The sequence below is a fragment of the Leptinotarsa decemlineata genome, unplaced genomic scaffold, assembly GCF_025532065.1.
Source record: "Leptinotarsa decemlineata unplaced genomic scaffold, Ldec_3_MD MMD2_P_RNA_scaffold_8, whole genome shotgun sequence".
Classification (NCBI taxonomy): Eukaryota; Metazoa; Arthropoda; class Insecta; order Coleoptera; family Chrysomelidae; genus Leptinotarsa; species Leptinotarsa decemlineata.
Genome location: NW_027412535.1, coordinates 96,446 through 168,534, shown reverse-complemented (window position 1 = coordinate 168,534; position 72,089 = coordinate 96,446). Strand labels below are relative to the sequence as shown.

General features: G+C 34.4%; 2 protein-coding genes across 3 annotated transcripts in view; one reads left to right on the top strand and one right to left on the bottom strand.

Annotated features, from left to right (window-relative positions):
- The window catches only part of LOC111509665 (uncharacterized), a 193,236-nt gene extending 189,365 nt beyond the window's left edge, over positions 1-3,871 (top strand). For both annotated transcript variants that reach the window (XM_074170308.1, XM_074170309.1), the window contains exon 11: positions 3,477-3,871. The gene's annotated coding sequence lies outside the window, so the exon portion shown is untranslated. The remainder of the gene's footprint in view (positions 1-3,476) is intronic.
- Positions 3,872-27,951: 24,080 nt separating this feature from the next.
- Positions 27,952-64,321, bottom strand: LOC141480378 (uncharacterized). Its single transcript, XM_074170307.1, has 3 exons — positions 64,166-64,321; positions 51,453-51,830; positions 27,952-32,370 (listed from the first exon to the last, which is right to left on the bottom strand). Exons 1-3 carry the CDS (start codon positions 64,220-64,222, stop codon positions 32,080-32,082), a joined length of 726 nt encoding a protein of 241 aa, XP_074026408.1. The 5' UTR covers positions 64,223-64,321; the 3' UTR covers positions 27,952-32,079.
- Between the last annotated feature and the right edge of the window lie 7,768 nt (positions 64,322-72,089).

Below are 72,089 nucleotides of genomic sequence, written 5' to 3'. Positions count from 1 at the left end.
TATCAGATAGAATCAACAACATTAGAAGATTTGAGAGGTCGGTTGATACCATCATCAGTACTGGGCATGGTCTCTTCAGAACGGTTCACATCGTTCTGAAGAGACCATGTCAGTCAGTCAGGGATCTAGTATTACTCCATTATTCAACTTCCCTGACAGTTGTATCTTTTCGCCTCAAAATTATGCCAAGTAATTTTTCCTGGATTCATCTTATTTTGATATTCAGAGTCTGCTGCTCATGCTTCCTCTTAGTATATTATTTCAGTTGCCCTAAATTTTGAAGGTATAGAGTCTGCTGCTCATGCTTCCCCTTAGTATATTATTTCAATTGTTCTGAATTTTGTAGGCTTAGAACAACAGTTTACATATATTATGGTTCAGAAGTTTTCGTAACTCGTCCATAATGATGTTCCATAATAGTATAGAAACAACTACCCCTAGAACAACCCTTGCTACCCGTGCCACGACAGTTTCCTTCATAACGGGATATACCAATTTTCGTTCCGAGCAGTCCATCCATCTGTAGCTGTTATTACTATACGTCTGTTCAACGTTTGGATGACTCGTAAGGACACTCTTAAAATGCACCATCAATATCCAAAAAAAAACAACTTATACTTCTTCCTTGTTCTTGTAAGCATATTCTTCTTTTTCATGACCCGACATAAAGTATTTCTATTGACATACTGACCTGTATGCATATTGGCCACTAATACGTTCTTAATATACTTGTCAAATGGTTTTTTAATGCTTTCAATGCAAAAGCCAAGGTATTCACCGAAGATTGTCGGATTTTCCCAGGTTTCGGAATCTTCTTCAAATATACCACTTTCGTATCAGCCAATTCTCTCTGGACGCCCTTTTTAGAGACCTCCAGTTTTGAATTTATCTAGGACTCCGGTGTTAGTATTGCAATTCCTTACCCAAGAAAGTAAACCGGTAGAACTTTCTTTTAATATGTCCTGTTTTTGTGTACCCTCTGTATTTGTTTTCATTTCATTTATTGAGACCTGTGATACCTTCAAGAGTATCTTATAGAATTCAGTACGTATTTGGATTCTTCACAAGTATCTAATAGAGTCTAGCACATACTCGGGTCTTTTAAAGTTCCTCGCATTGTCTCCTCTATTAGAGTTGTCTTTCAAGAGTTTCATGTACTGGAACAACACCGCGCCTTTGGCACTGATTTAGCTCCCAAATGAAACGCGCTTTGAAGTGAATTTTGATGAGCGCTCGCTTTTAAAGGATGACGGTTATTGCCAACCGGCAACATCAGTAGGCGTTCTTGATTCGCTTTTGGTGTTAGCATTGGCCTGCGTAAAAGTGACAGCAATTTGTAGAGTGTTATGTTTCTGAGTATAGTTACTCTTGGATAACTCGAGTATAATCGTAACAAAAATATGCTTACATGACTACAAAGCACTTGTTGCATTGAGTACGATGTAGGTGCTTGAGAGGGCAGGGGGAGGTCATTTGAAACTTCTTGAAACTATATGATTTCTATAGTCTTGAAGCAGAAAATGATTTTCAGCATTATGATATCAGTTGTAGGTGAGGCACGTTAAAATCGTGGAAAAAAGAAAACAACCCAAGAGGGTTGGGACACTCCAACAAACGCCATACAAAAAATGGGACAGGAAAACATTAATTTTATTTTTAAGGAAAGTAATCTCTATATGCAAAGGTGATAATTTACTAGAGGCTTTTTGTGAAATTGGTTTTTCATATAGTCATTAATTTTGTCATATCGTACCAATTATTTGGCTCAAGGGTTGTAAACGTAAGATTAAACGTACAAAAATAAATGGCTGAATACTACGATTGAAGGATGCTCTCATGCTCCAAATAATTTATATAATATAAATGACCTTTTTTAATCATGAAAATGTTTCAATAAAAATCATACAGAATTTCCCTATCCCATTTTTTTTACGGCGTTTGATTTAAATATTATCTGAATTATTGCAAGATCTATTGGCAAATTACCCTCCACTAGGGTTATAGTTTTCATTTTGGCATGATATTCACTAATAAAGGGATATCCAATGATATCCCTTTATTAGTGAATATCCAATGATCCCCTAAAAATGTATCGTGAGCTTGGAGTCTGAAAGGTGCTGTATTAGGGTTCTAAATATCATTCAAAACAAACAGGTCAATTTCGAAGTAACTAGTCCCAGAGTAGACTGTTGTCACTTATTTGAACAAAAAGAAACTGTTTGAGAGTCTCTTAGATTTCTCCAGCGTTTCATTGAATTTACTTAGGGACGTTTTTTATTGGTTACAATTACCTGATTTCCGTGGAATTTTACAGGTTTTCATAGATTCTTGCTTAATTCGTATCAGATGTTCAATCCACCGAGAAATATTCCTATTTGATCGTTAACTGTACTGTGTATCATTTGGTACTGTGTACCAAATGAAATAAATTCTAATTAAATCACGCAATACAACTGGTTTTTATTTTCAGTTGTACTTATTTTTTTCAACAGACAATAATTGTATACAGAATATGCCATACTGCATCTGAAAACAATTTCAATATTTTCCAAACACTTGTAGATGTGTCAGGGCATTGTACATGAAAAATGTCTTGAAGAATTCACAAATTGAATAATATGCATTGCATTGCATGAATTAAGCATTTCGATGGGATATATTAGGATATATTTGAATTAAGGAAATTGGTACCAACTTCCGATATAATCGAAAGTTTTGGAAAAACACTATTATTTCCATTCGATGAAACATATATTATTTGAAACCAACATGATCTATTGGAGAAATTCAGGAGTTTCAATTTCTCCAATAGATCATGTTGGAGTTGGAGAAATCGAAACTCCTGAATTTCTCCAATAGATCATGTTGCAGTTTTAAGGCACTACCTTAAAATCACTTAAAAAAAGGTTTGGTGATGCAGCCAGGAAACGACTGAGTCGTCTCCTCAAGAATGGGGTACCTTATAAAACCGCCTTGCACCAAATCTTTGAGCGGCATATGCAGAATCTGTCTCAGGTGGGGAAACAAACCCCCCCATGAGCAGGTTAGCAAACGTTTGCGCTCAAGTGATAATTCACCAAAACCAGAGGCGAAAAAGCCCTGCACGGCTGAATCTAAGGCATCGTCAGGTGTAGCTGACGATGCCCCGCTGGAGACCGAATCAGGTGGGCAGAGCCGTACTCTTACCATCTGACCTGAAAGACCACTCATCATACAAACAAATCGGCTTCGTTAAGAAGCTGGGTTTATTTGACCGAGTATGAATAGGTGTGAGCCACAATAAACCCTTTGGACCTAACCTAACCTTGAAATCAAGTGAGGCCATGCTTCTTTGATTTTCACATTAACTGCAAATATAAATTTAATTCGATGGAATTTTGCATATGAATATATTCATTTTATTCCTGATTTGATATGTTATTTATTTTCTTTAGGAGTGATTGCTTTCCATATCTGATTCCTTATTTTATTTTTAGGTGCCAGGGTGTCCCAACTACGAAGGTATTAATTTTTAAGTATTAACTTTACAATTGACCAAAATTTTTTGTTATATTTGTAAACTTTTTTATAAATATCATTTTGTTAGGTATCAGTAACATGTGAGAGAATGTTGTTCATTTCGTAAATAGAAGTTGAGATAGTTTCCTTAGTTGATGATAAATCCGTACATAGGGCGTATAGAGCACTTGTGACACCCTTCGAAAAGGAAGTTAATTTACTCAATTATTAATTATAAACAACCTTTTTACTTTTCTAGAATCTCACAGTATCTTTTACCTCCTAAGAACAGGAATCTGTTTGTATTTTTTCTTTCACTTTTTTTCAGGACACGAGTTTAATAGTGTGATGAATAAATTAAATTGTAACAATATTTCAAGAATATTAATTTATTATTGCTATTACCGTTTGTTCTTCAAATAATAGTGACCGTAATAATAATAAATAGTTTAGTGTTGTTCGACATTCACAACTTTTTCGTCCAGTTGGAACCCGTTTCGCGAAAGGCCCACATAGAAGCCGCAGAGGTCAATTCACTTCTGCAGCAACACAAAGATAAACCAATGCATGGGCCTACTTTAACAACATTGAAGACCTTCGCTTTTTTCAGGTCGAGTGGGGTGAAGTCGTAAACAGGGGTTCATCATGGTCTGCTAAGATGATGTCTTCAACAACTTAGTCAGTCTACCGCAGTCGCGTGATGTGTACAGAGGATCCTGACACAAGATGCAGGGCCTGCCGCTAGGCCTGAGATCCTAATGCACTTGTCAGCATGTTCAGCGTATGTGATCTCAGTCTATATCCATCGACATAACACGGCCCTAAAAGTGCTTTATTACCACGACACTTTTGCGGTATTGACAAGATACCGGTGTAGCTCTACGCTTCAGGGGATATTGAATCCATTATGGAGAATAAGAAGTGCTGACTTTATTGGGACTATTCATTCCTCACAATCAGGCTCATAAGCCTGATGTAGATATTCTTTACAATCAGAGCAAGACGATATTCGTCGTGGAGGTCAGCTCCCGGTGTGACGAATATCGTCCGAAAAGATGAGAAAAAATATATGAAATAACGACATTTCTCCTTCGAACTCTGCCGACTTTATCCAAAACACTCTTGTGTTTTAGGATGAATAGTTGTTTTGATTATTTTATTTTCTTGACTCATTACGTCTACTTAGGAAACACAATTCTTGCACGCAATGATCCCCAACCCCACGGTCACTGGTTGATAATGCTGGCGCGCACTCCCTACTGTGTCGGAGCTTCGGAGACAAGAGTCTGATCAGCTTACTCTTTGGGAATATTTTTGTGAATATTCTATTGTCTGCCATTATATTATAAGGAATATGAAGGGTTCATATTGAAAAAATACAATGATAAACAAAAAGAGACGTTTCACATTTTTAGTGTTTATAAGTGTTTATAAAAAGTTTGCTGGTTCGTTCGCCGGACGCTCCGTCATAAGAAATACTTACTTATCGGAATTCAACCAAACGGGCAGACAAATATATCAGTTCTCGAACCTTGAGATCTTCAGATTGCAAGTTGAGCGAAATAGGTTTTCTGGTGACCTCCGTCGCGCGTGAGCGACAGTTACTAAGAACGGCATGAAAAATTAGCGACCATCTTACTAAGGTGTGTTCGGAGTGATTTTGCCTGAGGCAGTGGTCTCATGGTGTTCGCGAAATCTTTGGGCTGGAAGGGGTTCTTTCGACGGTCGACCAAGAACGGTATTTTCTTTTGGGAAATAGTTTTCCTGTTAATTAAATCTTTGAAGAGTTTAAATATTTGAAAAGAGGCGGTGGGTGCGATTTTAGATAGTCTTTTATTCTGTCGTAAGAATAAAGAAGTGTTTAAAAAGAAATCTGTTTTTTCCGTTAACCAGCTGTCGCACCCCTACGAACGACAACCTTCAGAAGTCGAGTAACGTGTGATTCCTAACACGGGTTACATTAGAGTGGGAATCGGGCAGTGTAGTGCGTATATCAAATAAAATTATAATTCAGCAGGCCGAAAACGTGTATAAACAAGTTATAATTGAAGTGAAGTATTGCTACGATATATTTTTGGGTAACCTACAGGAGAAGCCGGGACGAGATAAAAAAACTGCGGTGAGTTAAATATACATGTAGAATCACCATTTGATGAATTTTTGGGAAGGAGTTAACTATAAAAATCACTTTACAGAGTGCACCTAATAATTGAGTCATAGTTATTTAGCGGTCAGAAATTATCGGTCAAGTTAAAGTATCACAGTCATCGTATATTGTAGTAATTTACGGCGAAGGCACTAAATTTGAGTTTTGTTATCGAGATTTGCTTATTGTTATTTCTTTTTGGGTATTTTCCTTTAACTATTGTGTTGTATCATTTTTCTTTATTATTGAATATAGTAGTTTTGAAGTTTAAAGCCGACTTTTATTTCAAAATCTAATAGAGTAACCTTTTAGAAAGAAGTGACTGTGAATTCTTGAGATCTCAACGGCAATAGTCTAGAATACCCGGAAACATTCTAGAATATTGCAGATCATTGTTGAGCGATCATGGGAGTTAATGGTTTGGTAGCCCTTTAATCCCTCATCGAAGAAAAAAGTTTCCCTTTTTACCCTAAGGGAGTGCTTTTCAAGACATATGGGCTGGAAGTTTCGCGCTCTAGAGGTTTCTAGAACAGTACATAATATTCGAAACTATTAGAGAGCATTCCATTGGTAGCGGGTATATAAAACAAGATGCGTTGACCCCTTATTATTTGTAATTGTTATTTTATTTCAACTACCACACAATGTCATATTATTTTTAGAAGTGAACAAGAGTATGTTCACAACTATCAAACCAGCAAAAAGAAAACAGCACTTCAAAGAAAGAAAAAGTCCAAAAGTAACAGGAATTAGATGTTCTCTGTGAAAGGAAAATTGAAGACACGCCACAAAGTAGCAAAACTATGGGTATGAAGGATGATTTAGATCATGGAAGGGTTAAGTGAGAAGGAACCAATTACTACAAGAGTAGGAAAAAATTGAAGAAGGAAAAAATGGTGGAATCAGAAAAATCAGTAGATGAACTGAGTCAGTTCGAGGACACACCCCACCCAGGAACCTAACGTTAGAAAACAGTACTTCAAAGCCAAAATGGGAGACTGACATCCTGATGGAAGAAAAAGTAGTACCACCAGACCGATTCGAGACCATGGTACCAGCCATTTTTGTGAAAAGAGTGGAAAGTCAGTTAATCGTCAGTGAAGTAGTTGACCTCGGAATAAATGGAGTTCACAGCGCTAATGCAATATTTGGCAACTCGGAGTGATTAATTATGGATCAGAGTGGTCAACACATCCCTGAAAGAAGTCACCCTGAACAAGAAACTGAATATAGTGAGAGCAGTCGCTTGTGAGATGGTACAGGAGAAATACAATGGAGTCAACAATAGGAGGAATGAATTTGGAAGGAAACTATTGGAATGAAAATGGTTTTGAGCTGGAACACCTGGACTCTACAACCAGAAATAATTTACTGGATCTACTGAAGAAATATCAGGACCTTTTCTTGGGAGAAAGTGAAGCACTCACTAGCACTACGAAAGTCGAGCATGGAATAACCCTGGGACCCAACCTATTTGCAAGGCCCCTTACAGAATACCATACCGTCAGTGGGGAGTATTACCAACAGAAAGTGATCGATTGTTGAATGCTGGTGTGATTCGACCCTCCTTTAGCCTATGGTCGCCCCCCAGTAGTCTTGTAGAATTTTTTAGAGTTACTAACATTGATATATCAACAATTTCAATTTTGGCATTAGTAATTTTCTAACAATTTGTTGAATATATCGGAATATCAAGTAGAGTGGAGCGTGTTTCTAATCAGACTGGCTTTATTTATGTAAAAATTTGGCATGTGCTAAATTTTGATATGAATCTAGGAAATATCTCATTGCATTTTTGATATATTTCAATGTTCCACTTCTCTCATCGCTTCTGTATGTTCAGAATTTAGAATTTCTCAATTCTGCATTCTAGTGAGAGAAAAATTTCCTTGGTAATATGATAACCCAAGGCAGCTATGAATTGTTGCATGTCAAATTGAAACGGTACAGTTTCCATGTTGAATACGCGATGTCGATGATAAGCGCGCAACATCACTTAGGCCATGAAAACGTTTGCCGGCGTTTCTATGGCAACCAAGCACTGTACAATGATTTTTATTGCTGTCAGTTTGCCAAATGCGGTTTTAATTCAAACTTAGATGTCATTTTGAAGAAGTTAAAAGATCTTATATAAGTAAAACGTCAATATAATTGATTCAAAAATGGGTGAAAATTCAAGTGATGATGATTTAGAGATGATGTGTACCCCGCCTGAAGTTAGAGTGGTGGCAGCTAGTACAAGTAGTGATTTATTGCCAGAAAAATCAAAGAGACTGTACATGAATGCATATAACCAACTGAAAACATGGTGTGAAGAGAGGAAAGTTGCTAAAATAACAAAATGTTATATTAGCGTATTTCAAAGAGAAATCTGAAGGCAAAAAAGTATCGACATTGTGGGCAAATAATTCCTTGCTACAATCGACACTTACAATAAAAGAAAATATTGACATTTCAGAGTTCTTCAAGCTTGTAGCATTTTTAAAACGAAAAAACAGTAATTATAAACCTAAGAAATCAAAAGTATTTACAAAGGAAGAAATTGACCAATTTATAGTTGAAGCTCCTGATGACGAATATTTATCAAAAAAGGTATACTTTCTCATTATTAGATTGTGTTTAATTTTTTAATGGAATGATATTTAGGCTGTTATGGTAATTGGTGTTGCCTGTGCCTGCAGAACAGATGAAATATGCAATATGCTCCTAGACGATTTAGATGTTTGCGATGATATTATCATGATAAATATTCTTAATTCAAAGAACAGAACATCAAGGAAGTTGTTGTTGTTGAGCTACAATGGGTTAATGTTATTAAAAAATACTTAGCTAATAGGCCAACTGACATTATAAAACTATTTATTTGATACCGTAAAGGTAAACATATTAAACAAAATATTGTGCACAATACTATTAGTAAAGTACCATATGTCGTGGCTAATTATCTCAAATCAGAAAATCCTTAGTGTTATACTGGTCATTCTCTAAGACGTAGCTCGGCAACACTTCTCGCAGAAAACGGAGGAGACTTACTAAGCCTGAAACGGTACGGTGGGTGGAAGTCGGCTGCAGTGGCTGAAGGATGTATTGAGGAATTAATAGCTGATAAGAAGAGAATCGCCGAATTAGTGCAAAAATGTAATTTATCCAATGAAGCTTCAAATATAACTTTTTCTGCAAGTCAAGATGCTGTCTTAGAAAACGTCCATGTTGAAGATAATTTAGTGGAAAAAGATAATGGATGCGTTCAAAATACGAGGATTATTTGTAACTCAGAAGTGAATTTACCTGGTCCAAATGTTAGTTCCATTAATACAGGAAATGCTGGAATACACATGTTTGTCACAATTTTACAATTAATTATAATTTCAAATAATTTTCAAGCGTATTTCCAATTTTCAATTTCCTACTTCTAGTTGATAATTAGGTTAACAAAAGTTTCTGTGAATATCTTTAAAATAATAAAATTGTTCTCATTATTTACCTAGGTGTTTTTTTATTATCATTATTTACCAAGGGTGAGAAATATTAATTCTGTTTAGGGGAATGGAGTAAATAATAGCAATTTCTCAGGTTAGTAGTGAAAAAAATAAGTTTGTTACTAGCACTAGAAGATTGGGCCTTGGCGCACTGCATGTTAAAAACTTTCGCGATAGGGGCTGAAATTGCACGACCTGTCGATATATTGACCCAACAAGGAAAAGAAGTTGAGAAGTAGCAGAACTACGATTCCCCGAGCGAAACTTGTAGTATCTGGTAACCAAACATCATTTCTGGGAGAAACCCTCTTATAGAACCTTGTCAAATGTCTTGCGACGATTGAAAAATTGCTGTGGGAAAAACAATGATGACAGTTCAGTTATGCCAAAAATAGGATGCAGACTAGGCAAATTGATCTGGACCAAGGTTCAAGAAATGATTGAATTCTGGTTCTACAATACCAAGGTCGAAATATGTATATACGAATCAACTGAACAAGTGACGGCCATACGCGTTTTGAAAGATGACGAAAAATAGCTAGAACCGGAATGGGACCGAGGAGCACTGAGGAGAGTCCAAGATAGGACGATTTCTGCAAAGAGATATTTGTGAAACACGTGTTGGAGGGAGAAAATAGCCCGGACTACGTTTTCTCGCATGAGTTAACTTTTTGTATTGAAGGGGATACTACAAGCTAGTCACACCCAGAAAGTTTGTCAAGAAAGTACTTGAAGACTTTCATGATGCGCCAAAAGCCGATCTCCCAGGCCAATAGAAACCCCTACTTAATATTCGAAACAGATTTTATTGGTCAAGAAGGAGGTCTGATGTTTACCGTTACTGCGCCATATGTGACTCGCGCAATAGAAAAAACCCGGTCCCAACCTCTGAACCCTGTACAAAGTACATGTATTTTCTTATGGCGCTTCATTCTGTCGATTTTTGAACCTCAGGCCCAGTTCACACGGAAGGCACATAGGTCAGCGCCTCGTCTCTGCCAAACGTCCATTGTGTGTGAATTGGTCCTTAGACGATCAGAACCCACTCCTCCACTTTTGCCGTCATACAGTCGACCAATCAGAAGCTACCTCGCATACAGCGGGAAATTCAAATCATTAGATGAGCAAACTTGTAGAGAAGGATCGGAGAGATTCAAAGAGCCTAGTCCCCCTTGAGACTCCGCCTCACCCTATGGGTCCTTTTGTCACGTACCATTCACGTGGTTACCGGTAGCTGTGAGAAATTCAATTGAAAAAAGCGATCTCGAACCCAGGTTGTCGGCGTGGTAGACGTTGTCCTTAGCCTTGACACCAACGTGGGATGTAGGAAGTAATTGCAACTGAAATTGACTAATTTTTTTATACTTGACCGCATTTTTTGATTTCACTAGAATTTTAGGGAAATTGTAACCTCATTTTCATTTTGAAGATAGGGAAATATCCTTATGATTGGGAAAGAATTGATGTTTCATAAGAGGTGTGTGTGTGTGTAAGACTGAGAGACATGTGTGACGTAGTCGATGCGGAGAGAGATGCAGATGCTATAGAGGTGATACGTCGCTAACGGAAACATGACAGGTTCGGTGCTCTCGGTTGTAAAATAAATCGTTGTTTATGGGGTGATGCAGTATTTGAAGCGGAATACGACTTGATAAAAAGTGTATGGTAATGAGATGACAACGACTAGGAGGGTCTAACGTTCTAACGTGCGTTCCAACATGTCAGAAGGACACTAAGTCTTATCTTTGTTAACCAAGTTAACATCATCAGGAGAAGTAGGAGATGACACTCTAAGGTGTCGAGGAGTTTTATGTTGTGGAGTTAACATTTGATGGTGGAGGCAATGGGAAAGCGAAGTATTTGAAAAAGACATTTCAAAATACGTTGTTTTTGGTGCGTTTCCATCGTTTTGCGTGCGTTTCGACCATTCTGCGTGCGTTTCGACTATTCTGCGTGAGTTTTTTCGTTTCGTCGTCATTGTCGTTTTTTGTATTTCAATATGACAGTCATCTATCATTTAACGCGTTCCGCCAATCAAATGAGCATCATCAGTAGATGACTTGAGACAGTGCTTTGTCGTATGAAGGTTTATTTTGCGAATTTTTGGATTCCTGAACAGAACCTTGTGGAACACTTAGCCTAACTTATGACACAGAGTGGTGTCGGTCAGTTAATCAGAATGGAGGTAATAAATATCGGTTGGTTGATTGTGATAGATGATATTGAACTCGAAAATAAGGGTCGAATAATAATAATAATAATGATAAAACATTAAAACTTTGAAAGTGACGTTGTCAGCGTCGGAGGTGGTGGCGTGGTAGAAAATGTGTGATTTGTGGAAATGAATGAGTTATTACAAAGAAAAAAAAAATGGCGCAAAATGTCAGAAGGGCACTAGACACATCTTCCTTAATGACAGTTAGATCTTAACGTGCAGCTTATCAAATGAAAAAGAAACTAATGCAGAATGTATCGACAAAAATCAGTTTATCTTTCTCTTGAAGATGATTACTTGGTGATCGAAACACATGTCGAAGTGTTAAAATAACGGTTTGGTGCTGAGAAAAACTCCAGTAACATTCTTTAAAAAAACAAAGACGGCGCAACATATCAGAAGGGCACTAATTTCGTTAATGATAGTTGGATCTCAACGTGCAGCACATCAAAACAAAGAGAAACAAAATTTGATTATCCACCTCCGACATATTTTTACGTATCATGCAACTAATAAACTCATCCGGTAATGAAAATCATCGTATACTAAAACACACGATATATTCAGATTCCTTAAGGTGAGAAAGTTTCGAATCCGCCAAAAACAGGTCACTTCCGTTCGTCTGATTTCAATCATTTTTACACCAAATGATTCGTTTCGATGTCAAGAAATATAAATGATCATTTTCCGAAGTCAAAAGGCCTCATACTTATTTCCGTTATATTAGCTGCAATATGCTGATGTGGGTACTCATCTCAAATGATTTCATTTTTTGATTATGAAAAATATAGTATCGGGCGCCTGATGTGAAATAACATAAAAAGAATTGCAAGTTCATAGAAATACATTGAAGAAACTTGAAATTCGATGTTATTAGGTTATGAATAATTATAATTGAAATTCAATAGCAGTTTGAATCACAATCAAACCAGAAGGAATCTTGAAGTTTTGGAGGTGATATATTTTGAAATTCACAAGACATGTTTTCACTATCACAGTATCCACTAAACTGGCTAAGTTAGCCTGAAGTTGTCTGTAGTTGATGGCCGGGTGAAGACTGAAAGTAAATGATAAAAAACACTTTCGAACTTGAAATAAATGCGCGAAATGTCCACCTTGTGATAAAATACACGACTGCAATCGATTTGTCATTGATTATCGACACGTTCAATAATACCCGGAGTATTCCTTATTATATTACATTTGTCATTTATTCGATTCCTCAAGTCATTCACATCTAGCACATTAGTTTTGAAAACGAGCCTTTAGGTGACCCCATGAATAGAAATCTTGAGGATTCATATCAGGACTGCGAGCTGGCCAATTTTGAGGTTCTACACGTCCATTCCAGCGATTAAGGTTGGTGATGTCATGATAATAAAAAGAAAGGTGGCGTATTATACACTGAAGCGGTTTGTTTGAAGGTGATTAACAATGTTTCATGATGAATTTCACTAGTTCGGACTTCCATTGTCTACTATATAAAATGATTTGAAATCCCTGAAACGACTAAAAAAGAAGAATTGAAAATGAATAGCTGAAAATAACAATTATATTAACCAAAATAAACCTGAAATAAAATAACAGTGAAATAAAATACAAGTAAAAATAGAACAATTGAATAAATAAAAATAAAGAAATAAAAAAAGAAAATAAAAATAAAAAGTGGAGAGATTCCAAGTCACGTTAGTTCACGACGTTTCGATTGTTAGTATCTACAAACGTTTTGGTGAAGAGGACCGACACTAAGTGGGAAACATCTGTATACCGAAAACCCACTCATACAGGACAGTATCTGAACCACGAATCCAACCACCATCAATCGACTAAAAGAGGAATCATCAAGACTCTATTAGACCGTGCTTTTGGGCTCTGTAATACGAAGGAAGGTCTCGAGAAGGAACTAGACATTATCAAAAATGATCTTCAACGGAATGGCTACTCCAAAGCGATGGTAGAAAAGACTTTGGCTAGAAGACAGCAGGAGCCTCGCAAGGAAGAGAAGCCGTCACAACCAGTGCTTGCACTTCCCTATATCAGAGGATTATCGGAGAGGATAAGAAGAATTGGTTCCAAGTACAACATCAGAACCTGCTTCATATCCGGTAACACTATCCGTAGCAGCCTCACGAAAACCAGGCCACCAAACGCGGACTGCGATTCCAAGAATTGCATTTACCGGATACTCTGTAAGTGCGGAAAATCCTATATTGGTGAAACTAAGAGGCCATTGAATGTTCGCATTGCCGAGCACAAGAAACACACACAGCAAGGGGAAACCAGCAAATCAGGAATAGCAGACCATGTTTGGACCCATCAACACAACATCGAGTGGTCCCAAGCTGAGATCTTGCACAGAGAAGAACATTGGTTTAGGAGAAAATTCAAGGAAGCCGCATACATGTTGTCCAACAACGTATTCAGCCAAGCCAGCGTAGAAATACGCAACATATGGAAACCCATCATCAAACGAAAAATGGCCAACTCCCGCCAAAACGGTCATCTCCCACGGAACCAGTGAAGCGGAAAATGGAAAGCGGGTATAAGTGAAAGTACTCGAACGACCTATAAATAGTCATCTCTCGGAGGAATGAGTCCAGTCATCACCCGAAGACGATTGTAGATACTAACAATCGAAACGTCGTGAACTAACGTGACTTGGAATCTCTCCACTTTTCATTTTCATTTTCTATTTTCATTTCTTTATTTTTATTTATTCAATTGTTCTATTTTTACTTGTATTTTATTCCACTATTATTTCATCTCAGGTTTATTTTGGTTAATATAATTGTTATTTTCAGCTATTAATTTTCAATTCTTCTTTTTTAGTTGTTTCAGGGATTTCAAATCATTTTATATAGTAGACAATGGAAGTACGAACTAGTGAAATTCAACGCTGAAGCGGTCATTTCTGTCATGAACATCGAATAAAAAAAAACAAAAAATATAACGCGCTGAAACGGTCATTTTGTTCACTTTTATCGCAGCGAAAAACACACTTTTTTTCAAAAACTCATGATTTGCATTGTAAGGTGTCACGAAAAACGGTGTTGAAATAAGCGCATCTTCCTCACATTACGTGTCAGTTTGAAGAAATAACCATCTACAGAGGTAAGAAATTTTTATTCAGTCGAACATTTGGAATTGAATTGATAAAACCGAATAATCTTTTCTGTAAAGAACAGAGATTTTTCACTTTATATATTGAGGAAAATAGTAAATCAGTCTACATTGAGATTTTTCACCTAGGATATTGAGAAAATAGTAAATCAGTCTGATTTGGTTGAATCATATTGATTCATAACAACGCCACCACATGAGGGAACAATATTTATCCTTTCGAATAGATGAAAATTGCTTGTAGACTGTAATTAGCTTCATGTTAGTTATGAGTGTGGGTTAGTAGATTTGGAAAGGGGGCGGATTTTGGAAGTTTCTAACGTAGGAAGGAATTATTCGTGAATTCAAAAAACAACAGACTGAAAAATATTTATTGATATCTAATGATTCCACTAATATTTTCACAATTACATTACATCGAGATATTTTGCTGCTATCAAAGTTGTTTGAATCTCTACCACTTTTATTTGTAACTAACGTTACTGCAGTTTCGTCCTATAAGGACATTTTCAAACTTATACATTAAACATAGAAAAACAGAAAGTTCCAATTCTCTTTTCTTCATTATGATATCCTACCATGTAGTAACGGCTACATCCATCAATTCAATGAAGTAGTTAGTTGAACATTCATCATTTATATAAAATTCTTTTCTCAGCTGAACTGCAGGCAAATACATATCTACTAAAGGGGTTTATCGTCAATATCCATAGCATTTGATGTTTGAGGGATAGAATAGAGGCCCCAAGGAAGCGTATCGTGTGAATCTGGAATTATATAACGTTTATCATCTTCAGGGCTGCGGGCAATCTTGTATTGGGCAATGGAAAGTACTTGATGTTCATCGGATTGAATCCAATTTTGGGTAACACTCATATTCTTCCAATTATCTAAGCAATTCACATACTCATCGAATGTAATTTTATTCTTCACCATAGAAGATTTGACCCTCTTTGCCTTCTTGATAACCCCCAAGCATGTGATGATTTGATTAATTTCATCCTCATCATTTACCAACTGCTGCTGCTGCTTCTCATTGATACCATCCTTGGAATACCATGTTTGGAATTGTATACAATTTCGTAATCAGTCATCGGAACTGCGTTATTCTCATCTTTCATCATCCCGAGAACCATTTTATTCACCAAAGGAATGTTAAACTGATTGTTGGAAGGATAATCCGAAGTATCGAAGAATTTGTGACAATTTCGACGTATGATTTCACGAGGATTCTGATTGCATATTTCATAAATCAGGCTATCTGTATCGGTGTAAAGAATTACACAATTATCTCCGAATCGATGGCGGACCTAAAAAATAAAGCCCGTTCGTGTGAATTCGATAAATTGAAAGATAGTCTCATCAAGGATATGATGATATGTGGTTTGCAGAATCAGATGCTCAAAGAAAAACTACTACAGGAAGATGAAAAAGACTTGGACGGAGCTATAAAAATTTGTATAGCAGTAGAAAAATCGAGAGAGCAGTCAACCATGATGTCTAGTTCCAGAGTAGGTCACAGGGAATCCAGTCTGGAAATTGAAACTGTTTATAAAGGACATAATCCGAAAACCTATTCAAGGCGTCAACAAAATGGCCGGAGCCAGCAGCAAAGCAGTCGGCAGAGTGCGTAACAACAAAGTGAGTGTGGTTCGCGCTTTAATTCAAATTCGGTTGCAAGGTTTAGAGGTCAGATGTCAAATACGTTAGGAGAAAACAGTGGAATTTGCTATAAGTGCGGAAAGCGACATGGTAAAAATCAGTGCCCAGCTTTTGGAAAAAAGTGTCTAGTGTGTGGTTACAATAATCACTTCGCAAAAATGTGCAAAAAGAAGAGTATATACGAGGTCAACAGAGATGGAAATCCGTCTGACGAGGATGCAGACAACGATAATTATGTTTTCGTTTATGGTATTGAAAACAGTCCTGAAAACAATGACAGCTCTTGGTATGTGACACTTTGTCTTAATAATAAAACTAATGTAAAATTTAAAATGGATACAGGAGCACAAGCTAATTTAATTTCAATAGATAAGTTGAAACTATTGAATTTACATCAGAATTTCATAATAGACTCGAATGTAAGATTAAGATCATACACAAACAATTTTTTACCAGTACTAGGAAAATGTTATCTCAACTGTCGACATAAGAATTTCAATTGTATATTAGAATTTTTTGTTGTAGAGAAAAATTTACAATGTATATTAGGCATTGACGCATGCCAGATATTAAATTTAATCAAACGTGTAGATGTAACTGAACAAATTGATATTAATAATTATCATAATTTTATTGAGAAAAACAAAGATCTCTTTACGGGATTAGGATGTTTGAAAAGTAATTATAAAATTCAATTAAAAGAGAACGTTACTCCAGTTGTTCATGCAACACGAAAAATTCTAATACCTTTATATAAGCAATTTAAACAAACTTTAGCCGAACTTGAGAAGGCAAAAATAATAAAAAAGGTAGAGGAACCTACTGACTGGGTGAACTCTATTGTAATTATCAGAAAAAATGATAGTACATTGAGAATTTGCTTAGATCCTCGTGATTTGAATTTGGCTATCAAACGTAAACATTTTCAGTTACCATCGATTGAGCAAATTACTTCAAAATTATCAGGAGCTCAATACTTCAGCAAATTAGATGCCAATAGTGGATTCTGGCAGATTAGTTTGGATGAAGACAGTGCAAAGTTATGTACTTTCGGTACGCCTTTTGGACGTTATTGCTTTCTGAGAATGCCATACGGAATTCGATCTGCTCCTGAAGTGTTTCACAAACGGTTCAAAAATATTTTTGATATGGAAGGTGTTGAACTCTATATAGATGACATTATAGTCTGGGGAAAAAATAAAACGGAGCATGATGAACGTTTGAGGCAAGTATTTGAAAAAGCTAGGTTAAATAATATAACATTCAATAAAAACAAATGTAAATTTGCTCTTACGGAAATAACTTTTATGGGACATATAATAACAAAAGATGGTTATTACCCATGTCCGGATAAAATTGAAGCTATAAAAGATATGCCACAACCTAAAAATAAGAAAGAAGTGCAAAGATTCCTAGGAATGGTCACTTATGTTGGTCGATTTATACCAGATTTATCGAATTTAAATTCACCTTTAAGAGATCTTATTGAAAAAGATGTTGTTTTTCAGTGGACTGAAAGGCATACAAAATCGTTTGAAGAATTGAAAAAAAAATTGACTGAAAGACCTGTACTACAATACTATGATGTAAGTAAACCGGTGGTTCTTTCCGTAGATGCATCAAAGGAAGGTCTAGGAGCTACCTTATTACAAAATAATCTACCTTGTGCATACGCATCTCAAGCCTTATCTGAAACTCAACAAAGATGGGCCCAAATTGAAAAAGAGTTGGCAGCAATTTTGTATGGTTGTGAAAAATATCACGAATATTTATATGGACGTAGTTTTGTTGTGGAAAGCGATCACCGTCCTTTACTTGGTATTTTCAAAAAACCATTATGTGCCTGTCTAGCTCGTCTCCAAAGAATGGTATTACAGCTACAGAAGTATGATTTTAAATTAATTTTCAAACCTGGTAAAGATTTGTTTGTGGCTGATGCTTCGTCACGAGCCTGTGACAAAAATAAAAGACATAATCATAATTTTGTTGACAATAATATAGATGTTTGTGTTATTGATAATGCTTGTCAAATTACGGATAAAATTTTTTTTAGACTTGTTAAGTATACAACTGAGGATTATGAATCAAAGCTTTTAGATAAGTTCATAAAAAATGGTTGGCCAAGTACAATAAAGAAAGTGCCAGAAATAATTAAAGATTATTACAAATTTAGAAACGAAATTGTTGAAAGTAATGGTATTTTATTCAAAGGATTTAAAATTATTGTACCAAAAAAGCTGAGGAAAGAAATTATTCAGAAAATTCATTTAGGGCATTTTGGAGTTACAAAATGTAAAAATCGTGCGAAACAATCTTTTTTTGGCCTAGTATGTGTAGGGAAATAGAAGATACTGTCCTGAATTGTAAAGTATGTCTCAAACACAGAGTGTCAAATCCAAAAGAAGAATTAGTGATGCATGACATTAAAACAATTCCATGGTATAAAATTGGGTGTGACATTTTGTATTTGGGAAGTGAAATGTATTTACTTGTAGTAGATTATTATATCAAATGGGTTGAGGTTATACCATTAGATGAAAACGCTCACTCTCTTACCATTGTTAAAAATCTGAAAAGTTTATTCGCAAGACTAGGTATTCCTGTTATATTAATTTCTGATGGTGGCCCTCAATTCAATTCAAGTCACTTTCGAGAATTTGCTGAAAAGTGGGATTTCAATCACATTATGTCCAGCCCTCGATATCCTCAGTCAAATGGGATGGTGGAAAGAGCAAAACAAACTTTGAAAAAAATGTTGGTAAAAGCTATTGAAGATGGGAGGGAGATAGAGTTGGTTTTGTTAATGTATCGAAACACTCCCATGGAAAATGGCTTTACACCATCTCAACTGATGATGTCTCGTAATTTAAGGGATACATTACCAAGCACTGAACATAATTTGAAACCACAAAAGATCAATTTTGAAAATTACAATAAGTCATTAGAACAGCAAAGACAAAAGCAAAAACAATACTATGATCGTTCTTGTAAAAATTTAAGACCTTTGAATATAAATAGTAAAGTTAGATATCAAACTCATTTAGGATCAAAATGGTCGTTTGGTAAAATAACAAACAAACCTAGAGAACGCTCATACGGTATAGAAAAAAATGATGGAACAAATATCGTTAGAAATAGAAGATTCATTGAAATTTTGCCAAGTCAAAATGATCCACCACCTGACAATAATGATATCGATATAACTGATCAAGATGAGTTTGAATCTTCATCTTTGTCTAATAATAGTAGTTACTGCTACTCTAATCCAGAAGCAACATCATCTGGTAGACCAGTTAAAAAGCCAGACAGGCTAATGTATTATTGAAAATGTTAATTTCGTTATTTTTATAAAATTTTAATTTCATTGTTTTATAAAAAAAAAGGAGATGTCACGTATTGTATTTCTTGGTCAAAACATTATACCACCATGTAAACAAAGTAAATCATAGCAGCCTTGGCGAAAGCAAAAACTAATAGTTTTTTTTTTATGGAATTGACTTGAGAACTGAAATAAAGACAGTCTATGAGAAATCGTTGTTTCATTTAGATATATGACAGATTAAAAAAATCAGAATAAAAAATTATTTATTGAATTAATAAATTGTTTTAAATAAAAAATTTGCAAAATTTCAAATATAAAAATAATGTCTATCAAAATTAGAAAGTGAATACAAAAATACCAAAATCAAATTATTTTTATGAAAAAAATTCTTGCTAATATTCAAGCTATATAATTAATAGAGGAATAAGCTGAAATTTTTTGTAATCTAATTTCACACATGAATGATTCTATCAAAATCATCCATTTGTCAGGCATCGATCGCACATTTTTGGCAAATTCAATATATTAGAGAAACTCTAATATAAAGGCCTTGGTATGACTCATACCAAGGCCGCCTTTATTAGAAAAAGCTTATGTAATTTTTTTACGAATTTCTGGCGCATAGATAGACTTTTTTCTGGTATTTTTTTTAATTTTCATATTGAATTTAATATTAAAGTAGGCACTAAAAATTATAAATAATTTATATATAAATGAGAAGGATATATATGTATATGTATATATATATATATATATATATATATATATATATATATATATATATATATATATATATATATATATATATATATACCAATATGAATATGAAAGATCTATATAATATATACTATAAATAAATTATTGAAAAAAAGGGGGGTTATATTACAGTATATGTTCCTATAGGTGTAGGGGCTCGAAGTGGTATCCAAATGCTTAGTTGAAGAAAAAAAAGAGACAGGGTATATTAAAATTTAATAGACATGGAAGGATAGAATATATTACAAATATATGAATATTCAATTGATACATAATTTTTGCTTGTTAGTATATTACGCATATTTGAATTATATATATATATATATATATATATATATATATATATATATATATATATATATATATATATATATATATATATATATATCCAACTATCAATAGAGCTTCCATATATGGACGCCGAATTGTTTCACCATGCCAGGCAGTTCAGAGGTTCCCTATTTCCCATCTGACAAAATTTCAGATGGGCGCCTATTTATCAATTTCATTGTCAAAATTATATGTATTGGCGTATATTCTAGTTGAGTCTTTTTTATTTTGGTGGCGCTCGGGAGGTACGCGTATACTTGTGCCGTATATTTTTCATACATGTGAGCGATTATGAAGCGTCCATATAACTGACAACAATGCAATAGTTTTTGCGAGAGGGAAGTCTCAATGATTTGTTAGAAATATCGTTGATTTGGTATGTTTGTAGGTCGGCGCCGGTTTCATACACAGGGTGACAATTTGAAAACTTACAAGGTCTATCTCTGAGCAACCAAATAAAATATAAGAAATCGCTGAAAACAACTTCCATAATACAAAGGGAGAAACAAATGATGTGATGACTAACTTGTTTTTTCTCTCACACCCTTGCCCCCAGCCACCACAACTTCATATTTTTGAAAGGCAACCACCTACTTGTGATACATTATCTGAAAGCTCTTAAGATATGCTCTTCAATGGTACTCTTCAAAGCTACATTCGATGCAGTAAGTTTTGGTTCATCAAATAAAAGAATTCATTCAGAATAAATTTTATTTTCTATTATTAATTTAGTAAATTTTCAAAAACATGATTTTTACCATCGTAGCATTAATATTAAGACTTGAATATTTTACGCCTCTTCTATTTTTTTTATTCGTCTCGATAATAGATAGGGATAGATAGGGAAGGAGAGTGGCACCTTGTTTTAGAGGTCTTTCGAATACCTTTACTACTCTGTCAACAGAAAATTTTTGTGACGATTAGTTTTCGAGATAATTTGAAGTTTTAAAGGTATTTGCATTGAGTTCAACTCTTTTTAAAATAAATCAAATTGTTTTTAAGGTGCAAGTTACGTTCAGAACTCTCATAAAAAAAATAAATTTTTGCTTTTTATGACAACCTGCTAATACGTGTCCATTTGATGTCGAATTATTTGTTTATTACGAGGAGATTTCTCCGGGGGATGGGGTTGGTTACCACCATTACATTTTAGGTAAATTGAGTGGCACCTACTTATGAAGGTTGAATTGCCTCTTCAAGAAGTTGTTAATAAGAATCACCGGTTGAATTTCCATCAATGAAAAATGAACCTATAATATGATTGCCTAATATTCCGGCCCAGATATTCAACTTTTGGGGATGTTGGGTATGTATTTCTGCGTATTGTCTTGGGTTTTCATCCGACCAATAACGGCAATTGTAACGGTTCACGCAACCATTTGAATAAAATGAGCTTTCGTCCGAATAACAGATGTTATAAAGCAGTTCGGGATTTTGCATTAATATTTCACTCATGCCCTCACAAAACTCCTGTCTTCGGTCAAAATCATCCTCATTGAGTTCACGAACAAGTTTAATTTTGTAAGGATGGTATTTGTGGTTTTTAAGGATTCTCCATGCGATCATATGGCTTATTCCTGCCATTGCGGATAAACCTCTGGTACTTAACCTGGGATTGGCGATGACTTGACCAAACACTACAATCGCATTATCGTCATTCACTACTCTTCTCTGAACATCACTTTTTTCATTTAAAACCGAACCTGTCTCCCTGAATTTTGTGACCAAATCCAGAACGTGATTTCTGCTTAGGTGTTTACCAGGTTTTTGCTCGTTAAATAAAATTGATGTTTTATTAGCATTTTGGTCGTTGCCAAAAAATGAAGCAATAACTGAAACCCTTTCGGCAGTAGTGAAAGAAATGTTTAAACAAATAACAATACACGACCCGTTTCAACAAAACAATCGAACGTTGTTATTTAACAAAAAATTGATAAGAAGAACTGCTTAAAATTTTTTTTTATTTAGGCATACAAGTTACCGAGTGGTCTGTCTAATGTATTATCAACATGGCAATTTTAACTTCAAATTATCTCGAAAACTAATCGTTACAAAAATTTTCTTTTAACAGAGTTGTGAAGGTATTCGAAAGACCTTTAAAACAAGGTGCCACTCGACCTACTTTCCCCATCTAAATAAAGGTCGTCGGACGCACCTCTCTGAGGGGGTGCGTACTACAAAAAATCTGATTAGTCTGAAAGGTGTCCCCCTTCAATTAGAAATCGACGTGTCCGAGCTTTTTTGAAAATCTTACTTTTTATATTCAAAAACGGCTCTGTTAGGTTTTCGTTGTTACACACTGTATATAGAAGAAAATGTAAATGGCGAAATGTATGATCACATGCTAGAAAGATCTATCGAACCTCGGATAGTTCATGAATTAGAGAATCACAGAGACATACACGGCAATTTATCTTTGAAAGAAAATGTATTACATTTTCAACAGAATGGGGAACCTTATTATTTTGTAGTTCCAGTTATTCAATGGTTAGATAATAATTATGCTGATCAATGTATTGGAAGAAGAGATTCTACTGAATGGCCTGTCACATCCCTGGACCTATCTCCTCTAGATTTTTTCCTCTGGGCCACTTACTTGAAATAGGTTGTTTTAAAGACGACGCAATCTGATTCAATAAAGCCACTGAAGGAAAGAATAATCCAAGAATGCTGAGCTATTTTCAGAGAAACATTTGCCAATGTTTCGGAATGACTTTCGGAAATGAAAATTGCGAAAGTTATAAACAATTTAGTGAAAAATAAAAAATGGGTCCAGTTTTTTGGAAATATCTCAAAAACTAATTGGAATTTTCAAAATCGAAAAAAAAAATTCGAAAAGAGGAAGAAATTTCCTATCGAAAAGTCCTGACTACCGGAACTGTAGGACCAATATTTATAATTTTCCCGGAGCTCTGAAATAGAGCTCTGAATCGGGTGTTTAGCCGCGTGTAGGCCGTGCGTGTTTAGGTTAATTTTACAAAAAAAAAATTATAGCATATAAAATATATAAATTGAGGAATGAAAAAATTCAGTCATATACTCAAAAGATAAATTAACAGTAATCTGTCGGTAAAAAATTTTTAATGCAATTATTAGATTTATTATGCTATTGTTAATTAACAATTTTTTATCACTCGATTATCATTATTGCAAGTGTGATATTTTTCAAACTAAAAGTGTGGAATTTTTTTCCTTCCATAGAGTTATGATTATAACGGTTAGGAATTGATTTACTTCCAAAATATTGAAAAATTATTATTTTTCAGTTATTTATTAACCATTTACTGCATTTTTTAATGAAAAAGTTTAATAAATAATCGAAAAAATTTTTTTATTCATCATTATTACTGATATGTTTTTTTTAAATCAGAAGCTACATAAAAATATTTTTTTTATTTCATCACTTATTGTTTAAAACTTTGTTATAAATTCGATAAAAAATGGAGTGAATAAAAAAATGCATGGTTTTTTTCATTCATCAATTGCAACTGGAACAAAAATGAAATGAAAACATTCATTTGTTTATAACAAATTGTTTATTCAATACACAATGGAGAATTTTAATAATTAAATTGTTTTTGTTCCGAATTAAAAACAAGATGAATAATTATTTTAAAAAATTGGTTTCTTAATATTATTAATTGGTGGTAAAAAAATTGTTACTCAACAAATGCGTTTTTTTGCATTGTAAAAATTTCTTCAAGAGACAATTGAAAAAAATCATGATTTTTATCAAAAATTAAGATCCAAAAAAAATTCAATCATGTTATAAACAATGCATTTGTTTATAATAAATTTTTAAACAATGAGTGATAAAAATTTTAAAGAAATATGTTCATCTAACTTCTGATTTGTTGATGATCGAGCGATAGAAAATTGTTAATTAACAATAGCGTAATAAATCGAATAACTGCAATAAACATTTTTTACCGACAGATTATTGTTCATTTATCATTTGAGTATATGCCTGAATTCTTTCATTCCTTAATTTATATATTTTAAATGCTGAAATTTTTTTTAGTAAAAATGGCCCAAACAGGCACGGCTCACGCGCGGCCAGACAGCCGATTTCGAGCTCATTTTCAGGGCTTCGGGAAAATTATATATATTGGTCCTACAGTTCCGGGAGTTGAAACTTTTTTATAGGAAATTTCTTCCTATTTTCGAATTTTCGATTTTGAAAATCTCAATTAGTTTTAGAAATATTTTCAAAAAATTAAATCCATTCTTTATTATTCTCTAAATTGTTTATAACTTTTGCTATTTTCATTTTCGGAAGTCGTCCGTTTTCAAAAACTTTCTAGACGCTATTCCGAATCGAATGACACCTCAACCATAATTTTCGGAGACTGCTGAAGAAAGTTCGGAAAAAAGCACTTCTTGATCAGATTAGTCAAGTTCAAACATAGCTTAACAATCTTTCAACAGCTACAGATTGGGGATGAGAAAAAACAGAGACTCTGTTTTTGCCCATGAAAACACCATAATCATTGGCAGGTTTAGAATTACTGAAACTAGTTCATTGTAGTTGCATAGTAGGTATCTAACTGCAGTAAAACTTAAAGCAGTAGAAAAACAGTGATGAGTGCATCCGATGTTGTTGGGATGATGACAATTTCAACTTCGAGTACGGCATGATTGTTGATCAACAAAATACTAACCATCCAGTATATCGAAAACTGATTCAGGCATTCTACGTATCAAACTCAGATACTAACTCTGACGGTTAAGAATGCGTTAATAATAAATTGTTTTGGTAATAAATGATAAAATTAATTATGAAAAATGTTTCTGTCAATTTGTAGAGAAATGTCAATTATGATTTTCAAAATAGAAAACATTCTCCGAATAATCATTTGAACATTCGAGATATATAAAAAAACGTTCATAAACAATTAAAAATCGTATTTTTTTCTGAATATCATATTATGAAGATAAAAATTTTTTGAATTCCCATACGGTCATACACAATTTATAAACAAATTGCGCTAAAACAGTTTGTTCAACTTACCGAATGTCTTTATTTGATACAGAAACAGGATATAATGATAAATATATAGAAAAATTAAAACAATATGTTATGTTACTAAAAAAAATCATAATGAACAAAATATAATGTTTTTGAACTTTTATAATGTGATCTTGTGGAGCACATTGATAAAAAGAGATTCACGTTCATTACAAGACCAAACACGACTATGATACGATATTTCATCATGGAATCCTAGTGCCTATCTTCCGGCTCCATCATCAGATCAGCTCCAGAGTACCTACCATATTGTCATCAAAATCACATAAAACTGCCAATTTTCATAACGCTACGATCTTTAAAAGATGGTTAAATTAGTTTTCTTAGATTTGACTACATAGTTACATACATACATACAGGTCGACCTAATAAAAGCGTATTAAAAACGAAAAACTCTAGAAAAAATTAAAAAATATTTAGGTCAGTCCTTAAAGAAATATTGAAAAATGCATGACTCGAAAAATCGTATACCATACACGGAAATGAATCTTGACAGGTCTTGATGCCTTCTAGATGGCTATCCTGTGTAGTGTGTATCAGCCAAATGGAATAAATATGACACTGAGTAAATATGACTATGCTCAACAAAACACTCAGGCACGTCCAATTTTCAACAACCAAATTTTTCAATGCTCAATAACTCAGTTAACGGGAACAACAACTCGACCACGAACTCGGGCTTTGCAACCGTTACCACATCGCCTCTGATAATGTATACCGCAGTAGTAGACGAAACGTCAGGCATAAAAACCTGCAAACCACGCAAACGCTGAAAACAGATTTTACACTGTCATCTACGGCCGTGAATATTTACATTCTTTGGTAATTCATATTATTTATCCTATCGTCTGTCATTTTGGCGTCTTCAACTAGTTTGAATACTTTGAATTCTTGCTGTTTTCTAATGGAAATATACAATGAACTTTTTGTAATTAAAGTTGAACTTTCAATAATCACACCATGCATGTGTCGGTTTCACTTCTCCTATCATTATATTCGGCTCGCTTAAATATCATACAGTGTTAAAATGGAAATATGCCAACCAAGACAAAAATTATCGAATGATATTGAAAATTTCGTTATGGAATAAACTTTTCATGATCAGTCAATATCACTTGGTACCTATGTAAAAATGAAATACATACGGCTACCTGAAATCCATACGCAATTTGTCGTTGGCACAACGCTTGTTGAAAAACAGATGTGAAGAAATTAAAACCCACTTGCTGCCTACATTTAATGCGGTAAATATTGGCAACGTTGTAAGGATTCCCAATAATTTATTTCATGTATGAAAATATACTTATTGGACTCCCTATTATCAATCAGATGTCTGATGATGGTGTATACTGAGGAGTTCTTATGAATGTTTGACGGACGGACGCTCTACTATCGAATCAATAGTGAACTCAATTTTTTTATGGTGGTAAAAATGTCATGCCAGCCTACAGAAATCAGTTTTCTAGTACTTACCATGAAATATATTCGGTAAATTCTTCAAATTATGATGGACGCCCTATCAGCGCATTCAATGTATGGATGCCATATTGATATCGGGATGTATATATATATATATATATATATATATATATATATATATATATATATATATATATATATATATATATATATATATATATATATGCATATACATACACACACACACCTTTTTATGAAAAATAAATTCTTTCCCAAATCTCAGGATATTTCCCTATATTCTACATGGAAATGACTCACAATTTTCCTGAAATTCTATGGAAATCAAGAAATGAGATTTAGTATAGGAAATGAGTCAATTTCGGTCCCGACAAAACAACCGTCATAAATATCAACACTTCGCAATTATTTCCAATATAACACGATGGTGTCTAGTCTGAGGACAACGTCTACCACCCTTACGACCCAGGTTCGATTCTCCCGCCGGTAAAATTTTCAATTCAATTTTCCTCAGCTGCCTCAGCGATCGATTAAATTTCAATAAGACTATCATGGATATATAGAACTATCGAATCTCTTGCAAAATCTACCTTCATAAAATCTTCAAACATTATCATCGTTACCAATTATCAGAAATCCATATTGATTATTTTCAAAATTCAGCATACATCAATTGAAATTACTTCATCTAAATGGATTTGGTAAGGATTCGTCTCATTTTCTTTTTAACATTATGACAAAATTGGTATTATCACGGACTAATTATATCCTATACAGAAATATGATCTTATGAAATTCTATTTTTCACACATCACATCATTGAAAATGGAAACAGAACTGGGTTTGTCGTCGGAGAGTTCCAATATTTCTGCATTATTGTTGAACGTATAAAATCCCAATCCTTTTATAGGTTTTAACACATTTCTTAGGAACTAATATATGGGTTGATTCAATCAATCAATCAATCAATCAATTTATTTCAACAAGAACAAAACCAGTTATTACAGTCCAGTTGGCTGATAAAGCAATTTCAAGGTTATCTAATTATTCATTTAGTTAACAATATACAAACAGAATGTCGGAAAAATAAGTAGAATTTCTAATAATACACAAAGTAATCCTTGGTGAATACAATAGGTATATCTTAATATAAATAATATTGCTCTGTTTTGAAACTCATCCGGAGTGGAACAAAATACACCACTCGTTGATGAGGTATTCAAATAGTGTAATAACATATATCAAATAACAGCAGTAGTTGAGTATGAGAATGTAGATGAAGATGGAAGTTAAAAAAAAGAAAAAAAATTCTTACACTGAAAAACCAAACAAAACAAAACAAAATGAGAAGGAAGGGACAGCGATCGGCTTTGCAGGATTATGAGGTGAGTCTTTGGATTACTATTTTTTTTTTCAAAATATTTTAAATGTCGTCGGGTTCTCTAGTATGTATAGCTTAAGGGTGGTTTTGAATTTACTCATTTTCTTAATTTTTTTCAGGTGCGTTGGAAGAAGATTGTACAGTTTGGGTCCGAAGAAAAAAACGAATCTTTGTGTATGACTTTTTTACTTTTTTTGAAGAGTGGAATTTTGATATGTAAATTTTCGACGGATCTTGTTGTTTTGAGAGTATTATAGTTGAATTTATGGATGTTCGAGAACATCCATATCAAACATTGGTAGCTGTATAGGGATCTAATGTTGAAAATTTTAGTTTCTCTGTATAGTTTCTCCGTTGCGAAACGTCTATCTCTTTTGAATATAATTTTCAATAATGAGTTTTGAGTTGTTTGAAGGTGATTAATAGCATTATTGAATGCGCCTCCCCATACAACAATAAAATATCTGAATATGGACTCTGCTAATGAGTTATATAAAATTAATATATTTTTTTGTGAGAGTATATCTCTAAGGGTGTAGAATTTAAACATGAGAATTCTCATTCTTTTTATAACTTGGGCAATGTGTTCATCCCATCTCAAATGTTGATCAATGACTACGCCGAGATATTTTATAGACGTTGTTTTTTCTATTGTTGGGCAGTTGCATATTATATTCTTAGCGCAGGTGGGCTTGTGTATTCTGAGATTATTCATAAGCGGTTGGTCATCTGAGTTTAGAGAGAAGCACATGAATTTTGTCTTTTTTATATTCAAACTAAGCAGGTTATTATTAAACCAGGCTTGCAATTTTTGTAGGTCTTTCTCAGCTTTCTTAGAAATATTATGCCAACTCTCATCTCTGAATATTAGAGCAGTGTCATCCGCGTAACAAATAACATGGCTATTAAAATTTTGTATTTGGGATATAGCGTTGATGTATACAAGGAACAGGATTGGTCCCAAAACGGTTCCCTGTGGTACACCAACAGATATTTTTAATGGCCCGCTGAGTTGGTCCCCGATTTTAACTTTTTGTGTACGTTGTGATAAATAATCCCGCAACAAGTCCAATGCATGGCCTCGAATTTCGTATAAAGAGAGTTTGTTCAATAAAATCTCATGTGAGACGGTATCGAATGCTTTTGCTAAATCGATGAATACCGCCAATCACTTAGATGATTTATCTAAGGTTTCCACTGTCTGACCTATGAAATCTATTATGGCATTTTCTGTGCTGGAGTTGTTGACGAAACCAAATTTTCGTTCAGTCAGTACTTGATATCTATTGAAAAATTCAAGGAGTCTTTTTTTGAGTGATTGTTCAAAAATGTTTGCGAAATTATTGATAACAGAGATGGGACGATAATTATTCATTTCATTTCGATTTCCAGATTTAAAAACGGGGGTGACTCTAGATTCTTTTCATTGTTGCGGTATATTGGAATTTCGGTAGCATAAGTTGATTATATGGACCAATGGTTTCAATATATAGGGGTGTATATTTTTAATAAGGGTTGCAGTTATCCCGTCTGGGCCTGGAGAACAATTATTCTTGAGCTTTGAAATTAATATTACAACCTCGTTTTCATCAATAGATTCGAGAAATAAGGTCGCCGTCACTGAAGATTCTTTCAAAAAGTTCCGTGGTAAAGTACATTTTTCAATTTTTTTTGCCATGTTCAATCCTATATTTGTGAAGAATTCATTGTATAAATTAGCCTTTTCTTCATTATTCACTGTGGGTTTGTTGTTCTCTTTAATAATTGTGGTATTTTATATATGATTTTTGTTAGATTCGGTGTTAGAAATCTCCTTTATTATTTTCCATGTCTGTTTATAATTGCCAATAGCTTCATCAAGTTTTTTTTATAGTATTGATTTTTTGTTCGTTTGAGTAAGTTATTGAGTTTGTTTCTATATTCTTTATATTTCTTCTCGGAGTCTTCCGAGTATTCGTTCAAAAGTTTTTTTTCAGGTTGTCTCTAGTTTTTATAGAAGTTATCAAGCGTACTGTGATCCATGGTTTCAGTTTGCATATTTTCTTTATTGAAGTAACAGTTTCGGTAGCTTCCTTTATATACCTATTTAGTATATTGATAAAAGCATTATATGATTCTTGTGTTTCATTGTGCTGTAGTACATTAACCCACAGTTCTTTTTCTAAGCGAGATTTCAATTTTTCATACCGAACTCTCTCATATGTGTTAATTTTCTTTTGTGTTGGGGTTGCAAGGGTGGGTGTGAACATTGAGTGATTTCTATTAATTAAATAGAACTGGCCGATACTTGATGAATATCCATGTTGAAAAACTAATTAATACAGTTCATTGTATGATTTTCACTATAAAGGGTTTTACAAAAACCGCGATACGTGTTTCGCTTAACAATAGCTTCCTCAAGCACAGCGAAACACATGTCGCGGTTTTTATAAAATACTTTATAGCGAAAATCATATATAAAACTGTATTGATTGGTTTTTTTTTTTATTTCTATCAAAGATATACGTTCGTGAATATATGATATACGTACCGTGGTTGGACACTATGTAAATGTTAAGGCATTTCATTTAAATGTGTATCATCAAACGATACGGAAGTATGGAAAATGATCGTCGATTCAAAAGAAGTAATAAATTGATGAACAAACTTCCGTTAGAATTATATATTTCCGGAGGTTATCATTACTGTGGACCTGGTACAAAATTGAAAGAAGGTTCATCTCACAACGATTTTGAAATTAATGAATTGGATATTCGTGTAAAAAACACAACATTTAATATTCGAAAGAGGAAAGAGAAGCCACACTACTCTTTAACAATATTATTATGAAAGAGATGAGACATTCCGGTTTGGGGTGTAATGATGTAATACCAATAAGAAAAACCAATGATGAAAAAATGTTGCATTCGCCGCTGAGGTGGGTAATAAAGTATGAAATGTTTGGTAAAGAAAGCATTGCACAGTGGCCCATTAATATGTCAAATCTGTCGGTGGAAATGAAAAAAATCGCACACGACGAATAATACCAATTACAAAGATCGGTGGATTCTGCTATTGATACCGATTTTTGCAGGACTATCCGCACTCACAGCACAAAATTAAAAAAACTACTGTTAAACCTATAGTTTGGATTATTTTTGTATGGAGAAAGCGCAACTAGGTAAAATTTTTCAGTATGAAATGAAAATTTATATTGGATGATTAATGAATCCATTTTGTGAAATAAATACCAGTATAACTTCTAAACCAACCGGATTCCACTCAAATAACATTATAATTTTGACAGCAACAATTTCGAAAGAAATTAATCAATTATAAATATATATTTCATTCAGAAGATATAACTCAGGTGAATCATATATTTATTGATCACCGTGTATATTGAAGGTTTTTTGTTCAAATTATGATTTCATTACTCTCTACAACTATTTCATATCGTGTTTAATATGAGTTTTTTATGTTATCATTTTATTAATTGATTGTTGCCTTCGGAATTTTGATGAGAGAGAACTCTTTTCATTTTACCATAATTCCGTTTTTCTCGACCCAGATGACATAGTTATCCTTTCTCATGGGAGGGATAAATTACCAGCGAGTAATCTTTGATTTATAAGGATAACAATATATCGAAATTTTTTCCAAAAGATAGATGAATACAACTATTCCATTATTATAATAATATCAATGTCAGATTGTAACTGTTGTTATGTAATTATTTTTGAAGTGATACAGATTCCAATGGTCTTCAATAGGTTTTCTCCCCTTTTCTTCCATTTGTCGGTTTTCTCCGATGCACATTTTTCAATTCTCTTATCCAGCTGACTGATCAATAATGCCGTTTCGGTAGCGTCTTTTTCTATTTGTGTTGGCAATGATACAATTTCTCTTTCGATTCTGGCAGCCAACTTCGCCAAACATTTGACAGACTTCCATCCATGTCCACAGTCTTTAATTTCTTGTTTAATATTTTCAACGTCACTAACGATCTTCTTTATCTGAAATTTTTGGAAATTCATGGCATTAGGTATTTGAGAAATATCTGAAGAGATTCCATTGAAATGATTACTGCAGTCTCACAGATTCTCATTAAATTATTATGAATTTGAAATTGGTTACAATGGAAAACGTTTTTTGACAACTTTTGAAAAAGTATGAAAATTATTATATAACGTTACACAAATAATGTATGTTTGGAATGAAGCATTTCCAAAAATGAATTGAATACCCAATATGCAAGTAGTACAAAAGTGCAGAGGAGCCACATACTAATTTCTGAAATGTTTTTTTTTCATTTTGGAATTGAAAATTCAACTTCAATTGAAACTTAGAACTCGAAATGACAAGGTTGAATTCAAATTTCAAACAGAAAATTCGAGGACAAAGTAGAAATGTTCATTAACGAAATATTCCGATAGAGACGAACTCTTTTATGATCTATTTTGACTCGATTCATAGTTTAAATAGCCTATTTAAAATACTTTCCCAGCATCTGAACAAAAATTTATGGTCTCTTGACGAGCGTTTCTCTAACCAATTAGCGTTCCTAGGAGGATGCTAACTCAGCGGAACGCGCATTGACAGACCGTAAATTTTTGTGCTATTGTTAGAAAAGTGTTTTCAATAGATTAATTCAACACCAGAGTTTCCAGTACGAACTGATAAGTTGTAATAGTGTTGATGAAGAAGTTGGGCTACTGAACGATGAATCGCATTCGGCAGTCAAGCATCTATTCGCACCTTGAGAAAGAACATTGTGACTAATAATTTGAAATGTATGTTCACATCAAGATATCTCGCAATTATTCAATTCTAAAGAATCAAAAATTGAAGAACCTGGTCAGTCACACAGTTACACATTTGCTACGAAAAAAAAGCTTACATCGAACGTCGTATGGGTACAAAAAATCACCTGGGAGAATTTATCTGATCTACGTGTTCAAAATGAAAATATAAAATAGTTACCTGGTAATATTGATAATATCACTGTAAAAGCTATCGTAAAAAGCTATTGTATAGCGAAAAATGTGTCGCGGTGTTCGTAAAATTATTTATAGTGAAAATCATATAATAAACTGTATTCATTATTTTTAATATAGATTTTCATCAAGTATCGGTCAGTTTTATGCAATTATCACTGTGAATAATGATTTTTTTACTTCAGTTTGGAATGAATCTTCATTTTCAGATCCTAATTCAGTCAGTTAATTTTCACGAAATTTTCAAAATTTCAACAGAAATCATTTCAGTTTCCCACTTACATGTAAGTGAGATTTTTACCTTTCATTTAGTTTGTTGTGCGAAAATCCTGTCTGATTTTTTTTCTGATTGATTCGGCCGTTACTTGATGAAGATCCATAGTAATTTCAAAAACTACACCTCACGATTTGATCTTCACAAACTTTTTTTTGAAAAATATATCACATGTTTCGCTAGCACAGTAGCTTTTCCAAGTGATTTATGATTTAATTCCATTTCGAATGTTTGGAATACAAACCGAGTAGATACAATTGTTTTTTGTATAATTCAGTGTTCATATAAAAGTATTTATTTCGAGAGAATTTTTATTTCGTGTAATTCAATGTTCATATGAGAGTAACTGTTTCAGGAGGGTTTTTTCTTCCAGTTATTATCTGAAAGGTACTTTTTTGTATGATCTACACACCTATGTATGCAGTTGATTTTTTTAAAAATTGATTGCTTCCTTCCTTTATTTAGTAGATTGACACATTTTTTGTATCAAGATAGAGTAGTAGGAAGCCAAAAACTTTCTTTCCTATCAAAAGTTATCTAGTGAAGCAATGCAAGACATAATTTGTAAGCTTGATATATTCCTGATCACACACTTCACAACTCGTGACGTCATACGATGGCTTCGAGTGCGACCTGAATGTGTGATGAAATTTTAATTTCGTATTATTTAGGTGAACCTGTTGGGATATTCAACCTCAAAATTGATGACTCTGGATATGCGATCTTGGGAGAGTTTATTTGTTGATGTGAAGATTCTTTGATCGTCCCTAGATTTGAAAGACATTTCCGCTGCCGTGACCTTGAGAAAAACTAAATTAACAGCGTTTGTTACAGTGGAGTTGGACATATTTCTTCACACATCACTCACCACCGATGACGTCACATGTTGTTATATGATCTTGAGTATTAATTCGTTACATTCACTTTCGAACGAAAGGACATCGAGAGAAATGCTTTGTGGTGGCTTCTGTTCGTCTGATGTATGATTTTCCTGAAAGAGGGATCTTGAGTGACCTTGTGACCTCCTGAAAGAGGGATCTTGAGTGACCTTGTGACCTCGACCATGTGACTTTCGACCTTCTCGACATTGATAACAGCGTTTCGTCAACATTATTTCGAATGAGTTCAATAAATGAAGGTGGTAGTACACTTTAGTGACATGCCTGATCAAAATTCTAAGGTGCTGATAACGGTTCTGAACCTACCCCCATTACTATTCCCCAAAGGCACCACATTAACTTCGACCTAAGTATGAGAATAAACGCCGATGTGAGAAAAATTATTAGGAAAATTCAGATTCAAAGTGACAGTTCAAACTATCAGTATACGGAATTGGCCGCGGTGGTAGTGCGCCCGACTCACGATCGGAAGGCCGTGGGTTCAATTTCCGCCTCGACCAGATATTTTTCTCGAGAGAATTTATCTGGTTGAAGCTAGGATGATTCTGCAACCGTGTTAGGAATCACACGTTAAAAGGTAAGACCTCGTTAATCCTTAGCTCGCACAAGTTTCTCAACTCCTGAGAGTTGTCGTTCGTATGGGGGCGACAGCTGATTAACGGAAAAACAGATTTTAAACAGATTTTCAAACGGAAAAATCGAATGAATTCCCTATTGCAAATAGAAATACATTCATAGGGGTTGAAATTAAAGTTAGATAAAAGTGTTTGAGATGTTCTCCAAGCAATTCAGGGCGGAATAACTTTGTTATTCATCACTTCAACCTTCAGCAGCTCAGTTGTGGAATTTGATATACAGTGTGTCCAAGATAAGGATCCTAAGGATGGGAATCTCAGTACCTGTTGGAGATACAGCTTAGGTTAAATTAGGAAATTAGGTGGCGCCCCTTACGAGTAAGAGCAATAAGAACATCAGGTTCGAATTCGACACCTCAAAAACCTCCTATTACCAAGTTTCGTTTAATTAAGTTCAGTATTTCAAAAGTTATTTGAAAAAAACGAAAATAAAAATAAAACTTCAACATCCTGTATCTTGGAAACGAAGCGTTTCCGGACATTGATTCATTGGGACAATTCATATTAGAATATTGTGAGGAATCACCTCCTGAAGTTTGTCAAAGTACTTTTGAATCACCCTGTATACGGCAGAGCAATCCTATGATAAATACCAGCTTTGCCCAACGATACTTTAACGACATGTTTATTAAATTCTAGTCCACCATCAGTAAAAATTTCTCGTACAGTGTGGCCCATAGTTCTGGCTTCTGCTAGAAAACTTTCTATCTTGAACTTCACTTCGGACTTTTCCCTCAAAAAATAGACTGCTCTGTATTACGGGCACCTCCAAGAGACGTTACGGGCATTGAATCACATACATCAGCATGTATCAGGCCAGCTATAAATTTGACCTACATCCACACCCGAACAAATGAATGCTTGATGTTTGAGGGACAGTCAAATAATATAGAACGTATCATTCATCAATACATTCTGAATCATAAAAACGAAGTTCATCTTATCATTGACATGAATTCTGCAAAATTGCAGGATGTACGAAATTTGGACTATGAACCTCTTCGAAAAAGGAATATGAATTAAATGAAAAACTTTTAGGTTAGCGGAATCTAGTAGATGCGGGGTAAAAAAATTAGGTATAAGGACAATGGTAGACAGAGATGATCCACAACGATTGTTCTTCAGATATGTTCTGGTTTTGACCTTCACACAAAGTATATATTATCAAGTTTGGAGCCATTCGCAGGCTCATGACTGTTTCTTCTCTTCAATTTCCAATGCATTTTTCTGAATGGAAACGGGTAGTGTGCTTGAAAAATACACATTATTTTCTATAGACAAACCGATTCAGATGTAAGGAACACATAAACCCTAGAGTTTGTGTGAGAATAGTGTAAAGATCTGACATGTTTATAATTGGGATTTCCTATCACATCTGATCAACTACGCCTACCAAATGATGCAACTCCCATTTTATCTATTTCAAATCTTTTTTCTTTCAATAATCTGTCAGCATGATATCATTGCGACTCCTAAGGTCAAGTCATAGGCGGATAGTTGAAAGGGGGTTTTTGTGGTAACTCCAGATCATGTGGCGTCACACCCAACTCAAAGCCAAGTCATTGGCGGAAAATGCCATTGGTATCAGTCTATGATGTTTTTTTCACACCGGAAGTCTATGTTTCTATATAAAACGTAAAAATATGTTGAAAGATGAAAATCAAATTTCCTTCCACAATCATGTCTTGCATTAGTGTTATTCGTCATACCCTTATTATATTTTTTAATGGTTTTTATCCAAATTTAAAAGTTTTCTCCGGTAACTCGTATCGCCTTCTCACTACAAAGTTGCAGTGTTATTCAAGAACAATCCATATTGTGTAGCGAGACACTGAAGAGTACATACGTGTTTAGTAAATGAAAGCTTACGTTATCCGAAAATATAACCTAAAACCAGTGAATTGCGAAACTTGTTTTTATCAGAACTATCTGTGTGTATCTCACACATAATTCTCAATTTTTCAGATTCAAATTTTTTTAGGAACACCTCAATACAAGTACCTTCGAAAAAAATGGAACAAGAAACTGAGAGATTGTCAGAGGAAACCTCCAACTGAAAAAGAAGAGAGAGAAGCAGGACAAGGACATATTAACACTGATGAAATGAGGAATGAGAGCGATGACAACAAGGCTCCAAGAATTGGAGAAACAACTGGCATTAAAATAGAAGACCAACGCATCGAAAGACAGAAAAAAAAGGAAGAACCTGCAAAGGTAGAAACTGGCACATAGACTGAAGAAGCCGAAAAGCCAGATGAAATGAAAGCAGACTCTCGACAAATAGGGTAAGCAACAAAAACACCCTGAAGAAGGAAATAGTAAAGTGGACTCGCAAACTTCCAAAAAGCTATGGCTTTTTGGAAGTTTGGGCCGTATGTGGGCCGTATGCGGCCCAGTAGAGAGCTCAGAATCCGATTCGTAAGACGGATTCGAGAAAGTGGATGAGCCAAACCGACGCACTAGACGGCGCTTAGAACAAGAGAAAGCGGAAAAAGCAAAAAAGGATGAGGATGAGGTTCGGGGTTAAGCACCATTGGTGCTTAACCCCGAAGATCAAATACCATCAGCAGAACAAGGAAAAGTTGTGCCAACTGAAAAAGTATGCCCAACAAAATTAGAAATATTGCCAAACATTGAAAAAGAGTGGCACCAACAGCCACCAACAACTCCAAGCCACCAATCGTGCTCCACGACTCGAGAAGATGGAACGAGATATCCAAGAATCTCGCACTGAAGAAAATTGAATATAACAAAGCCAAACTGACGAAGGATGGCACATAAATACATACAAGAGAGAAAACAGAATGGCCTAAAGCAACCAAATATATGGAAGACAGGAAACTGGACGTACTCCGTCAAAAAGGAAATGCCGCTCCACGTAGTAATCTCTGGAATACCGAAAAACGTGGAGGAGGTAGACGTCGCAACCGACCTAACCAAACAAGGCTACACAGTCCTGGAGTGTCACCGAATGACATCCAGACATACGAAAATGATTTTATTGATTTTCCTGGTGGAAGTACCAAAGAAGAAAGAAAACATCTTCACACTAAGAACATGTGTGAATTTCATCGTGCAGACGGAACCACAAAGAACGAACAGGGGAGTAGTGTTCCAATGTCACGTTGTCAATATTTCGCACAAGCGCAGCGATGCTGCCACGCAACTGCGCATTGCGTGAAGTGCGGAGAAAAAAATGACACCAGAGAGTGCCAAAAAATAAGAGAGACGCCAGCGGACCAGATACCAAACCGAGTACTGAAAGCCCTACCAAGGAAGGGTATAGCGGCAATGACGAATATCATATCATCAACACTATACTCAACTACAGCATTTTCCTTACCCGTTCAAGGAGGCAATGGTCATTCACATCCCGAAGCCAAGGAAGAACCACATATTTCAGGATAACCATAGGCTAGTAAGCTTAACCCCTTCGATAAGCAAAGTGGCAAAATGAGTCATCTTGAAAAGACTAGAAGACCAAACCAGCGAACTGGGATTCTTACCAGATGAACAGTTCGGTTTCAGATCCGAACACTTGACAGAGCTGCAAGTCCTTAGGGTAAGAGACTAGGCGACTGAAGGTTTTAAATTTAAAATATGTAACTGAATGTGACCTTGAGAAGGGATTGCATACACGGAATAAATAGAAATAAATAAATAGAAAATATAGCCTCAGCTGCTTGATCTCTGGTACAGAGTTATTCATGTACCACAGGTACATGTTCACACAGGTGCTAAATAATCACTATCGACGAATGCCCCCTCGCCACTGGGTCTCCTAACGAACTGAACGCATAAATGATATTCAAGTTACCAGCACGGTCAAGCGGAAACTACACAGACACATTCAAGAATATATGCCATGCGACGATACTAGTGGTAGAAGAAAGTCCAGAATCGGCTGTTATTTCCAAGGTCATGTGACGTGTGACCCATGGTGGCCAGATCGTTGCGCCTTTCGGAGTCAAATCACAGAAGATGCGTTAGAAGCGGGTTTCATAATCATGACGTTACATGCAACTCAAGGCAAAGTCATAATATGCGGATTTTTGAAAAGTCATTGTAGTGGTTGTGGGAAGTTCAGAATAGTCGTTAGCACCCAACTCACATTTTCACTATATGAAATTATCAGTGAGTCCGCAGATATATTTGTATCTCTTTCTCGTTCATAACATATTTTGTTACAGAACTCTCCTCATCTTGATATTACTGTTTGTGTATGTTTTGTACACACTGTTTACCCACTATAAACTCATGTTTCAATTTCTACCCGGAGTAGCGAATTGATTTGATGTTTTCGTATATTCATGGTTGAAACTGCTATTATGAATCTAATTCATTTGAAAATATGGTAGAACTGACCGATACTCAATGGAAATCCATCATAACGCGTCCAAGTTATTATATATTATATAGTTGTTCACAACACAAAATTTTCAATTTTTTTCAATTAATTCTTTCACATCGGCGTTCATTCTTATGAAGTACCCTTGGGTAGCCTAACAGGTTGTACGCTAGAATCATTATTCAATGCTCCTAGCGCCATCAGCAAGAAGGAAGCTTCCAAATGACCAAACTGAAACATAGATTACAAGCAGTAGCATTTCCGTTAGCTGACTCCACGTTGTCAACCTATTTCTTGGATTTTTATTTATCGACTTATAGAATTAGCTACATATAGGTGAGTGATATTTTCATTATTATACAAAATTGTTGTATATATTCGGGTACATATGTTCATGTTGATATTAACAATTGATATATATTATTATTTTGAGATATTTGTTGATTGATACTCGTTGATATTGAACTACTATATGCAATGAAAAATATGACCTACTAGGTAATGAACAAGTAGACTCCAAGAACCTACTTTTTAGTTGATGTTCGTGATGAATCAAATACACAGTGGTTTCTTCGAAGAACACGAAGAACAAAATATTTCCCAATAATTCACAAACTAGCTTGAGATGCACATATTTCAAGAAGACTAAGATTTTCAGAAAAATCAATAATCTACTTGATAATTGAAGCTTACTTATATTTCACATAACTGTCACTTATCAATACTATATTATTTCAGATAACAATGTAACAGTTGAGGATTTACCTTTCCTTACTGAGGAATATTTAAAAGAATTAGTTCCTTTCAGCGCATTATGATTAAAAAAAAGTACATGACTACATTTTTTCTCAAGAAAGTTGAATTCGGGTTTGAAGTATTATGATGTGGAAGTGATTTTTTTCTTTCAAAAAGAAAATATCTCCGGAAATATAATCAATACAAGTCCTAAACCTCACGAGTGAATTCAAATTTTATCAATGAATTTAGTGACATCCAGACGCCAAGCACTAGCCATTGGGCGATTGGTGGATAATGCAGAAATATTATATATAAATGTGATAATGCAATAACGAAAAAGGAAATCTTCTTGGAATTCCACTGAAAATATTCACGAAAAAGAGACGACAGATACAGTTGAAGGTGAGTTCCTCAAAATAGTAGGTACCTTTACTTGTTACTATCAACATCTATTAATATTGTGTATGCTTTTTACCTTATCCAGCAGAACTTCAAGATGACCAAAACTACGTATGGCCATTACACAATTCAGATACATAGACCACCGTGGAAAATAAATGGAATCTGATGTTGTATAATAAAAGAAGAGGGCAAAAGTCTGAGTTAGCCGAAGAATTCTTAAAACTTTGGTCATTTTTGAATGATCCCAGAGGCATTCCATTGGTGAATTAGGTGTAAGGTTCACCTATTAAACCTATTAAAATCATTGTTTCGTAGGTTAGAATGACAAAATCATGTTGACCAAAGAATTGTATTTTCAGTTGTTTTACGCCAGAATTTTGTTTTTATACAATATAATATTCAATAAAACTTTTCAAAGAATACTTTTGTTTGAATTATGTATTATTACATCAAGTCCCTGTTTGTACAACAACACCAACATTCAGACCAAATCTCTGATATTCCCCCATAATTACTTGTCATAATTTTCTGCCGAAACTCCAGTTATCTTTCATTAGGTAGTACCTGTAGAACTTTAGAGTATTTCTGACATCTGTATAAAGTTGAAGTTGAAATGAATTTTGCCTACTGGTTACATAAACTCAGCATATACAGGGTGTAACTGAATAAGTGTAAAACATTTAAGGAGGTGATTTCTCATCGGAAAAACGATAGGATCTTTCATATAAAGAAATGTCATTGGAGCATCCCTTGTTAAAATACAGCCTCTTAAAGGGGGTACATAAAATTTGTATAACAATTTTCTTCACAAGCACTAAAGAAGTTACAATATTGAAATTACCCTGACGTTTTGTACTACCAAAAAGACACTTAGCCCGAAATTTCTTTGGTTCACCCATGATTAAGGGGTGGAAAACGCAACCCCTAAAATTTATTTCCAATGTAACTTTTTGTCTCATTATTTGTTTACCATTTAAAAATTCATTTTCGATAGCCTATTTCATTCTGAACAAAAAATGTCTGTTGGTTTTGTTGCCCAGAATAAACCAGTTCGCAGCAAGAAATTGTTTTACGAACAACTACAGAGATACATCGTTATAAATGCGAAAATACCAAACTAATCTATCTAGTAGGTCGCTATTAGCGATAGTGACCATTAAATTGGTATGACGCTGTCAGTTTGTGAATTTTCGAAATTGAATTAATACTAATTGTGTGCTGTTGTTCTGTTCTTAATTTGTTACTTTAATAATTCACTTGTTATTAAAATGGCATACACAAATGAGGAAATGGCTGATATGCATTACGTTTACGGCCTGTCGCAGAGGAATGGGTTAGGAGCTTCTAGAAGATATGCTGAAATGTATCCTCAACGGCAGCATCCTTCACATAGAATATTTTCTCGACTTCATCAACGATCACGAGTAAAGGCACTGTTACCGCGAGACTTTCCGAACCGTCTTGAATTTTGCAATTGGATGCTGGAAATAATTAGAAGAAATTGTGACTTTCTGGAGACGATAGAATTCAGAAACGAATGTAGTTTTTCGGGACAAGATTATTAATTTTCATAATTACCACATATGGGCTGATGAAAACCCTCACGCTATTGTCGAAACTAACAATCAAGAACAGTTTTCTCTTAACGTGTGGCTCGGAGTTATTGGGGATGATTTAATTGTGCCTCATTTTCTACCTCCTCGATTAAATGGTGAGGCATACGTTCAATTTTTAAGAGAAGTGCATACAGTACTGCTGGGGGAAGTTCCTTTGGGCGTCAGAAGGGATATGTTTTTTATGCATGATGGGAATCCCGCCCATTTTAGTCAAGTAGCACGTCAGCATTCAACTGAAACATATGCAAATCAGTGGATAGGTCGAGGAGGACCACAGAACTGGATTTCAATCCTCTCGATTTCTCTATTTGGGGCCATTTATAGCATTTGGTTTATCGTACTCCTATTCGTGATGTAGAGGACTTGAGAAACCGCATCATCGATGCGTGCAAGGTAATCAGAGAGACTCCAGGAATATTTGAGCGAATACGTGGCTCAATGCGCCGACGTCTAGACGCATATCTGAAGGTAGACATATTGAACATTTACCATGATTTCTACATGTTGTGTGTTTTGTTATTAATAAATTAATTTTGTTCATTACCCTTCAATCGTTTAATGCAGGTACTAACTACAAAATAACAATAAATCCAGTTTGCATTTATGACGATGTATCTCTGTAGTTGTTCGTAAAATAATTTTTTGCTGCGCACTGATTTATTTTGGGCAAAAAAACCAAGAGACATTTTTTGTTTAGAATGAAACAGGCTATCGGAAATAAATTTTCAAATGGTAAACAAATAATAAGACAAAAAGTTACATTGGAAATACATTTTAGGGGTTGCGTTTTCCACCCCTTACAACCATAGGGTAAACCACATAAATTACTGGTTAAGTATCTTTTTGGTAGTACAAAACGTCAGGTCAATTTCAATATTGTAACTTTTTCAGTGCTTGTGAAAAAAATTGTTATATAAATTTTAAGTACCCCCTTTAAGGGGCTGTATCTTAACAAGGGATGCTCCAATGAAGTTTCTTTATATGGAAGATCGTATCTTTTTTTCGATGAGGAATCACCTCCTCAAATGTTTTACACTTATTCAGTTACATCCTGTATAATATTTTTGAGGAGAAATATTCATTTCAATGTCAGTATAATGGAAGTATAATGAAAAGAGTTTCGAAAACAGTCTATTCTCAAGACATAACGCTACGATTCTAGCTCTGAAAATGTATTTCACCGCCTGAGCAAACAATGAAAATGATGTATTCGAAGTGAAAAATAGATTTTACTCAAGCAATTTGGATTCATTTCAAATCAAGAATATGAAATTATTCTTTGAAAGTGAGAAATGTTTGAAGCAACTGGTATTGTTGAAGAGAGAAAACTATCAAGAATATATTTTTTTTTTTATCGAGTAAATGAATCTTTTTACTAAAGAGAATGAACGGAAGTTTCATTGAGAGTATCTTATAAAATTAGATTAGAAATATATGATTTCATATCATATTTTGATCCAAACAAATGATTTTGTTGAGGAGAAAATGAAAAAGTTTCAATATGAAGAATTCATAGATTCAGATCAGTAATATAATTCTTTCCATTCAAAGTAATCAATATTCAACACAAACTTGGAGTGAATGAATGCAATTATCATTGTGAGTGATTCATGAATCACTCACAATGATAATTGTGACTGGTCAAGAAAATGATGTTATATATAATAGAATAGACAGTGGTAAAAATGGCGGAAGGAACAAGTTGTGCCTCTCCGCTCTTTCAAGAAAATATTGAATTTATTTGTAAGCATTGCCTTAAAAAAGTTATAAACAAAGTGAAATGTAGTAAATGTGCTGACATTTTCCATCCAGCTTGTCTAAAACAAGCCAGTGAAAAGAAAAACGGCCTTAAACATGAAATAGAGAAAGTCAGAAATGACAATATGGAAGTGAACATACCTCATACAGAAGAAAAATATCTAAATGAGCAAATCAAAATGCTCAAACAAACTATTCATGACAAAAATACAATAATTAGTGACAAAAAAATATAATTTGTTCATTAACTGAGAAGATTTTATTGTTGGAAAAGGGAACTGAATCGGCAAATAAATAACAAACAAACAAAAACCAGACTCAGAAAAAACTATCTCTGTTCTCAGTTTCAGTAAAAAAGATGAAGAAACATCGTAACGAAAACAAGCAACAACCAGAAGGAAACTCCGATACACAGGGGGTACCAAAAATAACTGTAAACAAAATGAATGCTGAATTGATGCAAATACATACCAAAGAAAAATGTGAATATTATACTAACTTAGTAAATTCAAATGAAAATACTATTGAACAGGACTGGACTACACACAGAAAAAAGAAAAAAAATCAAAATTTGGAAACGGAAATGGTGAGGAAAATTTTTATGGAAAGGATAATCCAGACAAGAAAATATGGCTATTTATATCAAAGTCCCAGTGTCAGTCACTGCTGGAAATATTGAGAAATATATTGAGAAACAAATAAATTTCAAGAATATAAAATTAAAAAAAAAGAAAGCTCAAACTACAAGGAAGGATAATAAATCATTTATGGTGGGAGTAGAACCTCAATTCAAACAATTAGTATATGAAGGAAAGTTCTGGCCAAACAAAATCACATTTGAAAGATTTAACTTCAAACGAGGACAAAATTTCTTAGATAACAAGAGGCAGACCCAAGATGAAGAAATTTCTGGTCGGCAACAGTCTTTTTTATAAGTGAAACTGAAGTAACCACGTCTACATCATCAAATCCAGGAAGAATGAAAAAGTTCTTGACTTTCATGCACATTAATAGACAGGGAGGCTAAGCAAAAAAATGTTTTGATCTAGACATCATATTACAAAAAGAGGACGTAAGTATCATGTGTGTCACCGAACACTGGCTCCATACTATCAACATTCAAGCAACTGTAATTCCAACTATTGTCTCATTTCTCAAGAACAACAAGAAAAAACGGGGATGTCTGTTTATTTTGTAGAAATGATATCATCACAGAGCTAAACATTAGGCACATAAACGTAAATACTTGGTGCATTGAAGACGTATTTGAAATATGCGGTGGAAAATTAACTAGCCCAATATCAACGGGTTGTTTTTATATTTTCTCTGTATGTAGACCTCCAGATACCAACAATTTTAAACAATTCTTCATGCAGATGGAAATATTAATTTCCAGTTTTTACAAAAACTGTAATCAAATAATCATCTGTAGGGATTTTAATATTGATTTCTCAGTAGAGAGTAATCAAAATCATGACCTTATGAATTTATTCAGTGGATATAATATCAAGCATTTCATAAATGTCCCCACAAGAGTAACTAAAACTTCATCAACTTGCAATAATAATTTTTTTAGTAATGTCAACTTAACTAAAATTAAAGTAATTGATACTTTTCTGCCTGACCACACTTATCAAATTGGTTCTCCTAAAGTAGTCTCAACTATAAATAGTAATATTAAATACATTTCCACACGTAATCTTCACGAATCTAACATAAATACTCTCCGAAACATACTATCAAGGAAAGCATGGATAGATATGTACTCAGCGGTAAACTTTCAAGAAAAAATATCAGCATTTTACGAAACGTTTTTATACCACTATAATGTAGTTTTCCCTAAATTAACTAAACGAACAAAAACTCGTAGAAACAATGATGTTCCCAAACACATCAAAGATATGCACAATATGCTGTGTGAAATGAATAGGATACGAAAGGAATCAAACAACTCAAACTACACACAAAGTTACAATTCCTTTAAACAAGAATATAAAAAATCACATCAAAATACTTGCAACAAAAGAATAATGCTCTTGAAAATAGCTCTAATATCATGAAAGAAAGCTGGAAAATAATAAGTGAAAACCATAACAAAATACATCAACCCTTATCTAACATAATGAAAACTGTTAATGATAAAAACCTCAAATTGAAAATATGGCAAATTCAATCAATGAATATTTTATAGAAAAGAATCAAAATAATAATGCAATTCCCAACTATCATATGGAAATCAATAAATTTCACATGAGCTTCTTTCTTCCTCCAACAACACCAACAGAGGTAATCACTCTAAAGAAAAAAAACACATCAAAACCAGCGAAAGGTATAAAATGTGTTGCTGGATACATCGCTGAGCCCTTGTCCTATTTAATCAACGAATCCTTCATTGCAGGTGAGTTCCCAAATATTAAGGAATCCAAAGGAATACCAGTCTTTTAAAATAAAGGATCGGCAAGTGACTTGACCAACTATCGTCTGATCTGCATGCCAAGTTACATCGCTAAAATATTTGATTTCATCTACTACCAGAAATTCAAAATGGGTTCAGAAAAACTAAGTCTACCACCGGAGCCATTGGAGATGGATTGGATTTTATTTACGAGGCACTCAACGAAAAACAAAACATTTTTCGTCTTTTTTATGATCTAAGTTGTGCATTTGACGTAGTAGATCACAAACTACTACTGATGAAAATGAAAGGTGTGGGGATACGAGGTAAACCACATAATTGGGCAGAATCATATCATATCATATCGATCTCAAACGATTATTCTCAATAATGAACGGTCCAAGTCAATGAAAACCTCTAGAGGAGTGCCCCAGGGTTCGGTACTCGGGCCTCTGTTTTTTATCATTTTAATCAGTGATATTTTCAGAACATGTGGTACTCCTGATAGCATCATAGAATATGCAGATGACACGAATTTTATACTACCACTTCCTCAGTATGAACAACTCATTGAGAACCGCAACAAAGCATCCACTGAATTTAGTAAATACTGTCAAGAAAATGGCCTAACATTGAATGCAGAAAAGACGAGATATATGCGATTTCTACCAAAAAATATGACATTTGATTCCAATCCTCATTTACATATTGACAACAAATCTATTGAAGTCGCTGATAAAATGAAATTCCTGGGGGTAACATTAGATCCAAAGCTCACTTGGAAAACGCACGTGAACACAGTAACCACAAAACTAAGATCTCTGTGTTATGTAATCCGAAATATAAGAGATACAGTATCACCCCATGAAATAAAGCTTGTATATTATGGATTGGTGCAGTTAACTATTCAATATTGCTTAATATTTTGGGGTTCATCACCACATATCAATAGAGGTTTTACAATTCAGAAACGAATATTACGAGCCATGCACAAAATGACTCCAACATCATCGTGTAAAGAGGTTTTTAAAAAAGAAAATATTCTAACACTACCAAGTTTATATATTCTGCAACTTATAATGTATGTCAAAGAAAATAATCAAACATTCAAAAAAAAACGCTGATTTACACTCTTATAATACATGAAACAAACTAAACATTCACCAACCTTTTTCACGCTTAGAAATTGCACAACAAACACATAGGAATTAAATGCTATAATAAGTTCTGTGACATATTGGATACAGACAAAACTCTAGAGTCAAAAAACATTTTGAACTTTAAGAACAAACTCAAAACATTTTTAGCAAGTCATGCTTTTTATGACATAAATGATTTTTTGAATTTTAGATGTAATGTAAATTGAATGTATTAGTGTAAGTATAGTGTAAGTCTCGAATTATCTTAAAGTGCACCCTTTGTATTTCAAACTGTTTGACTAATCTGATGAATTTATGTAATTTTAATAATGTGGATTTCACGATGCTATGTTGTCAGCGGATGTTCCTGCAATTCTGGAACCCTTAGGTACTAGTCGAGATGATGGTAAACGACCAGATGGCATGTCTCTCATACCATGGAAATACGGTAAACCTGTGGTATGGGACTTTACTTGCGTTGACACGGTCGCGGCTTCCCATCTAGCCGAAAGTTCCAAGTCTGCTGGAACTGCAGCATTGTCTGGCGAGAAATTGAAAAGGAAAAAATACCAAAATCTTGGAAACAACTATCTGTTTCATCCAGTAGCGGTTGAAACTTTTGGTGTTTATGGCCCGGAGTCTCTGTTATTCGTTCATGAACTCGGAAGGAGAATAGGCCAAGCAACGAAAGATCACCGTTCTACCTCTTTTTTGATAGAAAGAATTAGTATTGCTATTCAATGTGGCAATGCTGCTTCAGTACTTGGAACTATTCCTCCTTCACATAATTTTGATGAGATCGTGCATTGCCCTAATTTCAGTACGGAACTGAAACCTCTTCGAAACAAGCCAAAATATGTGGATATTTATCAGTCTGCTATCAAGGTTAATTCACAAGTGATTGATCCACCTTCTTCTTTTTCAGTGCAGTCAGTGGACTCAGGTCATTCTTGGCCCCAAAAAATGAGTTGCATTCCTCGTAGAATTGGTACCATTTCAGTGGAAGCGCTTCTTGAAACAAGAGCCGAATCGATCCCTCTACGAAACCCTTTTTCACTTGGAAGGATCGATCGCAGCTTGAGAAATGGTTCTTATGGAGATTCTGTGAAACGTGTTCTTCCTTACGAATCAGTAGAGAGTTGTCCTGAAAACCGATTTCCTGGAGTCTTTGAAGTCCACTAGATACTCGTTAGGACAACAAGAGGATTGTTCCGAATTCTTGGGGTTCTTGTTGAATACTCTTCGTGAACAAAACAATAGCAAAATCAATACTCCCAGCCGCTCTGGACTGAATCATTCCGTACAACCCATCTTGTCTTGTGTTTGTAAATCTTTTGCTGGAAAAATCCTCACTTGTTTACTTTCTGGTAAATGTTCAATAAGTAGTGACTGAAAATGAGTAAAAGTGATCTGAATGAGTTATTGTATTTGTTTCGTTCAGTCTGCTCCATTGAAGATTAGGTATACAAATGCAATAAATTGTATATCTGTATTCCAAATAATGAAGTTATCGTTGGGTGATATTTTCATGTATGTTCACTATGAGAAAATTACTTTTTTAGATTATCACTCCGAGTATTTTTCTATTGCTACTCCTGACCTTCGGAACCAAGGAATACAACGCTTTGTGATGCTTGGTTGGCCGTTAGCAGCAAAATATTAATCCTTTCTGAACATACATTTGCTCAGTGGAGACGGGTGGGGTTCTTTATCGAACAAAATAAATAAATAAATAAAACCTGAATCGTTATACCAACTATATTATTGAATTAAACAACCTATCAAGTTTGATGATCCTTATTAAAATCAAATAAATCTTAATTGCTTGTCGTTGACAATTGACAGGATGACAATGTTGTGGAACCGGAGCTGGATAAATATCTCAGAACAAGAGTCCGTCGATGAAAGACGTTTGACAGTTGCAATCTTGTAAATTGTATGGTAATATTATGTTCTTGAGACAATTATTCGTCATAAATATACTAGTTACATGCGCTAAATTCCTTAACCTTTTAGTATATATACTGAAAGTGTACACTGTTAACGCTAGAGGTAAGTTGTTTAATTTCACCAACTATTAGGTTTGTTTAAAGTTATTATTTATATGCTTTTTCTTCTCAGAAAATGAGGATGTGGCTGAGTTAATGGTCTAGCACTAGTTGATAACTGTACAACTATAAAGAAAGAAAACAAAACAATTTGTGTAGTAATTCATGCACAATCAGTGAAAGCGACCATGCTGAACAATAAAATAATGGAAATAAAGCACAGTTGAAAAAAAGGGACTTATCTGTTTCGTCGGTGTCTTCTTGAAGTCCTGATCCACTTCATGAGAGTCTCCTAAGAGTTGGGGTGTTTAAATATCACTCGTGCATTGGGTCAATTAAAGCAGAAGCAAATCCCTCAACCAGTGAAGCCTTATGACAGCTCCCAAATCCCTATTATTAAGCAGGAAGAAATGAGAAGCCAGGTTTAGCACTATACTCTACTACTCTACTTCTTGACATATAAAGCAGAACAAATCAAGGGTAATAAAAGAAGGAAGCAGGCCTGGAAACAATAAATACATTCAGTACTAATGACATTCTATTGTAGTGAATGTTCAAATGAGGAAGGTAACATATCCTATATGTTGTGTGATCTCGAAAGTGATTACGTAGAACTTACGTCAAAGAAGGTTGGAATGTTCAGTACTCCAGAAAATATATCCACAAATGAGTGAAGATGGTTAAGATTACCCAAATTATCAATAATCTGGTATTTTTGAACGAAATTTCCAGAATAAATCCGCAAAATGGGTAAATTGAATATCACTTCACTTCAATTTTTTTCCAGTTTTTTTTTTTTCACATCTGTGCAAGTTCTAGTTACCTTTTTTTTTCCAAATCAATGGTACCAAATGTGGACGAAATTTCAATCATAGAAAAGAATTTCAATACAGACATAAATCAACCTGAATGGATGACAAGTATAGGTTATGTTTTGAAAATTTATTTATTTTGTAATAACTGCTACATTTCTAATGATTCAAGTGACTGAAGAGACCAAGTCTACTGCCAGAGATAGTGAGAGTAGGAAAGTTTGAGAAGAATTGAAATAAAAAAATATTTAATAATGATTATCTATAAGGGCATGACTACATATAATATAGATTTGTTGACAATCCGATTCCTCTATTTATTTTCTCCTTCTTCCCTTCCTTTTTAAGTCTAAAATTCTCAATATCTAAATAGGTAAAATGAAACCGTAACACTATATCTGATGTTGCCTCATATTCCTGAGGTGAAAAAATTAAAATGTTCGCGCGGTGAGCCCATTTCACGTACGCTGAATGTGATTCGTAATCTATAAAGTTCATTTTCGAAGTTATTGATGATTTGTAAATGTGCATTTCTATTCTATTCTATATATATATATATATATATATATATATATATATATATATATATATATATATATATATATATATTCTGGAAATTACCGTATATGTTATAAGAAAGATTTCTATGAGAGAAGAAATGATAATCATCTTCCTCTTTTTCAAGTTCTATACAATCAGGGTGGTTCATGATACTCCAATCTAGTTTAAAGCAATTTGATAGGAGTGAAATGAATTAGTGTTTTATTTTAGAATTTTTTTTTAATTCATTTGGGAGTACCTATTTCTGTCACTCAAATATGAAAGAAAATTCCTTCAAATCAATCATGATGTGTAACGATTATTTCAAATTATTCAGTTCGGTCACCATATAGCACAGAATTTGAATATTTTTCGAATCACATGAATCACATTCATGCAAAATTATTTCAAGAAAACATATTGATATGAATATACCAGCATTTTATATACTTAATTGTCAAGAGAGAAACGATCAACCATGATTATCGTAAATATACCTTATTTAAAGCATCTTGAGCATAATTGATTCCTTCATTGAGTGTATTTTGGACACATTGCACCATGTCAACAGCGAAGTCGTTCGGAAGATTGATCAGTTTTCTTTCATTTTCGCCAAGGCAATCATCGATGTTGACACCGGCATTCTTTGCTTTCTGTTTGAGCGCATCAAGCTCATTCTTCAATTTATTTTCAAATCCTTGTAAAGCCTGACTAGCCGCGTTTTCCGTTTTCTGAGCAATTCCATTGAGCTTCGCTTTGGCTTTATCAAGTATTTCTTGTGCTTTGACTAAAGCTGCGTCAACTATTTTTCGAAGTTTCTGCAGTAGTTTATCAACATCATTTCCTACTGGGGGGTAGCCCTCCAATTCATGTACCTAGAAAATGCTAATTTGATGAAATTGCATACAATTATGATGAGGTCTCTTCAATAATTACAGTAAAACAACTAGCAATAAACTATATACATGGAGAGTTCAGAAAGCGTATGGAATGTGATATTTTCATTGAAGACAACTACACTGGTTGTCAATGAGTTTTTTTATCTTCAATATTCAGCTTTGGCTTCATCAAGAATTTATTGTGCTTTAACTGAAGCTGAAGTTTATCACCATCATTTCCTACTAGAGGGTAGTTCTCCAATTCATGTACCTAGAAAATGCTCTTTATATATACGGAAGCAGGAAAAAATTAAGCACTCAAATAATACGCAAACTACAGACACGTGTTTCTTGCTGTTATCAGTATGGTATATCCAAGTGCAAAGGTTGGGCAACACTTGGTTGCCAATTCAATACCGATTCGTAACAAAGTTCATACCACCTTCCTTCCTGAAGTTGAAAATGAGCGACTTATGTGGAAATATTCATTTATTTCACTAGTACTGAAAATTTTCTTTATTTTGGAAAATAAAACCTGATGATTGTCCAAACACCCAGTTTTGGTACTTATACGAATAACAATATTTTGTTACCTACAGCAAAAAGAAAAATGTTGCTGGGATTTGGACTCGTGAAACCCGCGATCATCATATCGTACCACTCACTTGACACCACTGAGCTATTTGATATTAAATTACAAAACGATAATTTCCATCTTAGAGCCATTCCACTAGCCGTATTCATTTCGTGAATCAAAATATATCTGCTATAATGATAACATGATAACATTGAAGTAGTTTTTGTACAAGTTACAATCTGAATCCACGGAGAATCGACAAGGTTCATGATGGGTCAGCGATACTCGACACCGCTGACGAAGATGAACTTGCATTTTTATTCCTATGAGAATTTTCATTTTTATATTCAGTCTGACTTGATACATCCTTATTGTAACACGTGTTTTTGAATAAAATAAACTTTTTAAAAACTTATTTTTCGAAAACCAACTCTTAACTGGCGCAGTCGGTAGGATTCGCGAAAGAGTCTGTGAAAGTTCCTCGTCGTTTTTAAACGTTTATTCGCGATCCGAAACAAACCATCCCTTGACGGCAGCATCACGACTACCCTCCAAGGACCAAAAGGAGAAAGCAGATCTTTGGGAATGCATCAAGCCATCACCATTCTTCTGTGAGTATTAATGTCAGATTCCTCTGTTCCTAGTCCATTTATTGACCCTAGTGCAGAGCTAGACTTAAGTAATCTTATTGCGAATTTATCTATTGAAAATTCATCGAATCAGAACCACAGTGAATCAAATATACCTTTGAATATCAATAATAGTAATTTAGTAATAATGGCACGACCAAACTTTGACATCAAAAATTTGTGCGTAGTTCCGGAGTTCGATGGGAACCCCAACAGCCTTCACGAATTTTTAAACATATCAGCAACCCTTCTCAACCACTATTTTGATCCAACACCTGCCAATATCAACTGCATCCAGAATAAACTGCTCATGTATGGTATTCTCGGAAAGTTGACAGGAAAAGCAAAAGAAGTCGTTTCTGTATATGGATGTAACACTTGGGATGAAATCAAAAATGTCCTCATTCAACATTTTGGAGACCAAAGAGACGAAAATGCATTAACACGGGATCTAGTGAACTTAAGGCAATCAAATGAAACACCTTTACGATTTTACGAAAAGTGCATGGGCTTACTGAGTGTGATCTGCAATTATATCGACATTCATAATGACAACGATGTAGTGAAAACGAGTAAAAAAGAATTCTTCAGACAACAAGCCTTAACTACCTTCTTGGCCGGATTGAAGGAACCTTTAGGATCGACGATAAGAGCAATGCGTCCAAATTCTTTGGCCACAGCGATGCAATACATTCAGGAAGAAAATAACATTCGTTATCTACAAAAAAGTCACGCTCCAGAAGTTTCATCATCCGTTAGAAGACCATTACCACCCCAAAGATACACACAGCAACGAATGGAACCCCCGTCTCAATTTCAACGCCCAGTATGGCCTTCCCAGTCAGCCTATACCAGACCCCAATTTCCAACTGGACCGATTAACCTACCACCTCGAGTCAATTTACCACCACGACGTTTTCCGACCAATCAGCAAGTCTTTGGAAAACCACAAAACGTTTGGGACCCGAAAAATAATCAAAAACCATCGTACAGACAAGATCCAGTACCAATGAGTATTTCAACACGAAATACTCACCAACAAAATCATTTTAGGCCTCAAACTTCTCGCCCAACTTTCACGTCCGAAGAACTTTTCAATGTTGAACATCAAGAACAAGTTTATAATTGCGAAATACCCGAAGAATACGGTGGATACTACAACGAAGAATATCAAGAAACATGTGCTGAAGATTTCATGCCTGAAGAAATGTTGAAGCACGAAGAAGAAAATTTTCTCGAGGACGACAACAAAATGCCAGAAACGTAGTAGAATTACACAGCTTCACCGATAAGAAAGAACTGCCCTACATAATTATAAGCAATCCACCTTTGAAACTTTTGATTGATACAGGCTCCACAAAATCATTTCTCAACCCTGAAGTGGCTTTTAAATTTTTCAAAAATTGCATTAAACACGAGCCATTTGTAGTAACTTCAATTTTTCAAAATTATTCTCAAGATTATTGTGCCGAAATTCCTAGTTTTTCAGAATTTAACAGTAGCTCCAATTTGAAATTTTATCTATTCAAATTTCACAAAGTTTTTGATGGACTAATTGGTTTAGATAATTTAAAATTAATGCAAGCCCAATTAGATTTCATTAACTCGAATCTTATTTCTGCATTCGCAACGTTACCCATTTTTTACCACGAAACGAACAATAATCAGTCTTATTCCGCTCAACTCGAGCCTCATACAATTACACGTCTCAGGTTACCAGTAGCACAGTGCGAAGGTACTATCATATTACCACAACAAAATATTCAAGGAGCAAAATTACGAGAAACATTAACAATCGCATGTAATAATCTTGCGTGGGCAGAACTTATCAATGATACGGATTTTGAACTCAATATAGCACTGACCGACTCAATAAAATCAAGAAAATTTGACATAGGTGAATTTTATTTATTTACGGCAGATATTTCAACAAAATCGTCGCACCATTTGGATATAGAAAAATCAATCAGAACAGAACATTTGAACGAGGAAGAGAGAAGACATGTACTACGGCTATGCAAAAAATATTCCGATATTTTTTATGTGCCAGACACACCACTAACGTTCACAAACCAAGTGAAACACCGGATCAGGACAAGAGACGAAATTCCTGTTTTTACCAAATCATACAGATACCCACATGTGCATAAGCCTGAAGTGGAAAAACAGGTAAACTCAATGTTGGATCAGGGAATCATAAGGCCAAGCCAATCACCCTGGTCTTCACCTATATGGGTCGTCCCAAAGAAAGCAGACGCTTCTGGACAAATCAAATGGAGGATCGTCGTAGATTATAGGAAGGTGAACGAGAAAACTATCGACGATAAATATCCATTTTTGGGACACATCATCACTTCAGAAGGAATTCGACCAAATCCCCAAAAAATTGAGGCAATCTTAAAGTATCCTATACCCCGAACAACCAAAGAAATCAAAGGATTCCTAGGACTCCTGGGATACTATAGAAAATTCATCAAGGACTTCGCAAAAATAACCAAACCACTCACCTCCTGTCTTAAGAAAAACCAGAAAATTGAGCATACACCGAAATTCATAGAATGTTTCGAAACATGCAAAAATCTTCTAGTAAACGAACCGCTTCTACAATATCCCGACTTCACAAAACCATTCAATCTCACGACGGATGCCAGCAATTTTGCTATAGGTGCTATCCTATCGCAAGGACCTGTTGGAAAGGACAAACCAATTGCATATGCCTCTCGTACGTTGAACGAAAGCGAACAAAATTACACAACCATAGAAAAGGAAATGCTTGCTATGGTGTGGGCGACTAAGTACTTTAGACCGTACCTATTTGGCCAAAAATTCAAAATCTTATCCGATCACCGCCCTCTACAATGGCTTTTCTCTTTGAAAGATCCAAATTCAAAACTTGTGAGATGGAGATTGAAGTTAGAAGAATTCGACTATGAAGTCGTTTACAAGAAAGGAAAAAGCAATACGAACGCTGATGCCCTTTCAAGAATAGAAGTACACACCAAAGAAGCCTTCAGTTTGAATGAATACATAGAAAATTTCAACAAAGAACTTGAAGAAAATGCTTCGTTATACAACAATGCACCATCTGAAAATACCGTTACCGACCAATCTCAAAGAAGAATCAGCGAAGACACCTCCGCTACTGACACTGCAGACGAAAATCCCGACCGTCTTCAACAGAAAAGAACATCATCAACCGATACAGCTGACGAAAATCCCGACCTCGACCACCCAAAAAGGACATCATCAACTGACACAGCTGACGAAGTTATAAATGACCTCAACCAACCTGAAAACGAAGGAAGTAACAGAACCATACACACAACTCAAGAAGAACCGGCATTCACAATTCCAATATCAGAAAAGCCTCTCAATTATTACAGTAACCAGATAAAAATGACATTTGTCCATTATAACCCAGGGCCAATCTGTATAGAACAAGCGTTCGCAAATAAAAAACGAATTCATGTTCAAATTGGTATGAATGCAAAAGAAGAAAATATTGTGAAATTCTTCAAAGACTATATTCCACCAAAAGTCAAACATGCTGTATATTTCGACCCAGATACCCAATATAAGTCAACCTGCAATATTCTTCAGAAAATTTTCAGAAACACTGCCTTCGATTTGGTAAAATGCAACGAAATCTTGGAAGATGTTAACAACGAAGATCAACAACAAATAATAATTCGAAACTACCACGAAGGGAAGTCAAACCATCGTGGAATAAATGAAACTGAATTGCGAGTACGAAGAAAATATTACTGGCCAACTTTGAAAAAAGACATTGAAGGATATATCAATATGTGCGAAACATGTCAAATGAATAAGTATGACAGAAACCCACCAAAACCCAAATTTATGATAACTCCTACACCAAGTAAACCTCTCGAAATTATTCACCTAGACACCTTTCAGGCAGATGGACAGAAATTTTTAACAATTGTGGACGCCTTTTCAAAATATGGACAAGCCTATCCATTAGAAGGAGCCAATGCCATTAACATATTGAAAGCATTGCTGATATTCGTTACTCACCATGGTTTACCACAGATCATTGTCTCAGACAGTGGCACCGAATTCAAAAACGGCCTTGTACAAGAATTTGTGGATACACATAAAATTTTGATCCACCACACAACCCCGGAGAGTCCACAATCAAATGGAATGATTGAACGTTTTCACTCGACCATTATAGAACATTTACGATTATTATTGCAAAATAAGAAACAGCTGAACATCAAGCAACAAATGCTTTATGCACTATTAGGCTATAACAATACAATCCATTCAGTAACAGGACAAAAGCCCATCGATGTTCTCAATGGACACTTCGACAGTAAGGACCCCTTTGATATCGACATAGAAAGGATTCTACTGAACAACTACATGCAACAACATCGAGATAAAACAAAAGCTGTCTACCAAAAAATCAATGAAAAAGCTGTCAAACTGAAAGAAAGGACTATAAATAAACGAAATGAGAGCAGACACCATCCTGTAGCCTACTCACCTAGCACAAAAATTTATACCAAAACAACAGGTGTTCGAAATAAGCTTTTACCTAGATTTGTACCACGTGTAGTTGAATCTAACAAAAAAGTAACAGTAGCTATACCCTATACTACTGTTCATAAAAAGAATAAAAACACATCCCAAAACATAACAAGAAAATGGTTTTACAGGTGCACCCTCGCATTGGGTCTAGAAATTCGAATTCAAGATCTCAAAGACAACCGGGAATTCTTCCCTAAAGCTGGGAGAAGCCAGGATCCAGACTAGCATTCACGACTTCCTGCACTACTATAACTTGACGCCGATTGCCGAAGAAATCGATCTAATACAAAAGCAATTCGATGACATCACTGAAACCCTCACAAACGGCCCGAGTTACCCCTACCTAGAAGGACTCATCAATTTCAATCAAGCACTGAAATATCAACTGAAAATTGTATATCAAAAATTTCACAGCATCAACCCATCCCACAGAACCAAAAGAGGTCTAATCAACGGACTTGGCAGCATCATAAAATCAATATCCGGAAATTTAGATCAAGAAGATGCTCAGCGGTATGACCAAGCAATAGCATCACTACAGAAGGGTAGATATAACATTCTACAAAGATTGAACCAGCACATATCTCTCACCACCTCACTCATAGAGAATTTCAATAAAACCGTGTCACTTATCAGGCATAACGACGATATAATCTCCAAGAAAATTGATAGAATTAATAAAGAAATCGATACAATAACATTCGATTTCAATCACTTTATGGAGATCAGGAATGTTTTAGACCAACTAAATTTGTCATTGCAAATAACCTTACAGCTGCTGACGGACCTGGAAAATGCAATTGTGTTTGCAAAAACTAATACCTTGTATAATAACATCATACAGCCAACCGAAATGAACACGATAATTCAGACGATGGCTCGACACCATACAACTAGACAACTATTCTATACCAAACCAGAAGACTTCAGGAAATATTACGATTTGATCACTGTCGATGCTTATTATTCCAATGCAATAATCGTGTTTGTTCTGCACTTTCCTCTCCTCCACCCGGAAAAATTTACACATTTCCATTTATATTCAATCCCTACTAGTAACTTTACCACAATCATCCCTCCAGCTCCGTATCTGACATTGAATACTGGACTACACCACTATTCGCAGAGACCATGCAAGAAGATCAACCCTGGATTCCTTTGCCAAATTCCAATCATTCGAGGCGACATTCAGCCACGAGATTGCATTTCCCAAATTTTACACATCTCTGAAGATGAAGCCAGATGCCAACAAGTTCCGGTTTCAATAAAGGGTACCCTGATAGAGGAAATCACACCAGCTCACTATGTTGGTATATTCCCAAAGCCAACAAAAATATCTACTGAATGTTCCACTCCCGGAATGCAGGAATTGCACGGCACCTACCTTATAGAAGTGCCTCCAGGATGCGGATTTGAGACACCTGAAGCCAACTACATCAATTCCAAGGGCTTCACATACGAGCAGCCCCTAGCCTTGCCAAAAGTCCGAACAATTTCAATACCACATGAGAAGAAGATGCTACCTATCCAGCTAGAAAAAATCCCCTTAGATGAACTTCACAAAATTCACGAACAAAGCCTATTGCAACCCCTAGGTTTTGAGGATATTCCAGTCGATAGTACACACTTTTGGACTACCCCTGTATTCATAATTGCTACAGCGGTAATTGGAATTTTGGTATTCAAATTCCGTCACACCCTACGATGCCAGAGGATCTCTGAAACACCACCAGTACCAGCTACCAGGACTCAAGTTTTATTCCACCCTCATAAAACTTCTTCAGGGGATGGAGAAGTTACAATCTGAATCCACGGAGAATTGACAAGGTTCATGATGGGTCAGCGATACTCGACACCGCTGACGAAGATGAACTTGCATTTTTATTCCTATGAGAATTTTCATTTTTATATTCAGTCTGACTTGATACATCCTTATTGTAACACGTGTTTTTGAATAAAATAAACTTTTTAAAAACTTATTTTTCGAAAACCAACTCTTAACTTACAGAACAGAAAATACTGAAGCGTCATATCAAGGCAGTTGGAATAAATGTATTTGAATCGATAAAATAGAATAAAAAAAATCTGTTTAAAATCTGTTTTTCCATCAACCGGCTGTCGCACCCCTACGAACGACTACCCTCAGAAGTCAAAACTTGTGTGAGCTAAGGATTAACGAGGTATTACCTCTTAACGTGTGATTCCAAACACGGGTTGGACGGTAGCAAGTGAAAATCGATTGTTCAGACTAGGGACCATCGACCAACACGGCAGTCGATTCAAGTGAGTGTACAAAGCATCCACGTCGAACTGCCTGGCTACCGACCGATATATCATAAGTGATCAAGTTGCCTTAAAAGTTTGTTGAAATACTGTGTGTCAAATATTCTCAAGTGTATCATGACAATGTCATACATTAATGTAACTCTCAACTACTGCTTGAATATTTTCCGAAATGCCGTTTTCCCATCAAGAAAAATGTGATATGTTAGAATCCTACTTGGTTTGCCAGAAAAATAGCGTAAGAACGCTGCAACACTACTGCAATTCGTTCCGCGATCGTGAATTACCTAATTGGCGTTTTTTGCTGTGCTTCGTCGTCGATTTAGGAACAATGAAGGAGTTTATGGGAAGAGGAGAACTAAAAACTGTTTTGTGATAGGTATCTGAATATACAGAAATTGAAGTTTCAGCCTACTTTAAGGTAAATCCAAATAAGTCCATCAGAGATTTATCTAGAGAAATAGCTGTTTTACCGTCTGTTATTCAACGAATTTTGAAGAAATATAAGATTTCTGAAAAATGAGATGTACGAAATAAAACATAATAATGTTGATAGAGTGAAAAATTATGTAAAAAATATAATTAATAGAATATATGACCGAATTGTGTTGAAAGCAACAGGTATTGTCAAGAGAATGGGACAAACATGTACTTAACAAAAAGGCGGTGTTTTTTAATATTTACCCGATATTTCATAGCTCTTTATTCGTCACAACACAGACTAGTGAAAGTACTAGTGAAAGAAATTATTATTTCCACATGAGAAAAGTGATATGAATGAATGAATGAATGAATGAATGAAAGTTTATTGATTACCTTACATTACATAATGTTTGTAGTAAGTCCAAATAATATCCAAAAAGAGTACAACACATAGAGAAACAAAAATAAGATAAAATATAGTACTGAGCTTTGCTGTTGAGAATGGTGTATCGGATCGAAATGATGATATATAGGGTGTTCCATTTAAAAAATATAATTTAATGAAATATTTTGAAAACGAGCCTGTCATTTGTAAAACAAATAGATAAAAAATGTACTTACTAACTTGAGGTTATAGTAAAAATTCAGACATTGCAATGAGAAAAATAAAGTTAATACTTTTCATCATGTAGAAAAGTGTCACACATTAAATTTTTATGTTTTAGAGAAAAAATACAAAACTTATTTTATTTAAACATTTGAAAGATTTAAATTTGAAAAAAATTATTTTACTGGATATGCTTACTGGTAGCGTGGTAGCAACCATAAAGAAAGAGGAAACAGGAAATATTTGAAATTTGATAATTGACATTATGACATTTGAAGTTTAAAAATCGACAGTAAAAAATGAAAACAGGAGTACCAAAAGGCACAACAACAGCATTGTTGACACTAGCAAATTCAAAAGTATCTGAATATGGAAACAGTGCTGCCAAGTACTCACAATTGAAGTAAATGACAGACTTAGCACTGCGTCCAAACTCACATACTATATGTTGCTTAGGGAACCTGGGGAATGAATTCCAATTTTAAGATGTAATTATAAATGTTGCTGAGGTTGTTGATCTCAGTCTTTTTATTCATGTTGTTGTTATTCCTTTTGATAAAGAACATTTCTTCAAACAATCGTTTTTGTAAGTTGCTTTCAGTACACAGAACCCTAACTTCGGTGTAGTTCATTGTGTGCTTTGTGTTGATAACATGTTCTGTAAGAGCACAGGTGGTTTTATTTGTATTACAATCACTTTTATGTGACGTTATGCGTCCTGATAAAATTCTAGATGTTTGAACAACATATGTGGTGTCACATGTATGACAAGGAATTTCATATACTACATTTGATTTTTCTAAAGTTTTCAATGAAGTTTTAATTTTGGAAAAAAGACTAATCGTAGTGGTGACAATGTATTGAGCAAATTTAATATTTTCACTCTTGAAAACGTTCAGGAGTTTGGGTGTTAAGGACTGAAAATATGGTAATGTTTTGAAAAATAATAAATTTGGAGATATATCTCCATTATTTGACATATTTAAATTATTATTATTTATGGGATTAATTGAATTATTCGGAAAAGTATTCACTGTGGAAAAAGCTGAAAAGTAGTTTGTTCAAAAGTTTATAAGGATATGTTTTAGTTCTTTGATACATTCATCTTTTAAAAGTGTTCTTCATGGTAAGTACTAAGTTTAATTTAATCCTCGTTGGATGGTAAGAATGGTAGTTCAGTAACCTGTTACTTGCACATGGTTTCCTATACCATCTTGTACGTAGAACATTATCTGGATTTCTGCTTACACGCATATCTAAGAATGGTAAACTGTTGTTACCTTCCTCTTCAGCTGTGAATTGCAGATGCTCGTTGAAACTGTTAAAAGTTGTTAATGCTTCTTCAGTTCTCCCACGAGGAACAGATAGGATCAAATCGTCCACGTAACGTTTAATAAAAGGAATATTAAAAGGGATTCTATCCTTCACATTCATAATTAGGTCATCTAATACACAATTCACCAAAATTGGGAAAATGGTTGAACCCATTGGGGTACCAAAAATTTGTTTACAGAAAGTGTCCTGAAAAACTAGGACATAGGAGTCAAAAATATATTCTAAAATCGATTTGAAATTCGGAAAATCAAGCATACAATGTTGAGAGTTAACATCCCAGTGGTTTTGTAAGCTATCAATTATTACATTTGAAGGCAAATTTGTAAAAAGTGAAACTACATCGAAACTCACTAAGACATAGTCTCCAGGAAGTTTATAATCATTAATGAAATTACTGAAGGGAATAGAATCTTTCACATAAAACTCGTTGTCAGTATTATATGACATAGACAGAATATTGGCTAACCGTTTAGCCAGTTTGCTATTAGGTGAATTTATTGATAACACAATGGGTCTCATCGACAGTTCAGGTTTGTGTACTTTAGGCAAAGAGTGAAATCTAGGAATTATTGCATTATAGATGGTCAGCTTTTTGGCTGTATTTTCATCCACCATTTTTTCCTTCTTAATCCTAGAAACTATTTTGTTTGCTTTTTGTTATTGTCACGGTGCTAACTGGATTATGATTTAACTTTTTATAATATTTGGTATCACTAATAAGTAAGTTTAAACTTTTAGTAGAGTACTCCTCTTTTTTATAACTGTCACATTGCCTTCGTCACTTCTTACTACATAGATCTCAGGATGATGATCTGAGAAATGATAAAGATCTGAATTTTTATGGAGGAAATTTGTAATAATATTTGTGCATTGAGCACGATAGATATCTTGAAAGTTTTTATCAAGTAACTAGTCAGTCAATATTGATAAAAACTTTCAAGATATCTATCGTGCTCAATGCACAAATATTATTACAAATTTCCTCTATAAAAATTCAGATAATTATCAGTTTTCAAGAAAAACTTTTGATCAATGCAAATCCTTTTCGAAACAACATCCTGAGATCTATGTAGTAAGAAGTGACGAAGGCAATGTGACAGTTATAATGTTCAAAGAGGAATACTCTACTAAAAGTTTAAACTTACTTATTAGTGATACCACATATTATAAAAAGTTAAATCATAATCCAGTTAGCACCGTGACAATAACAAAAAGCAAACAAAATAGTTTCTAGGATTAAGAAGAAAAAAATGGTGGATGAAAATACAGCCAAAAAGCTGACCATCTATAATGCAGTAGTTCCTAGATTTCACTCTTTGCCTAAAGTACACAAACCTGAACTGTCGATGAGACCCATTGTGTCATCAATAAATTCACCTAACAGCAAACTGGCTAAATGGTTGGCCAATATTCTGTCTATGTCATATAATACTGACAACGACTTTTATGTGAAAGATTCTAATTCCTTTAGTAATTTCATTAATGATTTTAAACTTCCTGAAAACTATGTCTTAGTGAGTTTCGGTATAGTTTCACTTTTTACAAATTTGCCTTCAAATGTAATAATTAAAAGGTTACAAAACCACTGGGATGTCATCTCTCAACATTGTATGCTTGATTTTCCGAAATTCAAATCGATTTTAGAATATATTTTTGACTCAGTTTAATATTAATTCATGCGTCATCCAAATGAGACAGATGAATCGGAAATATGAAGAATTGAGTGTTCATGAGGAATTAAAATCAATTGAATTTGTTTTCCATCTTTCATTGGAATGGAATGGTGCTAGTGTCCATTCAGTAATGTTTTCCAGATATATAAGCGCTTTCTAGAGTTAAATAACCTACAAGCCAATAGAGGCTTTCGATTTGCTAATTTGCTAATTTGCGTAAAAATGTTCAAAAAATAATGATCGAATACCTTATTGATTAAGACCAACAAAACCAGAAGAGATGATACAGTTATTTTGGAAGTCATTTCCAAGTAGTTTCTTGAAAATTCCACAAATATTCACAGATCCACTATAATATTACATTGAACATATATGTATTTATAGGTTCATTCACTGATTTTATCGATACGATACGATAGATAAGGTTTTGTTATCATTAAAAAATGCCGAAATTATAATATTTCTCAAGAAACTAGTTCCAATATCAAAGTGTCAACATCAGGTATTGTTTCGATGGCTTATAACAATACTCAATTGAAAAAAATCTCACATTGTTGTGAAATCGAATATTGACATTACTTAGAGTTGTATTTTGAATGTTTGAATGAATGCTTTATTTATCATCGGATAATCAGATTACAATGTATAAAGAAAAAATAAAAGAATAGTATGGAACATGTTGAAACTTTTATACAGATGTATATATATATATATATATATGTAATATATATATATATATATATATATATATATATATATATGTAATATATATATATATATATAAATATATATATATATGTATATATATATATATATATATATATATATATATATATATATATATATATATATATATATATATATATATATATATATATATATATATACAAATATGAAAGTTATTGAGTGTCTCGATATAGAAACAAAAGTTAATATCGGACATAGCACTCATGAAAGTGGCAAACCATAGACACGTGTTTCGGGCTTTTGGCCCATCATCAGTATGGTGCAGCCAAGTGTAAGAATGGGCAACACTTGGTTACCAAAAGATAGAAATATAGAAATACAAATGCACGGAGTTTATATATATATATATATATATATATATATATATATATATATATATATATATATATATATATATATATATATATACCTACATTCACAAAATAATATAATGATGAAACCACATCAGGGACCACCTATTTTATACATTTATACACATATACAAACATATAAACAAATACAAACACACATACATATACATACACATTTATAATGTTCAATTTGTCACATATTCTTTCAATTTTGTTTTAAACAATTTTATGGGCGAGGATTCTTTGATTTCACGAGGAAGTAGATTGAATTCGACAATACTTTGAAAAAGACAGATTTCATCGAACTAGCTTTAGAGGTTGGTTTTATATAGAAATTCATATTACTTGCAGTTCGTGTTGCTCGATCATGGATATTGTTCACAGGAACCAATTGACACTGTAAATAATTGGGCACTAAATTATTTATCATTTTGAAAGTGAAAGTCATTGTTTGAATATAATGATTTTGTTTCACATTAAGCCAGTTGAGGATATCTAACATCGATTTTATATTCGTGTACCTGTTGCAACCAAGAATAATACGCATTGCCTTATTTTGTAGAATTTGCAGTCTGTCATAATTAGATATGTTCGTGTAAATTATAGAACTGCAATAGTTGAAATGAGGCAATCGTATTGTACACTGTTATCCGACTAGTCTGAGATAAACTTTCAGTTTATTGATTTTGAATTTATAAAAAAGTTGATCTATTTCATCATTCAATGTGTTCATAAGATCAGCGAAATCGCTACTATTGAAGTATATCAAGGTATTATCAGCGAAAAGAGGAAATTTACATTTCATTCCTGAAAAATCCGAATTTGTCTCACTTCTTATGGAAACACCCCCGTATCTTCCGTAATATTCGAGGTGGAACGATGAAACTCTCAGGACTGATGGAAATGCTCAAAATGCACCTAACACCTGAATGGGGTTGGCCATAGTGATATACACTGTCCGCCACTCGCGATGGAACACCCCATTTTTAGGTAAAACATATTACGGCGCAAAATAGTTCGCTTCCAATACCTGAACCCCTTCATTCTATCTGGAGAGTACTCTCAGATATGAACGATACAGATGCTGTGAGATGCTATCATCCATTTTGAGCCTATCTGAGGAAAATGTCACAGCACCACATTCTCAGATTATCGAGATAGTGTGAAGCAGTGTATGAAAAATTATCGATGGCGGCATGTATTATAACTGGAGAAGATTATTCGTAAAACTAATTCTGGTTGCTGAACATCCAAATTCTATCCCAACCAGAAGTAAGAGCTCTCGATTGATGAGTAAAAACTGCAAGAAATGGAAAAAATCTATATTCAAAGGTTCACATCTCGAAAACTGTACAATTCTGAACTTTGGCTGTGAACACTTCCAATCAGCACATCAAGAACTACAACATATCAAAATTTCGGCAAAATTCAAGTCAAGCGATTTCTCATAAGAAATGTGCGGGGTCCTTTATCAAAATTGTGAGGAAACATTTGACCATCCGAAACAAAATTAATCTTCATACTCATTGCAACACCGAAACAACTGTTAATTTTTAAAGAAAAAATCTCACTGGGTGAACAGGTAGTATTTAGATTATTTCACCTACTTGCTGAATTGTTGTCTGAAATCATTTGAAGGGATTGAATTACATCAGTTTCATTGAATCATGAGGTGCCCTGAAATCACCATGGAAAACAGTTGCTCATTGATATTTACTGTCAACCTGACAATATTGTTGAAAGATTTTGTTGTATTAACCCTCACACCAGTTTTCATTGCATTCGTTGTTTCTAGTATTGTTGTTCTTTGAATCACCATTGTTCCTGTTGTTTCTGCCGTGTTTTTGTTCCCATTGTGTTTATTGTTCCTGTATTTGTGTTGGATATTGTTCCTGTGTTCCAATTGTTTTCTGTTCGTGATTTCCTGTTCATATTTTGATATTTCTGAACTTCCCATTTCAACTGATATCAGCTCATTTTGATTGACAAAGTTCAACATGGCACGTCTGTCACTTTAAGAAAAATTGAAATTGTTTTAATTGTTGGTGAAGGGGTGAGGTCTTATCGTGAAGCGGCCGCTGAATTTAATAGAAGACACCCGCTAGAGGTTGCTGTATACCCTGAAACTGTACATAAAATATATAATCTATTCGTGAGCACCGGCCAAGTAACAAAGGACAGAAAAATTGTAAAACATCATATTGATGATGATATCATCAATATGATATCATCATATTGATGATATTGGCGGCTCATCAAGCTGATCCTAGAATTAGTTCGAGAAACTTATCGCTTCAACTCAATATGAGCTACAGTAAAATATGGAGGTGTTTAAAGAGGCATAAAATGCATGCGTTCAAACCCAAATTTTTACATACTTTGCACGAAGGAGATGAAATTCGCCGTATGGAGTATTGTTTATGGATGCAGGGAAATTATCTCAATGACAGGAATTTTTCAAAGTATATCTTATATAGTGATGAGGCTACCTTTACCACGAATACAACACCACGAATGGTGTTGTATCTTCCCAGAACATGAGATTTTGGGCTGAACAAAATCCAAATTGGGTGGTGAATTGTAGAGACCAAATATCTCAGAAAGTTAATGTGTGGTGTGGTATCCTGAACGAAAATATTATCGGGCCATTTTGTTTTGATCAAAATTTAAACGGACGACTATTCGTTGATTTTCTCAAAAATTCATTTTCCGATGTGTTGGAAGAACTACCTTTGGATGTGAGACACATCATGATTTTTCAGTTAGATGGTTCACCAGTTCACAACAGTGGCATAACAAGGATTTGGTTGAATAGGAATATACCTATGAAATGGATAGGACCCAATAGCCCTCTCGTAGTATAACCACCACGGTCCCCAGATTTAACTCCACTGGATTTTTATTCATGGGGAAACTTGAAAAATGAAGTTTATAGGGATAGGTCAACAAATAAGGAAGATCTCCGTGCAAGAATTATACAAGCGTGCAGAGAAATCACACCCAGGAACTGAGAAGAGTTGGAGGAAATAATTGAAGGCGCATAGAAAAATGTGTTCGATTGGAGGGAAATTCCATAGGAGGCACCAAAATATAAAATTGTCAACAGTTAAATCATTTTAAATTGATTGTTTTGTTTTTTAATGATTTTGAAAGTAGTACTTCGAAATAATCTTGAACTACATAACATTTTTCGCCACAAAATATCCTTGTTTTTTTTTAAATAATAGGAAAATGAGAATATGAACTAACATTAACAAGAAACCACAAATGTGCGGCTGGCTCCTGCTGGTGGCTCCGTGCATTTGTATTTATTTCTTCTGGTAACCAAGTGTTGCCCATCCTTACACTTGGCTGCACCATACTGATGATGGGCCAAAAGCCCGAAACACGTGTCTATGGTTTGCCACTTCTTTGAGTGCTATGTCCGATTAAAAAACTCCTTTATCTATATATATATATATATATATATATATATATATATATATATATATATATATATATATATATATATATATATATATATATATATATATATATATATATATATATGTTAACTCGAAGATTCTCACGGATAAAGTATGATGAGCTGTTTTCTCGGGTTTCGCTCCGTGTTCTGTGTATTTTCTCCCCATAAGGATTATTTTCACAACGTTTCGGCAAAGTCTCATTTGCCATCTTCTGGTGATGTCTGGTTTTTTCAACTAGACTGATTACTTCGAACTCTGTGTCTCAATTTATAGGGATGGATGTTTCCCTTTACCTGCGTTGCTGCCACTACCTGTGTTTGTTCGACTACCTGTTTTGGTCTTATTACCTGAGCTGCCTCTCCTGTCTCTGTTATTGTACCTGTATTGTCATGTACCGAGTTTTGCCTCTGAAGTTGAGCGGTCTGATTGCTTGTGCGAAGTGATAAAACGGATCTCCATGTTGATGGTAATCTTTGCGCATCATCCCTCTTGTTCATATTATTAGGTCGTTTTTCAATTTCGATTGCCTCTCTGATTGTTCGTGAGTAAAAGTTTTCGTTGCTTGCTAGCATTTTTGTGTTGTCAAAATTGATGCTATGTCCTGTTTGAAGTACGTGTTGGAAGAGAGAAGACGTGGTGACTTTTCCCTTCACTGCTAGTTTGTGTTCATCTTTGCGAATGTTGATTCGTCTGTTGGTCTGGCCGATGTAAGTCCTGTCACAATCATGGCATGGTACTTCATACACTCCTTGTGATTCCAGTGGTATCTGATCCTTGGGATTACGAAGCATGGACCTTATTGTTCGTTCTGGTACGAACGAAGTTGATATGTTATGTCGGTGAAGAATTCTGCTGATTTTATCTGTTGTTCCTGCAATATATGGTAGTGTGGTTGTTATGACCGGTGTATCTCGAGTTTTTTGTTGTTTCCGTGTGGTCTTGGCAGCCGCTTTTATACTTCTTTCTGAGTAGTTATTCATTTGTAGCGTTGTTTCGATGGTGTTCAACTCTTGTTGTCTGTCGCATTAAATTTACGAAAGAAGTTGAAGAAGGCAACCAGCTCGCATTTCTCGATGTACTGATTATGAAAAAGCCAGACGGAACATTAGGTCACACGGTATATCGAAAGCCAACACACACGAACAGGTACCTAAATGCAAATTCACACCACCACCCAAAACAAATTCACGCGGTGGCAAGAACACTCATTACACGTTCGAGGAGGCTGGCAGACAACGATCACAGACAACAAGAGTTGAACACCATCGAAACAACGCTACAAATGAATAACTACTCAGAAAGAAGTATAAAAGCGGCTGCCAAGACCACACGGAAACAACAAAAAACTCGAGATACACCGGTCATAACAACCACACTACCATATATTGCAGGAACAACAGATAAAATCAGCAGAATTCTTCACCGACATAACATATCAACTTCGTTCGTACCAGAACGAACAATAAGGTCCATGCTTCGTAATCCCAAGGATCAGATACCACTGGAATCACAAGGAGTGTATGAAGTACCATGCCATGATTGTGACAGGACTTACATCGGCCAGACCAACAGACGAATCAACATTCGCAAAGATGAACACAAACTAGCAGTGAAGGGAAAAGTCACCACGTCTTCTCTCTTCCAACACGTACTTCAAACAGGACATAGCATCAATTTTGACAACACAAAAATGCTAGCAAGCAACGAAAACTTTTACTCACGAACAATCAGAGAGGCAATCGAAATTGAAAAACGACCTAATAATATGAACAAGAGGGATGATGCGCAAAATTACCATCAACATGGAGATCCGTTTTATCACTTCGCACAAGCAATCAGACCGCTCAACTTCAGAGGCAAAACTCGGTACATGACAATACAGGTACAATAACAGAGACAGGAGAGGCAGCTCAGGTAATAAGACCAAAACAGGTAGTCGAACAAACACAGGTAGTGGCAGCAACGCAGGTAAAGGGAAACATCCATCCCTATAAATTGAGACACAGAGTTCGAAGTAATCAGTCTAGTTGAAAAAACCAGACATCACCAGAAGATGGCAAATGAGACTTTGCCGAAACGTTGTGAAAATAATCCTTATGGGGAGAAAATACACAGAACACGGAGCGAACCCGAGAAAACAGCTCATCATATATATATATATATATATATATATATATATATATATATATATATATATATATATATATATATATATTTATATATATATATTTATATATATATATATATATATATATATATATATATATATATATATATATATATATATATATATAACCATACTGATGATGGGCCAAAAGCCCGAAACACGTGTCTATGGTTTGCCACTTTCATGAGTGCTACGTCCGATATTAACTTCTGTTTCTATATATATATGTATATATATATATATATATATATATATATATATATATATATATATATATATATGTATATAAAATCTAGAAAGGTTAATGCAGTCAAGCTGCTGGAAAATAATTCCATGAAAATAAAAAAATAAATAGATAAGTACTCTTTGATCATTCCCATATTGATTTCAATTTAAGAGCCACCGGTATACAGCTGTTTCAGACTATTGGGCATCGTCAGTACCGGGCAGGCGGTCCTCGATTGAAGACAAAATGAGAAAAAACCAAGAAAGTACTTGATAAAAATAGCTGCGTAAACGCAAGCGAAACATAAGTGGAACCACCTATTGGTGTGACACCCAAGTCAACTTGCCAAGTTTTTATGTATATAAATATATATAAATATATATATATATATATATATATATATATATATATTATATATATATATATATATATATATATATATATATATATACAGGATGTCCCTGGACTTCCTCTTTTCCTCTCGGGAATGTATAGATGGGGTCAAAATATCACCAGTACTTCATATAACTTTTTTTCCTAAAATCCTTCGTTACCAAGTAACGGGCCCTCGAAGTTACAAAATGAAAAATGTTTTTCTTTGATAACTTTTCAAGTGAATATTCAAAATCATCCAAATTTTGATAATTGATTAAACAAATGAATTCCTTCGATGAGCTTTCATGCAGGAGTCAGTTGTTTTGCAACAAAGTCAGGAACGGACTACCCCCGATGGTCCACACCCCAAAACTTTGAAATGACAGATATTTTTCAATATTTTTCAACAAATTAAGGTTACTTGGACAATTTTATGAATGAAAGTACTCGTGTGGAAAGTCGATCGGAGCAACGAGTCTTGATAAAAATGTAGTTTCACTCGACGACATCAAACCCGCTCGTCCACCAAGAACTTAACTATTACTAATTTAATATTTATTTTCTACATTTAAAATAATATGGTATCTAATCCTAGTTTATTCATTGAATTATCTAACTTCATTGTAACAAATAAATTTCAATAAAATTTAAAATTTCATCTTATAAATCTATTTTCAAAAAAAATTTTATACCAATTATTTAGTACTAATTAAATCATATTTTTTGTATAACCGCAACTGCTGGCACACATTTTGTTAATATTATTTTTATTATCAAATAAAAATGTCTTCAATATTTGATATTATTTATTGCAAATTATTTTTATTCAAATAATTTATT

Bases quoted from the DNA above. Each gene is read 5' to 3' on its own strand.
- LOC141480378 (XM_074170307.1), bottom strand. From the start codon at position 64,222: ATGACTTCCAAAATAACTGTATCATCTCTTCTGGTTTTGTTGGTCTTA. The intron at 51,831-64,165 runs GTATTCGATCAT...AGCATTTTCTAG, and splicing joins TGTTGGTCTTAATCAATAAG to GTACATGAATTGGAGGGCTA. The intron at 32,371-51,452 runs GTATATTTACGA...CAAAAATTTCAG, and splicing joins CTCAAGATGCTTTAAATAAG to ATAAAGAAGATCGTTAGTGA.